Source organism: Alosa alosa, chromosome 24 (assembly GCF_017589495.1).
Source record: "Alosa alosa isolate M-15738 ecotype Scorff River chromosome 24, AALO_Geno_1.1, whole genome shotgun sequence".
Taxonomy (NCBI): Eukaryota; Metazoa; Chordata; class Actinopteri; order Clupeiformes; family Clupeidae; genus Alosa; species Alosa alosa.
The window spans coordinates 16164973-16237061 of NC_063212.1; the positions used below are offsets into that span (position 1 = coordinate 16164973).

General features: G+C 40.4%; 5 protein-coding genes across 13 annotated transcripts; 4 read left to right on the forward strand and 1 right to left on the reverse strand.

Annotated features, from left to right (window-relative positions):
* The first annotated feature begins 4514 nt into the window (after window positions 1-4514).
* On the forward strand, window positions 4515-9618 carry LOC125289156. Its single transcript, XM_048235858.1, has 2 exons — window positions 4515-4891; window positions 6416-9618. Exon 2 carries the CDS (start codon window positions 6439-6441, stop codon window positions 7183-7185), a length of 747 nt encoding a protein of 248 aa, XP_048091815.1. The 5' UTR covers window positions 4515-4891; window positions 6416-6438; the 3' UTR covers window positions 7186-9618.
* A 5973-nt stretch (window positions 9619-15591) lies between these two features.
* On the forward strand, window positions 15592-17129 carry LOC125289757 (barrier-to-autointegration factor-like). Its single transcript, XM_048236732.1, has 2 exons — window positions 15592-15667; window positions 16509-17129. The coding sequence occupies exons 1-2, from the start codon at window positions 15642-15644 to the stop codon at window positions 16843-16845; spliced, it is 363 nt and encodes a 120-aa protein (XP_048092689.1). The 5' UTR covers window positions 15592-15641; the 3' UTR covers window positions 16846-17129.
* Window positions 17130-25729: 8600 nt separating this feature from the next.
* Window positions 25730-28647, forward strand: sb:cb1081 (sterile alpha motif domain-containing protein 9-like). The gene has a single exon (XM_048235770.1). It carries the CDS (start codon window positions 25961-25963, stop codon window positions 28430-28432), a length of 2472 nt encoding a protein of 823 aa, XP_048091727.1. The 5' UTR covers window positions 25730-25960; the 3' UTR covers window positions 28433-28647.
* A 7-nt stretch (window positions 28648-28654) lies between these two features.
* On the reverse strand, window positions 28655-34856 carry LOC125289139 (neurotrophin receptor-interacting factor homolog). Of its 2 annotated transcripts, none has more exons than XM_048235836.1 (2): window positions 34586-34856; window positions 28655-31478 (listed from the first exon to the last, which is right to left on the reverse strand). In XM_048235836.1, exons 1-2 carry the CDS (start codon window positions 34821-34823, stop codon window positions 30277-30279), a joined length of 1440 nt encoding a protein of 479 aa, XP_048091793.1. In that variant the 5' UTR covers window positions 34824-34856; the 3' UTR covers window positions 28655-30276. The 2 variants fall into 2 exon arrangements, with proteins under 2 accessions (XP_048091793.1, XP_048091794.1); XM_048235837.1 differs by lacking the exon at window positions 34586-34856 and adding an exon at window positions 34285-34479.
* Window positions 34857-34943: 87 nt separating this feature from the next.
* zgc:92594 (uncharacterized protein LOC436996 homolog) lies at window positions 34944-60182 on the forward strand. Of its 8 annotated transcripts, XR_007192656.1 has the most exons (11): window positions 34944-35079; window positions 36402-36821; window positions 37385-38245; window positions 38939-39034; window positions 41242-41505; window positions 42585-42607; window positions 43209-43354; window positions 44333-44571; window positions 46587-46696; window positions 58757-59625; window positions 59743-60182. XR_007192656.1 is itself a non-coding variant. In XM_048236503.1 (10 exons), coding segments are annotated over exons 2-10 (1776 nt in total). In that variant the 5' UTR covers window positions 34944-35079; window positions 36402-36785; the 3' UTR covers window positions 58758-60182. The 8 variants fall into 8 exon arrangements, 7 of the variants coding, with proteins under 7 accessions (XP_048092460.1, XP_048092459.1, XP_048092466.1 ...); XM_048236503.1 differs by having other exon boundaries at window positions 58757-60182; XM_048236502.1 differs by having other exon boundaries at window positions 59580-60182.
* Window positions 60183-72089: the final 11907 nt, after the last annotated feature.

The window sequence follows — 72089 nt, forward strand, 5'->3', positions numbered from 1 at the left end:
CATGGAGTGCATTTGAAAACGAAGATAAGATAAGATGAGATGAGATGAGATGAGAAATACTTTGTTTATTCCGAAGGCAATTTGACCATCACATGTTCTGTGCATGTAAACAAACACAAACATAAAAGTAAAATATGTTTAAGAGAAAATAAAATAATAATAATAATAATAATAATAAAGTCACATAAGTTATTATAGCCACATTACCGCGGGCAAGAAGGTGAAGAGTTGTAAAGTTTGATTGCCATTGGAGGGAATTACCTTATGTGTCTCAACATTGGGGGGAGATTAGCCTGCCACTGAAGTTTCATTTAGGGGATGAAAGGTGTTGTTCAGGATGCTCATCAGATAATGAAGGTATAATGATTTTTTAGATTGAAACCCCACTAGCTCTAACATTGAGTTGGGATAACTAATGGAAAGGTTACCCATTTTGCAACTACAGTCAACTAAATTGTATGGTATGGTATCCTACTGTAGCCTTGCACATTGCAAGTATAAAATTAATGTTCATTGAGTAGAAAAAGAAAAAGAAAACATATCCAGGCCTTTATTTCTTAGGGCTGAAATAATAGTCGTTTTAACATTTACAATCCTACTGAGTGCCTGGATATAGAATGTTTTTCCTTTTCCTTCTCAATAAACATTTAACCCAAGAGCACCTGGGGATAGAAGGGACACCAGCAACGCTCCAGTTCTCCTTTGTGTATAAATCCATGTGTTTCCATGCCTATGAGTGTGTGGATGCATACAAAAGAGAGAGAGAAAGAGATTTTGTTTTGTTTTGTTTTGCATAGCCATATGTGAATAATGTTTCTGTAATCTTTTTTTAGCACTGTGCTATATACACTTGTACTGTAAGAGAGACTATATCTGGACAGGACGGGAATAACACTAAACAATAAGGTTCAAAAACACATCAACCACACCTTTGAATCTATCTTTGAATCTTTGAATCTTTGAATGGTGACGACAGCAAGCCTGTCACCTAAACCCCTTTCACAGTCTCTCTCTCTCTCTCTCTCTCTGTGTGTGTGTGTGATCTTTGCCATAGCGTTTTTGCACACATGGCTTAACTCTAATAGTGAAGGTCACATCTGCCATAGCCCTTACAGTCATACACTTGCACATAGAGGATACAGTTCTGCTATTTCAACCTCTGATCTCCATTTGGCTCACTGACCGACATGCTCTACAACATGCACAATGAGATCAGAATCCCACTGATGAGCTTTAGCGTGACACCAGATCCTGTGTGTGTGTGTGTGTGTGTGTGTGTGTGTGTGTGTGTGTGTGTGTGTGTGTGTGTGTGTGTGTGTGTGTGTGTGTGTGTGTGTGTGTGTGTGTGTGTGTGTGTTTGTGTGTAAGATGGTCTGCAGGGCATTTCCCCTCATTTCCCCTAGCTGGAGAAAGAATTGAGAATCAATTTCAGCTGATCAGATGTTCATCAGGTCAGCATTGTGTGTGTGTGTGTGTTGGGGGAATGGGGGGGGGCAGAACAATAAGTGAAAGCTATTTTGTGTGTGTGTGTGTGTGTGTGTGTGTGTGTGTGCATGTGTTGTACAATTCTAACTTCAATACGCCTTCCAAAGGATCAAAGATAGCAATTTTAGATCCAACCATTACATAAATGGATACTGCTCAGAATGTGGCATAGGCTTTTGTTGAGGTAAACAGCGTCCAAATTTGGATTCAGTACACTTGATTTGCTGTCTCTGATGCTTTCAATGTCTCAATTTGTACACCTTGGGTTTGGCCTCCGTTGTTTGAGGTCTCCTTTTCCTCTGTAAGCCACCAGGTGTATGTCAAGACATAAGGAAACACATTAGTTAAATTGATCAAGTAATTATGACTGAGAGAGAGAGAGAGAGAGAGAGAGATGAGTCATATCATTTAGAGTTAGAAAAAAGATTGGCAGAGGGGTGTGTGTGTGTGTGTGTGTGTGTGTGTGTGAGAGAGAGAGAGAGATAATATGCTTTAATTTAGAGTAAGGGGAGGATTGGCAGAGAGATGTGTGTGTGTGTGTGTGTGTGAGAGAGAGAAAGAGAGAGAGAGACAGAGAGAGAGGGAGGGAGACAGAGAGAGATGCTAAGCATGGGTATGTTAGAGACAAAGTCCACCTTTAAGGCTGCCGTTTGATAGAAGTGCAGAGCAGAGCGCCTCATCCATTATTCATCTGGATACATTTTTAATGCGGTCCTATACCGTTCATTGTGCCTGGCCCAGAGTTTCCTCTGCCCAAATTTGTAAATTTTTTTCTAAATGTTTTACATAGAGTGCATTGTATGTGCTATGTGCTCATTTAAATTTGAAATGTGTCACTTGAGGACGTACTACCCCGAGATTGCAGTGTAAGGCTGCAAAAAACTTGCTAATCACACTAACGCTAAGCCAAATTTTTGAAACCCAATCTCTCTGTACCATCCGTGCCCTCCTGCTCTGGCCCTCAAATGTTCTCTTTTTTGACTCCCATCTTGAAGCCACCTTGTCTCTGATCTTGAGCATTTCCTGGCCTCTGATTGGTTTAAAAGGGAGAGCGGAATGCCTCTGTAACCCCTATTACTGACTGAGTAAAGTCAAAGTCAAAGTCAAAGTCAGCTTTATTGTCAATTTCTTCACATGTTCCAGACATACAAAGAGATCGAAATTACGTTTCTCACTATCCCACGGTGAAGACAAGACATATTTTACCAATTTAAGTCCACAGACAAACATAACATTCAAGTAAACAAAAAAGTAAGTAAATAAGTAAATAAGAGGGCACATATAATAATGAAAAAAATAAGAGCAGCAAAATTTGGTTGAAATTGTGCATAGACAGTCAATAAAATACTAGTGCAAAGTCAGGCCAATAAAAGGCTTGGGTAGTTCTGTTTGACCTAAGTAAGAAAGAAAGTGGCATAGTGGTGCAATGTAAGAGCAGCAGAAGTGTTGTGTTTTCAGGACAACAACAACAAGTAAAGTGTACAAGTGTGCAAGTGTGCAAGTGGAGTAGTGCAGGCGACCATTGTGGGTCCAATGTCCAGGATGTTATGTAGCTGAGGGTGGAGGGGGAGAGGAGGGAGAGAGTTCAGCATCCTTACAGCTTGGTGTATGAAGCTGTTGGTGAGTCTGGTAGTGCTTGGGGGCGCAGGCTTCTGTACCTCTTCCCAAAGGGCAGTAGATCAAACAGATTGTGGCGGGGTGACTTGCATCACTCACAATTTTGAGTAAGCCTTCTTGGGTGAGGTGGGTGGTGTAAATGTCCTTCAGGGGGGGAGTGAAGCACCAATAATCCTTCCAGCTGTGTTCACTATGCTGCAGGGCTTTCCTGTTGTATTCAGTGCAGCTTCCGCCCCACACAGCGATACAGCTGGAGAGGATGCTCTCAATGGTGCCTCGGTAGAATGTGGTCATGATGGCTGGTGGAGCACTTGCTCGCCTGAGTTTCCGCAGGAAGAACAGGCGGCGCTGAGCTCTCTTTGCCAGTGATGCAGTGTTGGTGGTCCAGGAGAGGTCTTCACTGATGTGCACCCCCAGGAATTTGGTGCTGCTCGCTCTCTCCACCACAGCACCGTCGATGGTCAGTGGCAGGTGTTGGGTGTGACCTCTCCGGAAGTCAACAACAATCTCTTTGGTCTTGCTGACGTTCAGCAGGAGGTTGTTGTCCCTGCACCACGTGGTCAGATGGTCGACCTCCAGCCTGTATTGAGTAAGGTTTAAACACGCTGTTGAGTAAATAGGCTACACATATTACAATATGATTGTAAGCACATCTAGAAAGAAAACAGCTTCACACACTTTAAAGTACAGGGTTTTAGGTTCTACATTATGAATGTGTTTCTAAATGGTATATGTAAGCTTATGTGTAAGACCTACCAGGAAGACGCTACACCTGTCTTCATGATATCAATATTGGGACCTGCACCAAGACTTTTAACTCTTTTAAGTGTTAGTCTTATACACTTTGTAAATGTCATTGTGAATTAAATCTTTATACTTGAAATGTATTTGTGAATTAAATCTTTGAGGTTGTCTTTCAGGTTGAAATACAGATCTTACTATACAACAAAGAGGTGCCTTACCAAACCATTCAGGAAATCCTGGAGGGTGACTATTGAATCGTATTGGTGTCCTGCTCAGTTGCTTTTCTAGTTGTCAGCATCTACTCCTCGGAGGTGCTGAGGGATGGGTTCAATTCCATAAGGTCATAAGATGGACATTGTCCTCTATGCATCTGTGATTGGACCTATCCAAAAGGTTCAATGTCAATACCAATTATATAGCCTCTCCAAACTGTCACGTTTTCATCCTGAGTTCCTTTATGTGTGTGCTGGTCTTTTTGTCCAATACTTTACATTAAGGAAAATAATATTTAGCCATGATGGAAATATGCATGTTTGTTGATAGACTACTTTATGCCAGCTTTTCACAAAAACATGTGAATGAGTATCAGGATCTAACATGCTCTTAGTATGGGTCTTGTCACTTGACTTGCTTGAGAGGCATTTTCTATCCACTAGGTTATACTATAGAACAATTGCAAATAGCCTCAGCGCCTCTCTCTCTGTGTGTGTGTGTGTGTGTGTGTGTGTGTGTGTGTGTCCGTCCGTCCGTCCCAGTGCTTGTCAGAGTTAACTCTCTTCTACTGGTCATTTCTATTGTCTCAGCATTGTGTAAGAGAGGTTGTATGGACTCTTCTCTTCCATACTACTCCCTCTCTCGTTTTGCGTCTCTCGTTCTCTCGGTCCGTCTCTCCCCATCGCCTGTAGCCTAGCCTAATAAGCGGTCTGAGTGTCTCCCATGTTTGGAAATAGACGTCAGCAAGGAGCGTATTCTTGATCCAGAAGGTCCGGAACCACACCCCGTGCACTGGAGCAACGAAGGAACTTGCGTTTGGAAGACATACAAGGTACAGCACTATATACACCCACACTCAACTTAAAATACAGGCTCTGACAACGCCTTTCAGTCGTACTTTTACGTCGTCCGGAGAATATGAGTAATTTTATGCTCGCAAAACCCGCATTCCTGTTCTTGCATAATTATGTGAGGAGAAAATATGCAAAGCCTAGGCTCCTGACTCTAACACTGCATAACTGTCATTTTGGCGTCTAGCCATGGGTGGCACGCGGGGGGTAGTTTTAGTGTGGTCCTTTAGTACATGACAGGGAAGACGATGTGGCTGTGTTTTTCCGAAAGTGCCCTAGAAGCCTATACATGGGTTAGTGACGGGCTGTGTCCTGGGGGCGGCATCGGTTCAGTGAAAACCGCGCTAGTGAAGCCCCCTCTGCCCACGTCCCACTCCACCTAGCATAACGGCTCCCCCCTCCACATCCCCCTGCTCCGATTGCTGTTACTATAGTCGAAAAATTCCCACCTGCACACCAACTCCGATAACGGCATTGATCTACTGCAATGATAGACTATCATGTTGCTGTATGCTTTCCACATTTCGTCATGCCGACGTTTTAGTTTGAGACGTAGCTCTAAACACAAGTCACCTGCAATGAACTGAAACCGAGACATCCACCGCATCCCTTGCAAATGCTGACTGCATCCACGTTATCAAAAGGCGATGGTCTTTAATGTTGCGACAATATGTCTATCTGTGCTGTTGAAACAACTTGTGAGATATTGTTTGCAGATTATGAATAATCGTGTCTGCGATAGGTTACTTTATTCAGCTGCAGCGAACTATGTCTGATTTCTCAGATTTCGTTTCCATCCCGAGGAGTTTTATCTGATAACCTCCACTTTACACGTCTGCGGCACAGCCTATATAAACAGTGCAGGAGGGGCACAGCCCGCTTTATCAGATATGGGATTACATCGGTGCCGTCCCATAAACGACCAGAACGTATAAAATTTTTAAAGGGACCTTGCTCGTTGTGTTTTGCCGCCACCTGCGTTGACACCTTTCAAGTCCACAATGAAGCATTGGATTCGAGCTAGTTAACTTACCATATGAAATGGACAATTAAGGCTAGAATATAAAACCACCGCTGTACCGGAAAGCACCGGATACAAATCGTTTTCTAGAATGGCTGTTTAACACAAGGAGACTCCGTAATGATAAGCCCTATTAAGTGCTCACGGACTGCCATGGGAACATCATAAGTCATCAGTGGTCTCACTATTACTAACATACATTTTCTTATTGACAGATATGCAACAAAATATCACCAAAATCAACACACTGATATTTGCACACACTCACTCACAGTCCATGATGAAGGTTTGATGCTTAAATGCATCAGAGGTTTTAAAGGTTTACAATGTCTGCTCCTGTTTAAAAAAGAGAGCTCTTTGGAGTTTATCTTGTTTTGGATATTACGTTTCCCATCCAAAGATCACCTCAAACAAACAGTTTTTGAGTCCAGGAAGTGTTCGTTTTCAACCGTTTTGTGATTGTGTCATTTTTATATCAAAACAGCTTAACCAAACACTTGGGGCACCATGGACCATAACCCTCACACCTTGGACCCCCGCCACCGCAGCATGGACTTTCGGCAGAAGAACATGCTCCTGGACCACCGGGACGACTTCGGCACCACCTTCGCTGTGCTCATGATACAGGTGGCCATCTTCCTGTCGGCAGGCATCTGCCTGGGCCTGCCCCTGCTCATCTGGGCGCTGCGTCGGCTCCACGTCTTCCTGCGTCGCGGAGGGCGCGTGACGGCCTTCATGGCCTCGGCGCTCCTCTTCGATTTCCTGGAGCTAGTGATGAGCTCGGTGGTGGTGATCGTGCTGGCGCGCGGCGTCTGCCTCATCACGTCCATCAAGTGCCGCCTCATGCTCTTCCTGTGGCTGGGCATGCAGTTCTGCGGCCTGCACTTCCATCAGCTGGCCGCGCTCGAGGGCGTCCTGGCCCTGGTCAACCCCATGCTCACCGCCAGCTGGCCCTTCGTGCTGGTCACCGTGGCCGTGTCGCTGCTCGAGTGGGTCTTCTTGGTGGCCTACGTGGGCGCGGCGCCGCACCTTGAGTGTCCGGCCGCGTACATCGTGTGGTTCCTTCTGGCTGTGGTGCTGTTCATCGCCACCGCCGTGCTCACCTACTTGTACCAGCCGCCTGAGGGATGGCTGGTACAGGGCCAAGAAGAACGGGCGACTGGCGCTGGCCGTCGCGAGCCTGCTTGTCGTCTATGTGCCGCACTTCTTCGCGCGTGGCATACTCTTCGAGCACGACTCGCCGCAGGAGCCTGAGGTCAACGAATACGCCATGGTTGGCTGTCTCTCGGTGGTCGTCTTGCAGCTGGTGGTCGACCCTGTCTTGTGCGTGCTCTACTTCAAGGATATTCCCGAAATACAAATAGATACAGATATCCCTAGTGTGCCACGGATGAGTTTGAACTGACCCAACCCCCCCACCCCCATCCTTACCTGTGAGTGTCTTGGATGAGTGCTGTGGAAGGAAGGAAGTCCACGCTAAGGTGCCCCCCTGCTCCCCACACCGCCCCAAAAAAAAAAATAACAAAATTTAGTTACACACCTAAATCGCGATTAAGTGTTGCACAGATGTTTCGCTCGACTCAAACTCAACTGACTTTTGCGCCTTATTTTTCGGACCTCGTCAACATCTGAGAAGGCACATGCATGTCTGTGGCCTCCTGTGTTACCCGGCAACCAAGCCATTCAGAAGGGACCCTACAATCAATTTGTAAATTGTAATTGAAATGAAACGAAATTGTAGGCTACAGTGAAACAAAGGCTTTGAAAGAGAAAAAAGGTACCAGTTTTTGTCAGGAGGGATGGGGTAGCCTTCTAGCTCTACTCATTTTCTTGGCCTTATGGCACCATCTTAAAAGAAAATACCAGATATCGGCATCTTTAAAAGGGCACAACATAGTAAAATGTAATATTTCCTCTGAACCTGTAAAATAACTGTAAAAACACTGTTAAATACCAATTAGCTCTGATGTGTCGTATAACTTTTTTGTACACTAGTGATTTTATGTCAGTCTGGGTGTGTTCTTATTTTCAGTTTATTTGATTTAATTTTCCTCCAGTAGAACAGAATTTCAAAATACAAAATACTGTCTTTCAATTCAATGCATTTTTACATCAGTAAGTTGTAGTTTATTTTGATACATTTCTTACAGGGGTATTTTGTATTTCGTAATAGGTTTTACATTCTGGTGTAACTTTATCCATCCATAAATCAGATTCACTGTCCTGGTTACAAAAATATGATAAATTATGTTATTGTAACGATGAACATATTTATTATCTGATTTGTCTTTAGGAAAAATGTTGTTTACAACCTTACAATGTTTTGTTTTTACTCTTGATTTATGTAAAAAGTAAAAAATGTACAGGGATATTGACTTGCATTACAACTACAGTACCAACATTACTGCAAAGTAAATGTATCTATTTCATAACATTCACTTCCCAACACATTATGAAATCACAAGGTCAAAGATTTTACTTTCTTGCCTCAAGCAGCAAGTCAGGAAAATCTCTGTCCTTTTACTCTGATGTCACACAAATATCTTGTTACACAACAGTAACATAAACCTCAAGGAGGATGCTTCTTTTTGGTGTTTTTGTTTCCGTTAGACAACCCAGCGCTCACCTGAACTGAACCACTTTCTTTGCACTTAGATCATTCAGATCTCTGCATGTTCATTTATGAAATGCCAATTCAACACGTTTAACTTGACTTATCAAGGACATTTTGCATGTACAACAGCACAATGCATTCTACAACACCGTGAATGTACAACTCATTCACCCATAAACTTACAGACAAAAATCGCGTTATGAGACTGTTAACAGAAAAAATGGAGGACTGGTTTTCATTTTGTATTCAGAATCATAGTGTGATTAGATCTTACAAGACAATCTACTCTGTGTTATGGGGGAACTTGAAAATCATTCATCATGGTCAAGTTATAGCTAACAAGCCAGTTTACCTCTCATAATCCACCTATATCTACACAGGTCACATATTTCACCTAACCTCAAGTGAAAACATTACAGTATTCTTTGAACACATACTTATATATACAGTACCTGAGTTCCATAATTGTTTGAATGTCTCCAACTAACGTTCACAATTCTTACATAAATAGAACACACCTTGATTACTATAGATATTGTGTTGACACAAACATCACTCACCTTCTCTCATTTCCTAGCTATATCATGAGACGAGAGTGATTTTCAGAGACAGACAATGTGCGCGCACGCACACACGTGCACGCGCGCACACACACACACCTGGTTTGCGAAACCTGAAGCCTCACTGAACGGTCCGTGGACGTTTTCTTCACGGACCTAAGATGAGCGTACCAGTGGTGGTCAGAGCAGACGAGTCACAGTCGCCTACAGCCAGACGTGCCAGTGTGCTAGCACTCAGTCCCATGTTTACCGGTGCTATACCCCCTACTGCTCCCCTCCTCCACTGGTACGTGCATCTGCAGGCTGGGGCTTTTAGGTCGAAGGGGGCTTGTCATGGCCACTCTGTATTTATCATCTTCGCCAGTGGCATGTACCCAATGACTGACGTTGCTGTTAAGTGTTCTTTGTAAACGAAAGACAAAAAACAAAAAACACTTGTATGCTATTTGTCATCTCTTGAAAGTTTCTACAAACTTGTTGCCTGTGATAGAAAATAAACTAGCCTCTGATTGACCACCCAGTCTGATGGTGTCATTTATTGTCTTTTGCATTGGCCTAAGTTCTAAAAATAAAGTTCTCCAGCCTTCTACATTGTATTAGTTTGTCCTGGAGATACATGCAACGGTATATTGCATTATGCGCATTACCTATGCACATTGCCTACACAGGAAAACAGACAAATTCTTTGTATTTCTCATCATTTCTTGTCTCTCAAACGGTTATATTTTTCAGACGTATGTACTGTATGGGTCCCACCAGGGGCTTCTAGTTTCAGCACCATGGAGAGCACCACATTTGGAACCAGACTCACACAGCTTCTCTGTGTTCATTTCCTCAGGCTTCCATTAGACTCCAGAGCTTAGTTGACATCTGGCCAGACTCCCATCCCATCTCACACAGCGGTGACTGCCTAGTGGTTTTAGAGTACAAAGAGGTATACCTGGGAGATTTCTAAACACTATCTGCTAATGTCAGTGCCAATTGAAATTGTTTACAACCTCTTGCAAGATTCTGTTTTTTGCCTCCACAAGATGACATAGCAAGTACACTACCGTTCAAAAGTTTGGAGTCACTGAGATATGTCCTTGTTTTCATCATTAATGTTGTAAATTCACTATTGTAGAAAGAAATGGCTTATCTTTAATGCAATATCTACATACCGGTAAGTATACAGATGCTCATTATCAGCAACCATTCATCTAATGTTCCAAAGGCACATTCTGTTTACTGATCCAATATCATTTTAAAAGGCTAACTGAGAAAACATTGGAGAACCCTTTTGCAATTATGTAAGCACATAATGTAATCTGAAAATTGTTGCCCTGATTAAAAAATGCAATTGATCTCAGCTGGTATTCTGTCTATAATAGAGTCAATGGAAATTAATAAGTGACCCCAAAACCTTTGAACGGCAGTGTACATAAATACCTTGGAAATCCAGAGAAATCCACAATTTAAATTTGCTCAGCAGCGAGTCACTCTTGCAATGAGTAATGATGCTCATTACTTATGTCCCTTGTATTGTGGGGCACCAATCACATCTGTGTATCTGATATAGGTGGGCCAGTGGCGAGCTAAAGAGATGACAGTCGTAGTGTTATCCAATTGCGTCAAAGTCCAGAATCAGTCAATAAACTTGGTGCCGCCCCTCGAGTTGGGCCATTACATTATTCATGGCCATACCCTTAATCTTTCGGATTTGGGTCTGGAATCTCCAGGCAAATACATAAATGTAAACAATATATAATTTGAATCATCATTAGCTTAATTACTTTAACAAGCCAGGATCAGGACGTATGCTTTAGCGTCAGACAGTGCATAAGATTGGGAGTTTTGATTTCTGATGGAATGGGTTACCTTTCTGGACCATGGAGAACTATTCTGTAGTAGATCCCTCTGGGTGGACACAAGATGTTGGTTGGAGATAACCAAGATTCCAACTCCATATTCTGGTACTACTCTCTTAGGCTTTTAAGTAGGTAAGGTGTTGAATAATTTAAAGGCATGTGGGGGCTCTAAAAGAAAAAACTATAATGGAGCATACAGAAAGTGATTCTATTACTGTATATTGATTCAATACAGATACTGTTTCAAATTCAAATGCATCTGGACTTTTAGTTAACAGGGCATATTATTTTACAGATGTGGGCCTTTCAGTACATACAAAACAAATCAACTTTATTGTATTCCAGGATTAGTCTTCTAAGGTTGCATTGCATTTGCATTTTCATTCACAAAGAACTCCACTTGTAAATTATTGTGATTATATGTGAATCCATAAACTGAAACAACTAAATTTATTCTGCAATCCTTATGACATTGTTATTGTTGTTGAGTACATAATTTTTGGTGATTTTCAGCTCAGCCTCATATGGTGGCAAATTAAGTGGACTTTATTCATACTACTGCTACTCCCTCTATTGGCAAAGCAAAGTAAATATTATTGCAATATCAGTTTGTAAACACAAGGTGGCAAACTACCAAGGAGTGGGACGCCAGTATGCTGGGTCACACATGCAGAGTGTAGGCCTACTTTTCTCTGTATCTCTTGCGCACACACACACACACACACACACACACACACACACACACACACACACACACACACACACACACACACACACACACACACACACACACACACACACACACACAGTTCCTAAAAGACTGGCAGTAGGCCTACAGAGAGCAAATCTCAGATAATTCAATTGTGTAATAGTGTTGTAATTGTGTAGGCCTAATAGTGCGGGGGGCATTAGGACCCGAGGTAGACAGTAATAGTAAATAGTAAACAGAAAACAGTTATGGTAAATAGATAGGTAGTAAATACATACAGTAAAATGATAAATAGATAAATAGATAGTAACAGTGCTCAAAGTGAGACAGTACATTTTATTCTTAAACGTACCTGTCTTTTTTTTGCATAATAGCTTATTTGATGCCTTGATACCAGCTGATACATTCGCTATACCGTATGATACATGTGAATGATGAGTATCAGCACCTTTTTTTTCTCCACTTCAAGCACTGGATAATACATATCTATATATGCAAGTGAAAACATGGGGGCAATGAGACCCGCGGTAGAGTCACAGTCCATGCACAAAAAAGCAACAAGGGTATAAAGGGGACTGAAGTGCTCCATGGCTGTAAAGACAGAGTGGGGTAGTTGGGCTGATGCTGGGTTTAAGTGCTCAACAAGGTTATGGTGCTGTGGTAAAAACTGGTGTGAGACCTAAGTCTCCCTGATGGAAGGAGGGAAAACAGTCCATAAACTTGCATGCCTGCCACAGACACTGTGTATGTCCCCCAAATGGACCCCGATGATGTGTTGAGCGGTTCGGCCCCTGAAAATTCAGTGTGGTTTAGAAGTGATATTACAATCAATTGTTTATCTCAAATTCAAAATCAGTTTTATGTATAGTCTACAATAGGATCGAGAGTGACAGGTGGAATATGAGGAAGTCCAAAAACACACCAGGATCACAGAAATAGGTGTGTGTGAGTAGCACACTATTACATTCTGTTCAGTCAACTCAAGTGCAACAGCAGTATAGCTGAATCTTCTTGCACAGGTAAGAACACATTTGCTTACTTATTTTTATTTTATTTGTTTTATTTTGGTCAATGAAAGTTGTGTTTAAATGTGTTTTATGAATAAATGTTACTTACTTACTTACAAGATGTCTCGTTGGAACATTGTGATGAGACTTGACATCAGGAATATGATTAGAAGAAATGATACCACTACATGATGACTAAAATAATTTACTTTTCTTTCTATAACTGCAGTGAAAAAGTCAGGGCATCATGGTCTACAATCTAAACTTCTCCTCTGGAACTCCTGCCAAGACCAACGCAACGACATGGGACTATGGCTACAATATAAGACATTCCATCTTCCTGATAACCGGTATGTGTGTGGGTCTGCCACTCGTGGGTTGGGCACTAGCTGTTCTACGCCGCCATAAACACAACAGGGGCCGAGGCTCAGCGTTGGTCATCGCGCTCCTCCTGACTGACCTCCTGGAGATGGTCCTGAGCCCTGCCATGGTGGCGTACCTGCTGGCGCCGGGCGTCACGCGCAGCGGCTCCATCTTCCTGCTCTTCTTCGGGGTGAAGTACTGTGGTCTGCACCTCCACCAGATGGTGGCGCTAGAGGGAATCATGGCCCGGACGTACCTGCCGGTCACTTCCCTTAGGTTCTGGCGACCCCTCTCCATCCTCCTCTGTCTACTCGAGGGCGTATTTCTCCTGCTGTTTGTGTTTGTTCACCCATTTGCCCAGACGGCTGCAGTCACCCTCACCTGGCTGTTACTGGCAGTGATACTACTGGGTGTCACATGCAAGCTAACCTTTACACCAACCCCCACCCCTCCAGACTCCTCAGAGACTGTCCAGGACAAAGATCGCACAGTGCTGGTTGTTGCCACTCTTAGCTTTCTCGCGTTGTATGGTCCATTTCTTGCATTTCAGCTTACCCAGGTATCAATACCACCGGCTTCCTTTAAGAGACATGCGAATGGCATAATGGCGGCAATGACGGTGATCTATCCAGCTGTTTACCTGAGGGTCCTCACTGACCCTCTTTTGTGTGTGCTGGTTGTCAGGGAACTTCCACTGGATAGGCAACAGTAAAAACCAGTGTACGACTACAATTAAGGTTTCAGAAGGTGCATCTGAATTGCTTCTCAAATGATATGCTTCACAATATTTTATGGTGGAGATTTTTATTGGATAATTGCATTGCTTGTTATACACATCCTTTAAAATTAAAATGACTGCATTTTCTATACTGAAGTTGAGATTTAATGATTTGTTAACAAATAAATGTATCTTCTGTCTGTTACAAAACAATCTGCGCTGTCATTTTTAATGTGTGATGAACTTGAAATATATTGTGAAACACAAAGCAGTTTTTCAACCCAACACCTGCCTCTTTAAAAAACAGAAGTGAAAATTAGACCAGGATGACTTAAGTTTCAGTTTACAGTAACTATTTCAAACTGAGAACTCATAAAGCAAAAGGAAGTGCTGATAAGGTCCATAGAATTTGCATCCATAAATTTGAGGACTGACAATGTAGCCTCGCTGCAGATGTAAATCAAGCTTCAATTCGCTCACCCTACATTCCTATAAGCTGAAATGGAAATAAATAGATGGAGAGAGAGACGGTATAAGGATCCTTTAAATGGCTACTGGACAGTAAATTGTCAGTATAGCCCAAGCCTGTTACATTACAGAATGCAACTGATCCTATGAAGACACATGTAAATGTTCATTAAAGATATCACTAATCTGATGTCTGGGTTAAATCATCAATTTTGTGGTGAAATAATAAATAAGCTTTGCAGTACAAACAATTTGAAGCTGACCAAATAAACAGAGATTCACAAGGCTAGGGAACCATAACTACTTGGGCTCATTTCATTCTATAAAGTACTAGCATTTTATTAATGGTTTAATTGATTAAAGTCTCTGAGGTACCACATGTGTTGGGGATGGGATGCACATACTTCAACTCTCAAGGAAGGGAGGTGCACGAAAGATAGTCAAGGATACAAGGATACAAGGAAGTTTATTGTCACATGCATATAGTTACTGGAAGTAAGAAATGCAGTGAAATTATGTCTGGTGTCAGCCTATTTGTGCATTAATGGGAGGTAAAAAGAGTGCAGTAGAAGAGGGGTTTAGTAGATTAAGTGGCAAGGGCTGCATAAAAAAAGGTGGGGAGGATTGGGATTGGGTGGGGGCACCAACAAGGAGCACCCAAGAGCAACAGGGGCAAGGAAAAACTCCCTTACCAAGGAAGAAACCTTGGGCAGATCCACGGCTCAAGGGGCTAACCCAACTGTCATGATGGCATGTGGACACCATGATGGCATCCAATCATAAGTAAGAAATATGTTTGCAAGGACAGAAAAATAACATACTTTTCACAAAACCACACAACCATGTAAGCATCTTACATAACTGAAGCATAAAGAGAGACCTTTGCTAGTCTTCAGCTAGCCATGTGGATGTAAATCAAGTTCACTCACCCATTGCTGCATTCCTTAGCCAAAGTGGAAATGGAAGCCTGGGAAAAGGGGGGGAAGACAGAGAGAGAGAGAGAGAGAGAGAGAGAGAATGCTACATGCCAAGTTGACCTTTGACCTTCTGTTCTCATAGCAGGCCACCTGTGCCCTATATTTTGTATGAACTGATGGTGGTCTGTGTGTTTGGCTGGAAAAGGGAGGCTCCTGCAGTAAATCACTGTTTTACAAAAGATAATATTCAGAGAAAGTAAGGGTCAGGATTTGGCTAAAAGAGTAAAATAGAAACCTACACTGTAGAAGAAGCTGTAAGTATTTTCCACCTTGCCAGAGCCATGGCACATAACTTCTGTTTTTGATTGTATGTGTCAAATTCACATAAATGTATGACATTTCAGTAACTGATGATTTATAAGTCTTTTGAAAAAAGGAGGTTGTTAAAAGGGGGGATTGTTTATCGAACAGTTTGTCTAAAGGACAGACACTTCTCCAGCAGTTCCCATGGAGTTCCAGCTCTCATCAAACAGGTAAGATGGCTCCTATATCCCTCAGAGAATTCTGAAGAAGTTTTCTTTATGCCTAAAACGTTATTTCTTTTTATTTTAATGATTTGGATTTCCACCCATCAGGGCTTCTCTGGTGCTGTGCCTGAATTCAGATGTAGATGGGTTGCTTAAGATTTGAAAATAGATCATTACATACAGTATAAAGGCTTTGAACATCTCTGCTAACGTCTGCTTATTTCAGACACAGCCATTTTCCTTATTTTAAGCCTAATGCCTGTCCATGATTCAAATGTACAATTCTGATGTCACTTAAAAACAAAATTCTCTCACCAGAGATTAACAAAAAAAAAAAAGTATATTATAGAAATTTTAACTTGAAAATTTCTCTTTCGGTTTACAAAATGGATTCATGTTGTGATAACCCAATTTGATTAAGTAATTCCAATGAAATTGATTAGGTTTACATTAAATATTCATGTAATTTCAACGATATGTGTTCATTTGCCTTACTGGTTCAGTACTTAGGTGCTTCACATTGATCTTTCTGTTGGATAAATTCATTTCTGTGCCAAAATGTCAATTCAACATTTTCTTTGATGGAAAAACATGAGTTTGTTTAATTTCATGTTTTGTGGTTTAGGAACTGTGACAAAACCCCCCCAGTATATCCGCTTAACATGAATCAATTACAAAAATGGATTGCTCGATTGGAATGACAACTTGAACACAATATGGCCATGTTTCATTCAAAGCTAGACTTTTTATGTAATTGTAACGTTATATGGTGTGAGAAATTGTACAGCCCTGACTTTCCTTTTCTACAGTGCACAGCAGAACTTCTACCATGTTTTTTGCTCAACAGAGACCTCGCTTGGAAGCACCAGATAACCACCTCTCCCGCCCATTATACTAGACAATCTGCACTCATGTCTTCAACGTCCAAGAAGCACCAGTCCTTCTGCTCGGAGCCCATGAAGGGAAAGCCAGTGACGGCCCTGCCAGGTATAGGGCCTGCCCATGGCAGCCAGCTGCAGTCCAGTGGCTACCGCAATGCTACCGACGTGTTTGGGAAGTACCTGACGGTGCACGAGAACTGCAACCAGTTCGAGGGCTGGCTGAGAGACGAGAGCGGAGCCTACGCCAAGCAGCAGGGCGACTGCTACCGTGCGCTGAGGGAGTGGACCGACAACAACCTGTAACACCATGCACCACTGGGCCGAGGGCATGTAATAAACATACAGGCAGTACTGTGCATGAGTCACATGACTTCTCATATAACAAATTTCCCATTGGTCTTCGCTACAATACTTGTTGTTGTGACTAAAAAAAAAATAGTATGAACTGTATGAATGAATGTTACTTCTATTCAACTGTAAGTGGACTCTAGAGTATCATAAATGCATTTATAAACCACTTAAATGGCATGTGATCACCATGTCTGTTTTTATTGGCTGGATGCTTGTTATAATAAAGAATAAATGAAGGGGTGTTTCTGTGCTTATTATCAGGTTCTCTTGAAAGGGAATAATTATCTTTTATTTTTTAAAGTCATTTTTGTGTGTAAAGTAATGCATTTTTACTGCTCATATCAACATTGACAAAATAAGATTGAATACTTTTTTGGATTTCTGATGGAAAATTCAGAGTTGAATAAGACATCAGCAATAAACACACAGTATGTTACAATACAAATGATGCTTGGACATAATAATAACAGGGATGTTTGAGACTGAGAGAGAAAGGGAGGGGTAATGCATATTATGACTATACTGTAATTTCATGTGTGTAAAATAACACATTTGTACATGTTATATTCAAAAACATCCAGATTTAAAATATTCTTTATCATACAGATTTCTGATGAATATCATGAGCTGCATAAGCTATGAGAGATAATCACATGGGCTGTTAAAATAGAAAGATGGCACTCTAGGACTTTGAAATGCCAACCCACCAGCAATCATTAAGCAGGCAAAAACTGGTGTGATTCTGGTGTGACGGATAAATCTGCAGTGCTGATGACATACAGACACACCTCCTCAATTGGATGGAAACGTAAACTTAAAATTCTTTCTGAACTTGGCACAATCGGAGACAGATAACCACACCTGTAAAATACAATGCTAGGGGGGTACTTTGATGTGGTTGAACAGGATGTCAAATGCGTATAAACAAAGGAATGCTCAATCATGTCTTGTATGACATCTCCAACCACATATTTAAACACCAGCAGCCGATGATTCAAGGGCACCCAAAGCTTGCAAGTTCTCCCTGTTCAAACTGATTTGTTTGCCTCACCATACTTTATCATCAGGTACACTCAAAAAAGAGGGATTTTTACAGAAATAAAAGTAAGCAAGTATCAGCTTACAAATCTACACATAATGACAGGACACATACAGTACAGGGACTAGAAATAAGAAGTTCTATCACATTGAGGTAGATTCTTTTTGGATCACTTTACACCAGATAGCTACTGTACATGCATACATCATTTTGCCTCCAATTTCAAATCCTAAAGAATAGGAAAGTTAAAAAAATACTGTTAAAAATATCTATGTATTTTTCAAGGAAAAGGTTAATAGACTTAGTTAAGAGATCTCAAAGCCGAGTTGTGCTTAAATTGTTCAATACATGATTTCATAACAGGCCAAATATAAAATAAATGTTAAATATAACCTAGATATATGTAAATATTATGATCAGATGATTTACAGTTATATGTTATATATATATATATTTGTTATATAATATGATATGTTTCATGTTTTTGTCATGTTTAGTAGTCATGTTTTATAGCCTACTGTATAGTTAACTTTGGCCTTGGTGCCCTGACATGTGGCCTTTGCGCCCCCCACCAAATATGCCCAACTGAAGGCCAAGTGGCCTTGCCCCTAAAATGGTGAAATTCCAAATCTGTGAGTCAGCAATAATCATGAGTTACTACAAAGATGGCACTAGGGCTTTGAAATGTCAACCCACCTGCATAAGTCATGCAAAAGACTAAATTCCATGTGTGAAAGATTTATTAAGGTTATGTAGGCAACACATTGGAAGCACCCCAACTCTGGGTTCAAACTTGTTTGCTGACATTCCAAAATGTGTGTGATTACGACAAAAATGTAAGTGAACTGCCTAAACAAAAGCAAAAGTTAATCTAAGAGAAATCTGTGATGCTGATCACCAACAGATAACCTTTAGGGGATTCTGTTAGGTAAGGCTTTCTAAAAAATACTGTATGATGCTTTGGCTTTGAAAGGCCAACCTTCTTGCAAACAATCACACATTGATAACTTTGTCATCACCTGCAGTGTTAAAAAACGTCTGATTTTACTTAAAAAAGAAAGCCAACCTACAGTATTTCACAGTATTTCAAACTCAAATATTCAAGTTATATCATTAAATGCTAACAAACTAATTTAAGGACTAAGTATTGTAAGTAAGGAGGACTTACTGGCACAACTAACACAAGACTCGAAATTGTCGGGCACACTTAAGTTGGTACAACTTACAAAACAAGTCTAAAACACATAAACAATTAGTGGAAGTTTGTTCCCAGAATGCCACAGCCCCAGTCAACATATTCTTAAATACATCACGGCTATACTGTTGTTGTCATGTCACACATTGAAAAAAAATCACACATAAAATCACACATTTCCAAAGTTAAAAAGGAAATTCAAGTTCCCCTTATGTACAGGGCACAGTAGCCCCAAACAATAATGGAATATCAAGAGTTCTGTCTGCTATCTTATAAACCATATCAGTTCACAATTCATTCCTCTAAAAACAATGTCCTGTATGTATTGCACAAAAACACCCTCCTATGATCCATACAGGCATAAACTATACTCAGCATCACCCAGTAGCTGGGAAGATGGTAGACTATTAGCAACATTATAGTAGATTAGAGAAGTATGAGTATAAGTATATATAACTATATATACTCTTTTGATCCTGTGAGGGAAATTTGGTCTCTGCAATTATCCCAATCCGTGAAACACACTCAGCACACAGTGAGGTGAAGCACACACTAATCCCGGCGCAGTGAGCTGCCTGCAACAACAGCGGCGCTCGGGGAGCAGTGAGGGGTTAGGTGCCTTGCTCAAGGGCACTTCAGCCATGCCTACTTGTCCGGGGTTCGAACTGGCAACCCTCTGGTTACAAGCCCTAAGCGCTAACCAGTAGGCCACGGCTGCCCCTAAGCTATGAGTGATAATCACATGGGCTGTTAAAATAGAAAGATGCCACTCTAGGACTTTGAAATGCCAACCCACCAGCAATCATTAAGCAGGCAAAAACTGGTGTGATTCTGGTGTGACGGATAAATCTGCAGTGCTGATGACATACAGACACACCTCCTCAATTGGATGGAAACGTAAACTTAAAATTCTTTCTGAACTTGGCACAATCGGAGACAGATAACCACACCTGTAAAATACAATGCTAGGGGGGTACTTTGATGTCGTTGAACAGGATGCCAAATGCTTATAAACAAAGGAATGCTCAATCATGTATTGTATGACATCTCCAACCACATATTTAAACACCAGCAGCCGATGATTCAAGGGCACCCAAAGCTTGCAAGTTCTCCCTGTTCAAACTGATTTGTTTGCCTCACCATACTTTATCATCAGGTACACTCAAAAAAGAGGGATTTTTACAGAAATAAAAGTAAGCAAGTATCAGCTTACAAATCTACACATAATGACAGGACACATACAGTACAGGGACTAGAAATAAGAAGTTCTATCACATTGAGGTAGATTCTTTTTGGATCACTTTACACCAGATAGCTACTGTACATGCATACATCATTTTGCCTCCAATTTCAAATCCTAAAGAATAGGAAAGGATTCTTACTGTTAAAAATATCTATGGTTGAGATTGCAATGTATTTTTCAAGGAAAAGATTAATAGACTTAGTTAAGAGATCTTAAAGCTGAGTTGTGCTTAAATTGTTCAATACATGATTTCATAACAGGCCAAATATAAAATAAATGTTAAATATAACCTAGATATATGTAAATATTATTATCAGATGATTTACAGTTATATGTTATATATATATTTGTTATATAATATGTTATGTTTCATGTTTTTGTCATGTTTAGTAGTCATGTTTTATAGCCTACTGTATAGTTAACTTTGGCCTTGGTGCCCTGACATGTGGCCTTTGCGCCCCCCACCAAATATGCCCAACTGAAGGCCAAGTGGCCTTGCCCCTAAAATGGTGAAATTCCAAGTCTATGAGTCAGCAATAATCATGAGTTACTACAAAGATGGCGCTAGGGCTTTGAAATGTCAACCCACCTGCATAAGTCATGCAAAATACTAAATTCCATGTGTGAAAGATTCATTAAGGTTATGTAGGCAACACATTGGAAGCACCCTAACTCTGGGTTCAAACTTGTTTGCGGACATTCCAAAATGTGTGTGATTACGACAAAAATGTAAGTGAACTGCCTAAACAAAAGCAAAAGTTAATCTAAGAGAAATATGTGATGCTGATCACCAACAGATAACCTTTAGGGGATTCTGTTAGGTAAGGCTTTCTAAAAAATACTGTATGATGCTTTGGCTTTGAAAGGCCAACCTTCTTGCAAACAATCACACATTGATAACTTTGTCATCACCTGCAGTGTTAAAAAAACGTCTGATTTTACTTAAAAAAGAAAGCCAACCTACAGTATTTCACAGTATTTCAAACTCAAATATTCAAGTTATATCATTAAATGCTAACAAACTAATTTAAGGACTAAGTATTGTAAGTAAGGAGGACTTACTGGCACAACTAACACAAGACTCGAAATTGTCGGGCACACTTAAGTTGGTACAACTTACAAAACAAGTCTAAAACACATAAACAATTAGTGGAAGTTTGTTCCCAGAATGCCACAGCCCCAGTCAACATATTCTTAAATACATCACGGCTATACTGTTGTCGTCATGTCACACATTGAAAAAAAAAATCACACATAAAATCACACATTTCCAAAGTTAAAAAGGAAATTCAAGTTCCCCTTATGTACAGGGCACAGTAGCCCCAAACAATAATGGAATATCAAGAGTTCTGTCTGCTATCTTATAAACCATATCAGTTCACAATTCATTCCTCTAAAAACAATGTCCTGTATGTATTGCACAAAAACACCCTCCTATGATCCATACAGGCATAAACTATACTCAGCATCACCCAGTAGCTGGGAAGATGGTAGACTATTAGCAACATTATAGTAGATTAGAGAAGTATGAGTATAAGTATATATAAGTATATATACTCTTTTGATCCCGTGAGGGAAATTTGGTCTCTGCAATTATCCCAATCCGTGAAACACACTCAGCACACAGTGAGGTGAAGCACACACTAATCCCGGCGCAGTGAGCTGCCTGCAACAACAGCGGCGCTCCGGGAGCAGTGAGGGGTTAGGTGCCTTGCTCAAGGGCACTTCAGCCATGCCTACTTGTCCGGGGTTCGAACTGGCAACCCTCTGGTTACAAGCCCTAAGCGCTAACCAGTAGGCCACGGCTGCCCCTAAAAGAAGGGCAGTCGTGGCCTGGTTAGGGCTTCCGGCTTGGAACCGAAGGGTTGCTGGTTCGATCTCCGACCATTCATAAAGACACACACACACACACACAAAAAGACACGTAAACACACACACACACACACACACTAGTACACATGCAGACACACATACATGCATGCACACGACACGCACACAAACACACACACACACACCCTCACACACATGCCTCACACATTCAAACACACCTACATAAACAAACACACAAAAAAAACTAACTTAGACACACACACATACACAAACAACCACACACTCTGCACTATTACAAATACACAAAAAAGGAACAAAGTAGGAAATGAACACAATTTGACAAGCGTGACTTATTTTTGTGGAAAAAAATGTGCTGGATTGGGCGGAGTCATATTTTGTACCGCTCTGCGGTACATCTAATTACATTCAGAATAGTGGCAGTTTCAAACACACCTAGCTCCACAGGAAACAAACGAGCTCACCGAGAGCCTTTTGTGCAACTAGTCCATGCCAGGCCTGAAAGGGCACAGAGGGTAGTAATACAGGTAATCTGCTATTCTGATGACATACAGCCACACATGTCCTCATTTGGATCGAAATGGAAACTTAACATTCTTTCTGAACTTGGCACAATCAGAGACAGATAATCACAGCTGTAAATATAATGATAAGGTACATTGATGTGGTTGAACAGGATGACAAATGCTCATAAAAAAAATCACATTTGGGTTCAAACTTTTGTTATGCTGACATTCCAAAATGTGTGTTTGAGTGTTTACAAGAAACTGTAAGTGAACTACATAAAAGAAAGAGCAAAAAAGTTTCCATTTACGGGAAATCTGCTATGCTGATGATACCCAACCACACATTTCCATAACTGGATGGAAATGTAAACTTAACATTCTTTCAGCATTGGGCACAATCACCAACAAATAGCCACACCTTCTGAGGATTATACTAGGTAGGGGTGTCTAAAAATATGATCCTTGGGGTTTGAAATTCCAACCCACTTGTAAACATCACAGAATGAATAACTTTGTTATCACCAATCACACTACATGTGCAAGTTTGATTGAGGTCTTGCAGCCATTGTAACCATTTCGACTTGACACTCAAACTTTTTTGTTGACATTCCAAAAAAGCATGTATGAGAGAAGTGATTGTATTTACAGGAAATATGCAGTGCTGAAGAACCTACTCAACGCCACCCTGTACCAGGGAAGATGGTATAGGCTATTATCAACATTTGAGCAGATGTGTATCTAGGTATTCAAAAGGGGTAGTATCAGAGTACATCAGCTGACATCAGTCATCAGCCTGTGATGTCCATATTTTGACCCCCTCCAAACTATGAGGTTTGATTATTATGCAAATGTATTATGCCAATGTTCGCAGATACAATGAGGGCTCAGAGTTCAAACTGCCCAGACCAGATTAACAAGATTTGGCTATGACGTGTTCCATAATACATTCATATAAAAGGTGAGTGAGTGCACCATTTAGTCAGTGCAAAGAATAATAACACAAGTAAGGTGATCTTGTTCTTGATCTCTTTGCACTTGAGGTTAATCTGTTTAAACACATTCTTTCATTTAAATGGAGTTTTGATGAAAAATTGTCTGTACACATTTGTAGACATTTTTCCTGATCATAGCTATATTATCAGTCAAGTGACATATATGTAATCTTAGCAGTGACTCCTAGCAGAGTCTTTAGCAATGCATGGCATGGACTGTGCAGAAGGTTTATTATTCAGTTTTGCAGGCTGAATGACTGTAATGTTTTGTAATTTACTGATGAATCATTATTGGAGTGTTTATCTAGTAACAAATGTAGTTTATCTAAAATTGTTCCTAGTCAAAAGATAAAGCTACCCTCATACAGAAGTGTCTGCAAGATTGTAAATCTAAATTGTAAACTATTGACAGCACATCTATCATATGAATGACTAAACCTGTGCCTCATTACTCTAGTATTTCCATATTCAATTGTTGTCCTAATTTGAATTTTGAATGTGATGATGGACTCAGACCAAATGTCATGATTATCATTTAGTGTTAAAAATGACATAACGCTACCTTAGAATAATAAGGTTCTATCTGACATTTTTGTCAAAATTGAGTTATTTACATATTTTTTATTCTTTGAAAGTTTTTTTTTTAAGTTCAGATGAGGTGTTTCTTAAAGTTGTGTACATATTTGGACTTTATATCAAAAAGAACTTGTTCCATTTACCATGTAACTCTATGGAATTCTAAAACTTTGAAGCTCAATATCTCAGAACTACTCAAAACGCAGATAGAACCTTATTATTCTAAGGTAGCGATAAGTCAACACAGTAGTCCTTGAGCCAGAGGGGTTGGCTGGTACCACCTGAGGGGAATATGTCTCAGTGATTTTTGGCAAGTTACAGTATGCCATCCTAGAAAATTAGAAAATAAGTAATAGCATTGCATTGACAGCAGCTTTTTGTGTGTTATCACCCTGTATGTTTATAGGGTAAAAATCTAGATATCCCCACAACACTTCCACAACTGATTATTTGCATTATGTCAATAATTATTTGACGTGTTATATGTTATATATACCTGCAATTCTTAAAATGCTGTGTTTTTGAGAATGTCTTCATAAATTTGCTGAAAGTCCATGTCCCAGTCTGGCATATAGAGTACCCTCCAGAATTATAGGCACCTTTGGTAAAGTTGACAACAAACAGGTATAAAAAAAATAATCTTTTGGTGATTTATTGTGCTCTCACAATGAAAACAATTAGAAAAAATCCACCCTTGAAGGGAAGCAAATATATTCTGAGAAAAAGGAAAATCTCATAAAGAAATAAATATTTTTAATGAAAACATTGCTGGCTGTTGGTAGTACTTTGATGTATTCAAAATATTCCAATTCAAAACACCTGCTGTACTATAATAACATTTCACTCTAATATGTCCAAAATGAAAAACAAAAAGAAGAATTTTTAACCCGACTTTATCCAGTGTTTCTGTACTTAAAATGTATGCAAATTATTGTGCATTTCAGTAGACAATGGCTCATTTACATACTTATACATACCATTTAAGTAAAGTTGCAATAAAACATAATAATATTGACTTAAATAATTAAATGTAAATGTGGAAGTTTTGTGGTATATATTAGTTAACATTTTTAGCCTACATTTTTAGGACTACAGGTCATAGTTTGTGAACAGACAACTGCAGTTTATTTTTAAAGAAATAATGAATGCCTGAATGATAATTTGCATAAAAATATACATTTCCACAAGCAACATTGTTACATACAGTTCTGTGTTGATTTTCAAGTAAAGATGTCTAGAGTCCGCCAATCATTTTTGTAATCCTAATCTGCACGATTATGTAGGGAAAGGGCGTACTCTTTTGTTTACTAAAATATGCCAGACCTTTACAGTTCATCCATGAGCATCATATTCAACTGCTGCTGCTGCTAATTTCTTTAAATTGCTTTAGGAGTATTGTTCCACTTTTCAGTATTATTGTATTATTTCCAACGTAGCTCACATTCCCATTTATTGAATTCATTTTTATGTACCTAAAATTGCAAATGGCTTGTGATAAATTTATAGACAGTTAACTCAGTGCTCTTTTTTTTCCCATTTTCAGCTTCACATTCAGTTATCCTGCAAATCTGATATCCTGCAAATCAACAAGCTGAACACTGTTAAAGCCTACTCCAAAGAACATCAGTCTAATTTAAATTAAAACCAAATAAATTTACAGTAGACCACATGGCAAACGCCATCACAGAAGAATTGTCCAGTCTAGATGTCGTTCATCCAGATAAGTTTAAGGGTAGAGTCTTTGATCGGGAGAAAATACATCACATTCAGGCCAACTTCTACAAGGGTGCCCCACCTCAGTGGCTGAACTTCTACTTAGCAGAGAAGAATGGAATGCCATTTGTAAAAAGAGACGGTTATGAAAAGATTAAGAGTCTCATCGAGACATATCAGACAAGAAGGACTGTCACTATGGTTAACCTGCTGCATCAGCCAGGAAGTGGAGGATCTACATTGGCAATGCAGGTTCTATGGGATCTGCAGAAAGATTTCTGGTGCACAAAACTAGCAACTAACGTAGTCCTTGATCCAAACGTCATCGCCAAAGATGTTATAAACCTGGTCACCAAGCAAAATAATACAAAAAACAGAAGAAAGCCTGCACTGCTGTTACTTGATAATGCAGACATGCTGAAAGACAATTTATCAAAAACTCTAAAGAAGGCACTTTTTGATGAGTTGAACGAAATCGACAACAGCCTGCCCATCATCATTTTGAACTGTGTCCGAAAAGCTGAATTTACAGAACGTGATCTGAACAATACAGTGTTCTTGAATGCAAAACTTAACATGGAGAGAGAGATGTGGGAAAAGGAGGAATTTGATCAACATCACAGGAGTGTCATGAAGCAATATGAAAATGAACACGAGAAGTTCCATGGTTTTAATATTATCTATGGCGATATCGACTCAGCAGAATATACAGCAAATGTGTGCAATGTCATAGTGCCCCCTAAAATAAAAAGAAGACCTCGCAAAGATCAACTCTTTGCAATCCTCGCCTTGGTCAATAAGTATGCACCTGGCTCTGACTTTCTTCTTGATCAGTGCGAGAAGTTTCTACAAAAAAGTCCGAGCATTCACAGGCAACCATCATTTGAAGAGCAGATGGGTCAATTCTCGGATCTCTTAATTGCATACACAAATTTTGAGACAAACACAGACTATGTGTGTGTAGCTCATCCAATGATCGCCAATAAATGTGTTCAGTTATTTAGGGATCATGGACTAAGTATGGGTGAGGTCACCTATCTGTTTCTGCAGAATTTTTGTGCAAAGATAGCATCACCAAGTCTGATGCAGACAACAAAGACAATGCTCACCATGCGAGAAGACAGAAATGGGGATAAAGACCAATTTTCAACACTGATTCAGCACATCAGTAAAGGAGAGGGGAAGATAATGTGCACAAGACTGATGAAGGAGGCTTCTACGATCTTTGGAGACCGGCCAACCTTTCCACAAGCTCTCGCACGTTTCTACTACCTCATGGTCGATAAAAGTTTGCCGATAATTGAGAAAGATTACATCAATGCTGAGATTTGGGCAAGAGAGGCAATCAGAAGACACCCCAATAATTCTTTCATTATGGATACCCTAGCACAAGTTCACAAACATCATTTGCTTCACTACATGAGAAGAAAATATTGCCCATCTAAGGCATTGAGATTAGCATTTTTGGCTATCAAGGCTTTTCAGGAGGAAGAAATGGCTGCTGAGAAAGAGGAAGGTAATGAAGAGGTGAAGGATGGTACAGTGAACATTTCTCCGACTTTTAACTTTCTAGGAAAGTTGGGATATCTACAGGTTGCTCTGCAAGGTTTTGTGAGTGATCAAAATGTCAACAATGATTGGTGTGATGTCTCGACTCACAAAAATATTCATGAAGGTTTGGGCTTTCAACTGTCACGCAAAATCCGAAAAATCATGAGGAACTTTGAGGCAGAGGTCAATACGAGGTTTGAGTTTTTTGAAAAATATCTCACCTACACCAAACCTGATCTCAAGAGGGATGACCCAACTTTTATTAGAGAATATGCTGACAAATGTTGTGAGAAATATGTGGGGACACCACCTAGAGTTTTGAAGATGAAGTTTGAGGACAAAGAGATAGAGATGCTGGAGACGGACGTTACAACTCTGACTGATTTACAAGGTTTTTTGTTGAGACAGAAGACCGACCACAGTCCAGAGTTGTACCATCTTCACTTGCTCCAGGCAAATAAGGGCCAGGACCTCAGCAATGTGGTCATGAAGATGAGACAGGCATACAACACCATGTATGAGAAATTCTTCCGCTCTCGCTATCTGGTGCCCCTCTACATGAAGTCTACAAAAGGTTGGCAAACACTGAGTGAACTACTACTTCAGCCTTCGAAGTTAGAGAAAGGAGCATGCAATGATCCAAACGAAACAGAAGGGAGAACAGGTCCTGATCACAGGGACATAGAGGAATGTCTGATGCGAATCCAAGGCCGAATTGAGAGACCTATAGTTTTGGCTTTTCTTGAAGATACAGTGATTGAGGTAGAGCCTCACAACAAGGAGCAGGTCCTGAGAAATGGTGCCATATCCTTCTACTTAGGATTTAACATTAAAGGTCCTGTGGCCTTTAACATCAAATATGAACATTCAGGGTGATGACCGATTAAAATTACTTTTACATTGAGAAACATTTTATATATACGATTTACAGGCCACAGTGTACCCTAAGTTGAATGAAGAACTAGATTTCAGACCTTTCTTGTGATCATTTTCTGTTGTTTGGGCTTAACTTGCAATATAGCCACCTAGTGGACTCTCTCTGTATGTGGATATTCACGATGTATCCACCTAGTGGACTGTTTTTTTTTTGGGGGTGATTTGTTCTTTTTCATGTGAACATTTACAACCAGCCACCTAGTGGAGTGTTTTGGTATGTTTCATGTGGTAGCTCACCATGTCACTCAGGTGTTACCAATTAGCCTACACAAGAGGGGAAATAGACCTCTGAAGTTCGCCTACAAAAAAGATCCAAAACGGCCATATTTGCCCATATAAGGAGATCCGGTTGTTAATTGAAGCTAACTACCTATGGCAAATTGCATTGCAAGTTAGGTCTGGGCTAGCAAAAATCTAAGTGTGCCGCCTTCACTTACCGGAGTCACAGTATTCACTCGAAGGCAGAGGACAAAAGTGTGTTCAGGAAAACGTCTGCATTTCAGACTTTTTCATCCCCACGAGACTTTAACAGGTGCGATTATTCAAAATCCCCACGTTATTTTCCCATAGGAAAAATCGCCAGATACCGGATGTCAAAGATGGCAGCTTTTTGTAGGGGGAACTTCAGAGGTCTATTGTTTGTCTGGGAAGCACACCCTGAAGAAAGCTGTTTGCCCCGCTACACACGGGTTGCTTTTCCCTATATCTTTTTACATTTTCTGTTGTGACATAGCCAGTAAAATAAAGGTTTTTAAAATAATTTTTAAGAAGAGTGCCTTGGATTCCCTTTTGTTTACCTTTATTCATTGTGAGACCTGTACATATATTGCAGTGAGTGTAATCATATCCCTCATTATTTTATATAGCTTTTACATGAAACATTTTGAATTGTCTGAAATGTAATGATATTGCAATGTGTTATGTTTTAACAATACAACCAATACTTTGAACAGCCCGTTATTGTGTACCAAATACTGCATTCTATGAACATAATGATTCTGATGGAAAATAAAATAAATAATAATTCCTTAGTTTCTTAATTCTTTAGTTACAAAATAAAAGAAGAAGTTATATCCAGTTATGTCCCTTTCCTTGACTGAATAGGCTTATTGAGTTTACAATGTAGTACTGCACTTATTTTACAGACTGCTTCTTATGGACATGGTCAACTACAGTACACATCTTACCATATCAAGTTCTTCAATGCAAGGCATGAATAAACATAAATTATTAAGTAAGAGTAAATGTATTTAAACAATGGCAAAAACAATCTGTGTCATATACAGTATTACTAACAACCAACTACTACAAATCACATGAACTGTCCGAAGAGTTTTTGTTTGGGAAAAAAGTCTGATGAAATGGTGAACATAGGCAGAAAATAAGGTTCTGGATTACAGTGTTGTACATTTCCCCGGTAAACATAAATACATTTAGAACATAAGTTGTCAGGGTCTCACATTAAAAAGAACATTAGCTAGGAAATGGCTAAATATCCTTCTACTTAGGATTTAACATTAAAGGTCCAGTGGCATTCAACAGCCATGATTGAGTGCAATATTTGCACCTCATCCATACAATTGGGATGAAAACACAACTTCCTCTTTGTTAAACAGAGTGTGTATGGAAAAAAAGAAACCTTTGAAGAAATATGTATAACTCTCTCATACACATATAATGCAACACACAGAGACACAAAAATAAATCAGAGACAGACTCACATTGGCATATTGAGTGCAATTCCTCCTTCAAAGCGACTCTTGCAATGGTTCTCTGTATCCAAACTAACACGGCCCGGGTCTGGAGTTGCCGTGCATGTGCTTCTCCAGCCCCTTGTGGAGTCGAAAGGCCTTGCCACAATGTGGGCACCTGTACGGCTTCTCGCCCGTGTGCCGCCGGAGGTGGCGCCGCAGGCTCTTGCGCAGGATGAACTTCCTGGGGCACTGCGGGCAGTGGAACGGTGTCTCACCGGAGTGGAAGCGCCGGTGTTTGTGCAGAGACTTGACACAGCGGAAGACCTTGGTGCAGTCCTGGCAGACGAGAAGGGTTTTCTTCTTGAGGGTCAAGCGCGGGGGTAAGCGGTCCAGTTGCACGGAACAAGAGGGCAGCGGTAGGCTGATGAATTGTGTAGATGGACAGCTAGGTAGAAGAGGTACAATTCCTCCTTTTTTTCCTGCTCTCTCTACTTGTTCAGCGCCCACCTTCACTATTGAGCCAGATGATCTTAGTGTTATGTTGGGCTTCGACCCTGACAAGCAGGCCTTCATATCATAGGACCCATCTTCCTCCTCCTTCACCTCCTTTTCATCCTCCTCCTCATCTTTATTCGGCCACCTCTTCACCTCCTCCAGTCCCTTCCTGACATCACTTGCCCCCATTATGACAACCGCAGGCGCTTCATGGTCAGGTGATTTTCCTGACTCTGTAGGGCAGGCGAGATGACCATCTGGGGTGCTGGGCTGAGGTGGAGTGACATCCACAATCTCAGCCTCACTTGCTCCCTCACTTTTATCCAACTGTGCGATGCTGGGTGTGGCTTCCACCTCCATCTTGAGAGGAAAGGCACTTAGAGAGCTCACACTCCCCTCTGTGGGTGGTGTGCTACTGTCAGTTAACCTTGACTCTCCTTCGCTGCCCGAGTGTAAAATGTGTTCCTCTGATGGCGTCTGAGCGGTCAATGGCTTTTCCTCTTCTAGCTCTACTTTACACTCTGTTTGAGCATGCACTGTCAGAGGCGCCTGTGATCCCAATTCAAGCAGCCCATGTTGCACCTCCCTTTCATTCTGACCAGAGGTCAGCGAAGAAAACAAGGTATGGGCATCAGCAAACGTTTCAATGACAACAGGCAGGTCAGTCATTACCTTGGAGTCTGCCACATACACATCATGAGCTGAACTGCACTGAGGAAGGACCTGACGGCTGGCTTGTCTGCTGACACTAGGGGGGGTTGGTGTCCTTATGGCGGTGGAAAGCGGCTTATCACACCCTATAAATGAATGGGAGGGAGGGAGGGAGTGAATGTGTGAGAGAGAGAGAGAGAGGGCAATGATCTGAATGTGTGAGGCCATTTTCAGGTAGGATAATTTTGCAAGTCCTCCAATGTACAGGTTATGGCTGTTTTAGAGGGACATCCCAGGTCAGTTGCCATTAAGGCAAACAAAACATTTAGTAAACTTGTCTGTTATGGAAGGAAATTAAGTCTGTTCAGCAATTGACAAACTTTGCTTTAAATTTGTTTTGTAACATACATGCAGCTCTCTGAGTCTAATCATGACAATTGGATAGTCATGCATGTGAACTGTTTTATATTAACATTACTACTTTCAGGACATCTCTTCCAATGAGATGTTTATTCATCTTTTAATATACGAAATATTATTACTATGTGGCTGTTATGTCCACAGTCTCTTCATGAAAACACTGACCTTTCATTCATTTTGTTTGGGTAGATGTGATTATGAAATGTTGATACATTATGCAATGTGGATGTTTTACCAAACAGTCTGACAGTCATACTAGGTGCTCATTCTTTCACACAAACATACGGGCATTTGTGGACGTTTGAGGGCAGTAACCAGGTATGCAATGCTGTTGAAGGTGCAAACAAACGGTGCATCGCCATCGAGATCATATAGTAAGGAGCTGGCTCAAGGGTTATAAATGTATTTTGTTGTGTTTAGTTGTATTATGAAAGACATCCATAGACATCCATGTGTATTCACTTCTGGCTCCTTGGCTATCAATTTGGTAGCCTAACTATAGACCCTTTCAACAATAAAAACAAAAACAATGCTTGAACGTTCTATTTGGGCCCCAATCTACTTCCTCTGCATTAAGATAACATATGGAATGTTAAAAAGGAAGTCTTGTGGGGCCAACTATGATGCTGATAATGGAACTCTCTTGAAAGGGTCCATAATGGGTATTTGACGTTTTTAGAACAGTGTTTCTCAACCGGGGTGCCGTCCGGCATCCTCAAGAGTGCCACAGAAGTACGTGGCTGACAAAGGCTAATAAAATGAAATTGAAATAAATTAATGCATAATTTTGGAATCTTTCTTCTAGCTTCATCATTACGCAGTTAAGTAAATGGAGGCCACATCAGAGAAAATAGTTCAGATTATTTTATCTAACACTGAAGCTGCAATCATGGTTTGGAACGTAGCCTGTATGAAATCTACACATATTTACAGCGCTTGATTAGTTGTCATAGCCTTGCGTCACAGTGGACAGGTTTTTGAAAAGAAAAGCTCCACAGTCTGATACATTAGGCCTTAACATCATCCTCTTCATCGTGTCATTCAGTGAAGGAGGTAGAGACCTAGCAAGACTAAGAAACGACAGTATGATGATTACCTCACGTTCTGATTAATCTTATAGAGGTGGGGTAGTAACTTGTTACAAGTAGCATAACGCACATGAGTAAAAAAGTATTTTTTTTAGATTATAAGTTTATTATCGGAGGAGAAAGTATCTTGAGGGATAAAAGCGCTCCCCTCCCTCTGTGCACAACGGTGTGGGAGAAAAGAAACAGGGCTTCAGAATGCATTATTACATTGCCCCGCGATTATAAAAGTAATGAATGGCCTGACCATGTTGTAGCAGCCTACTACTACTTTAAATATGAGAGCTGTGGACCAGGAGCTACGTGTGTGTCAGTCATCCATTCCTGCGACAATAGAGCGGTTGTGTGCAGGCCCAAGTCCCAGGCCCAAGTCCCTCACTAAGTCACACTCCTGTGTGTGTGTGTGTGTGTGTGTGTGTGTGTGTGTGTGTGTGTGTGCGTGTGTGTGTGTGCGTGTGTGCGTGCATGAGCTGTAGTATGCTACATGTGTTATGCATTTGTTGGTCTTCAGAGACAGCGTGTATATTGTAATAATAATGTAAATAAAAAAATAAAATAAAAATGTTTGGGGTGCCGTCATGTAAAGGGTGCAGCGATTGAATGTCTAATAAGGGGAGAACTTCCACTCTCGGAAAACTTCCGGTTTCTGAACTGGTTGCAGTTCCTTCTATGGTTCCATGTGAGGGTACTCGTCCACGACTACAGAATGAATGGAGGTCTATGGAGCTGTACCACTCAACCCACTTTTCTCGGGATATAATTTTTTTTGTCTAGTAATTTGAATGTTGCATTCGAAAGGGGAGTCAAAGAAAATACGCACTGTTGAGTATATTTTTAAACGTCACTTAAATGTTCTAAAAAGCCTGTCAAAAGTGTCATTAGCACAATGCTAGCGTGTTATGGACAACAACGACCCAACCTGTAAGAAACCAAAAGGACACAAGTACTCGTTCATTCAACTTTCGACCTATAACCCATGTTGAACTTGTAAAAACTACAATCACATCTGAGATTTCTCAACGACAATCAGGTGAAAGAGACAAATTTAGCCATCTAGCTCTATAGACTCCTATTCATTTTGCACTCATGGCGATCGCCCCCAGTTGAACTCTGGTGGAACTGCAACCAAAATTCGGTAAGCTACAATGTCAGGCTCTCCGTAGACAGGCTCTGCTCTGGTTTGCTCTGGTGTCTCTCAGTTTTTGTTTAGTTGACCCTCCAACGCCAGATATGCTGGTTCACACTTTTGATTCAATTTAAGACTAACATATATTTTTAGTCCTAATCCTAGTAATGATTTTATTTATTTGAATACAGATTAAACCAATAGAATATACTACAGGATTTAATGTGCCTATTAAGCTAAACGATGTTCGGGGGATTCATTTTCAAACTATTTTAATTAACAATCGGTCTCCAGGCTGCGTGTTTTTATGCATCAACTTACCCTTAGCATTCAGAGAAGTTGAGCCATAAGACCATTTATGTCGACCTATCCTATTTTGTTTTTCATTTCAGTCAGGCACACAGAGCGGAAGTTAACTGATGATAGGCTTAGTGCTACAACCTAAACACATTCGGCCCTTTCTTTTACTGTCTATGATTTGGCCCCTGTCCAGCCTTTTGCTAAGTAGGCTAGGCATAGGCTATGCCTATTTCCTCTAAGACCGCTGCCACTATTTTCCTGACTGACTCGAGATGGAGGCAGCGTAGCCGAATAGCATTATGCTCGCAAACGTTTTCATTACCTGGCGATGGACCCGACTGTCGGATACTTTTAAGACTTTTCCTTAGTCTGTGCTGGAGCTCTGCGGGGTCTGTAAAGCCAATGTAACTACCCGCATGAGATCCACCATTTTGCTCCAATGCAAAGCATGTACGAAAAATATCAGTCATTTCCTCAACTAACACGTTAACAACGGCATCTAATATACCCCTGACATGAGTTTGAAGCACCATATCCACTGTGTAAACTTCAGAAGCCATGATCAAGATCCGTCAACGTGCACTACCAGCGCTCGCCGTGCTGCTTTACAAGTTTGCGCGTGGCGGGCTATGTTGACGCATTGCGCATTACGTGCTTTGCGTGATGACATATTAGCTACTTAAAGTGATGGTGGTTCATTCACACAGGTGTGTGCGACTCTTAGAATCATAACTTAAATTTGACAAGCACCGGATAACATCTGATGCGTGAGCCCAAAGTGAAGCCAACACGTTTGTCCTCTGGGAAGAAATTACGGTGAGTGATGTGTAGACTGCACTAGCAAGATAACGTTAGCCCACCTAATAATAGAATTGCTACGCGAGTTGCATAATTGTATAGTCTCCACCTAACTGTACCGTTACAGGCTAAGTAGCAGTACTGAAGTTTTCATATGTTAGCCTACTTAGAAACGATATTGAGCGAATAGGGACATCATCTCAGCTGACTGAGTCATATGATGTCAGTTTGCTTCGCTTTGTCAGCTGTTTCGATAATAGAGCCTCTTCTAACCGCGTGTGTGCAGCGTAGGTTTTCATGGCTATAACGTTAGTCAAAATAGGTAAACATGTCTCTTCTTAGTTAGCTACCTGTTGCTAACTTATGCATAGCTGGTGGTGTACTGAAGCGGCTGACCTGTTATTCTTCATTTCAGATCATAATTATTAACTTATTAACGCATCTACCGTTGTCTATATTTATTTGTAATTAGGACTAGACGGTATCTATAGCGCTGGAAAATATTAAAAACTTTGCTCAACATTGTCAGAGTTAATAGTGTAAATAGTATTGTCATAGTTTCGTTTTTACATTGTCTCAGTCCGTAGGCTAGTGTTGGGCGTAGCTTACAGCGGAAGAGGCCAAAACTAAAGGCAAAGTTACTGTCTATGGCAACATTCTAGAAATGGCTCTTCGAACTGTTTTCTCTGAAAAGCTACCTGCTATTGCATTTGTAACTGAGTGCAGTGGGCTACGTGTGTTATAGTGTAGTGAGTTGGGCCTACATATCAGTGAGAGAAAGTCCGTTTTTGTTAGGTGTAGGGTCAGGTGTCAGGTTCTTCCCTGTCTCTCTCTTTGTGCACATATGAGAACAACAAGGGCATTTCTGGATTTTTCTTAGTATGCTGAGCAATGCACTCATTCTGCCTCTCAGCAATGTGTTAAAATTAAATGGCACTTGTGTATCAATCTCTGAAATCTCTGAAGACTGATGCAGTATTGATGAAGCGTGCCATTTGGGCCATTCTGTGTCAAATCAGACAACATTCAAGAAAATGGTTGCTGCACCATCTACATAATATTTAGGTTCCAAAACTAAGGCCTGTGAAATATTTTTGTTAAATTCCAATGTTTTCATACATTTTGTCACCCTTCATTTTGAATATTGTTTACACTCTCAGAAATGCCTATCTTGGAGGCCATGTTTGGGCATCAATATCTTGAAATGTATTATTCCTAGCTTGGCAAAACTTTGTAGGGTGGAAGTCAGACATGTTCTCGGTATAATTGGAACGTTAAAAGTTTGTAGATGGTATTGTCCATGCCGGATTAGCGATTGTATTTCTGTGCCTGTGTTTTAGGGACATTGGAAATCGGCTTCAATATGGCCTCTTGGCCAGACTGACCTGCAGAGCAAATCCCTAATTTGCTGAAAGATCATATGGGTAATTCCAGGCAAATGGCTGTCAACAAACACCTGAAGATTAGTGCTTTTTTAATTGTAATAAAAAACCTAAGAAATACAATGTACGAGAGTCTTAATGTCTGTGGGCGGCTCTAAGGAGCACTGCTCTGCCACTCTGCTCAGCTTCAAGTCGTTATAAAGAAGTGATTTTAGCTACCACCTTTTTCCTAAAAACGCCAGCCTATGTGCAGTGGCTGCACAAAATAAGGAAGGAAGGATTATCGTGAGCAAATGTTTTGGTACAACTGAAGCACTCCTCTTCAGGTGCTTGTTGACAGTGATGTCAACGAACAGGAAACTTGTTTGCCGACTTCAAGTAAGTTTTTTTGTATCCACATGACACCAATCATTATTTTGTCTGCAAATACGCAGCCAATTTGCAATATGACTAAAATGGTATGTTGGGTATGTAGGAATAGCTCAGTTTATAGTCATTTTGTCTAGAATACATTAATCAGTATGTAATGAAAAAAATTAATGAGAAAGGCGTACAAACTTTAAGGTTTAAGGTTCAGGCATGCTGACACCATATCTGTCTTCCACCCTAAGTTTAGGCTGCCTATGAATAATTATTTTAATTATATTAATGCCCAAACATTGCTTCCCAGATAATGGGATTTTCAGGCTGAAAATAATATGAAGACATAGGATTTGAACAGAAATATTTTACAAGCCTTGGTTTTGGGACCCATTCTTGATAAAGACAAGGTTTGGACAAAGATCTGAGACGGTGCAGCAACAACCTTATCTGATTTGACATGGAATGACTCTTTTATTACACACACACACACACACTTAAAGTTACAAACTCTTTTTACTTTTCATCCAGCATTGGTTTCACAAACACCTGCACCCTCATCTGCCTTTCCCCATCCCTAGATGGCGCTGTGGCAGGAAGACTCTTCCAGTATGCTGGAAGATGAGCTGACATGCCCTGTCTGCTTGGACCTGTTCCGTGACCCCCACCAGCTGCCCTGCGGCCACAACTTCTGCTTGCCGTGCCTGCAGCGCCTTCGTGGGGGTGGTGGCGGAAGTAGCCTAAGAGGCTCCCTCTCTTCATCCTCCACCTCGTTTCTGCGAGCCCGTATCCGCTGCCCCGAGTGCCGCCAGCAGCAACGTGGCTCAGCCGGCATCCAGCGCAACTTCAAGCTGGCCAACATCGCCGACGGCTACCGGCAGAGGAGGGACCAGCACGGGGCGGCCGCCCAGCAGGGCGCGTGTGCAAGCACGAGCGGTGGCGGCGACGGCGGGGCCGTTTTTGACGCTGTCAGCAGGAGCGCACGGCCAGGGCGCGCCAGCACCCCAATGTACTGCGACTTCTGCCCGCAGCCCTCAGATGCCTGCGCCGGTGGCTCCCGGGACGTGTGCCCGTCAGATGGCCCGAGCAGCGTCTTTGTGTCTTCCACCTCCTCCCCACTTTCCTCCTCTTCCTCCTCCCTCTCTCCCTCCTCCTCATCCTCTTGCGCCACAGCTGGGCTAGCGGTCAAGATGTGCCTGAAGTGCGAGGTCTCCATGTGCGTGGAGCACCTGCGACCGCACCTGGAGCTGCCGGCCTTCCGCGGGCACACGCTGGTGGAGCCGCACGGCGACTTGCGCATCCGCCGATGCCCGCAGCACGAGGAGGCCTTCCGCTACTACTGCATGGAGGAGCACGTGTGCTTGTGCAGCTCCTGCATCATCATCGGCGAGCACAGCGGCCACACCATCAAGACCCTCAAGGACGCCATGAAGGACATGAAGGTAAGGCCTGAAAGGCTAGGACAATGGTGGGACAAGGTTAACTACAAGGTCTTGCTGTGTGAGCTACTTCAGGGAGGGTTAGCCATCAGTTATTCTATATAAATGAGTAGCTTAATGCTCTGATATGCAGAGATTTTATTCTTTTTGAGGTATGTTTTTAAACAAAACTAGTTTTGGTATCTTCCAGCTTTTCATATCAAAATTCCTGACTCCGCCTTTAGGCTAATATTGAGTGATGTACAATATAACTACAAATATTGATATGTAGTTTAAAATTACTCACACTTTAACAGTAACAAGGGCTGTGAAGTATTAGTATAACTAATTATTGCTGTGGATTACTCATTCTCTATCTGGTCTGTGTAATGGCAAATGGAAAGCGACAAAATATATAAGTACTAGAAATGATTATGCATGTTTACATATAGACTTACTGAGTGGTCTCCTGGAACTGGGGCATTTTCTGTCCCATGTGTTTTAGATGACAATATGTATATAAGACTGAAGTGAAAGACTCCATTGTATTTAAACTTCTATACTCTGGAGTCTAGAACTGTGGTGGAGCATTCCTCATTGTCAACAATAGTCATGTGATCATTTCAAAACACTGGGAACTGTCATTATTAACCTCTCTCTCTCTCTCTCTCTCTCTCTCTCCCTCTCTCCCTCTCTCCCTCTCTCCCTCTCCCATAGTTCTCGTTACAAAAGCAACTCCAAAGAGTGAGCAGAAAGATTAGTAAAGTTGAAAAAACACTGCAGGACCACAATGATCAAGAACGGAAAAACAAGGTGAAGTGTACTAAATGACGTGTGTACACACACACACACACACACACACACACACACTTACTGTTGGTGTAACATGCTACTGCTTTTGCTTCTCTTTCCTGTTTATTTATTTTCAATTAATAACATGTTATTCATAAGAGAAAGGTCAACCTGCAGTCAAAACCAGTGCTTTAGTGTCTGTGTCATGCTTCTGTAGCTCTTTGCTGCAATCTGAACATAGATATATATACTGACTCTTAGGCTGACTGTCAATATATATATATATATATATATATATATATATATATATATATATATATATATATATATATATATATATCTATGCAATCTGAAGAGAATGGCCTTGGTCTTCCAATAATAATAAATGCAAAATAGCAAAGGTCTAAGGCAGTGGTTCTCAAATGGGGGTACGCGTACCCCTGGGGGTACGTGAAGGCACTCCAGTGGGTACGTGAGATTTTAGACTAACCCTTAGAAGCCGATTGACGCAAAGTGCGTCAAAAACACACCCTTTCTTCTCTGTTACATTGCTCCGCTGTTCATAGCAGCGAGATGAAGCCTTTATTGCCTGACAGAGCAGAAGTGGGGCTTTCCAACGAGACCAAGCACTTGTCTGTACGTTAAAGTATGAAGATTAAAACAAATCATGAAATTAAATCAAATTGCATTATATTTACAGTCTATACTTCTCTGCGTTCACCTGCACACCCATTACTGTCGTTTGAATTAGGCTACTCGCGAACCCGTGAACGTATAGATAGAATGCAAGCATATCAGATGAAAGGAGACACAGGGCTATCCATTGGTACCAAGTATGTCGATCCTTCTGGCTTATGAAAACAGACGAAGTGACTGCAAAATAATAACGTCATGTACAAAAACCAACTGCACACCCATTACTCTCGTTTGAATTACTCGCGGACCTGTGATCGGATAGATATGCCACGCATGTCAGATGAAAGAGGAGACACAGAGCTATCATTTGATACCAAGTATTGATACATCCTTCTGGGTTATAAAACAGATGAAGTGACAGCAAAATAATAACTTCATATAGCTCGACTTACCTCACGCTTTTGTCTGTTTTTGTGGCAAAGCATGTTTATAATCCAACGCTATTGTGTGTTTCTTTATGGCAAAGAATGTTCATAATCCGGTTTTGAGATCCTAGCAAATTCCTTCATGGCATCCAAATCCAGTAAAAAGTTGTAGAGAACCATGAGTGGTAGACACACACAGGCTAACACGTAAACTCGGGTCAAGTCAGATCAGTTCGTGTTACAGATATGGAGCGCAGAAAGGTCATTTTTAATCACTAAATAAAAAAAAATGCCATTTATTTCTGTAAGGCGCACACCACATATGTCTGTAAATTGCTCAGCCCCAGAGAATCCCTCCACCATGGCAATGATATTGCCAGATTCGGTACAGTCTGCCCTACACACACATGAAATGCATGTAGAGCTATGAGCTTGCTGTGGTGAGATACATGTCAAAATATAAGAATTTGTATAATACACTTTTTATATTTTAATTCTTTAAAAATGCTAGTACTAATACTGTACATGAAATGATGGCAGATCTGGATAGCCATCCAATATATAATATATGTGTGGCACTTACTGTACAATGACCAGAATAAATCCTTATGAATAAAGGTAGTGAAAATGCCCTAAAAACAGCTTAGGGTAGCCTACTAAGGGTTAAAATATACATATATTTAAAAAGTAGAATCCATGCAAAAATACTTAAACAATTATTGAATAAGTATTTCAGGAAAGTATAAGTTGTATGTGTATGTGTTTATTAGTTCCAAAGTTTAATAAATTATACACTGATGGCACAGTGCTCTGTTTTAAGTCTTTTTTTCTCAACTACAAATGCTTTGCGCTGGTTAGGGTGTGCTTGGCTGAATAAACCCAGGAGCTTTATGCTGTATGACAGCTTTTACGAGCAGGTCAATAGACTGGTGTCTAAATTGCATTTTACTGCAAGATGTTTCTCAGTGATTAACGGCCTAGTTGCTCACATCATGACAAGATGTTTCCATTTGATTTCAAAATAGTTTCAGTTTGAGGTAGAGGGGCCTAATTACATGAATATGATTCCAGTTACTATACATTGTTGCACCATGGTCAGAGATCTGTGCAACTACATTTTTGTTTTTGTTAATGCAAATTTTCCTGGAATGTCGTGTCTCCATGCAGGCGTTCTTGGACGATACGGACCAACGTGTGGCGATGTTAGGGGACGTGTTGAGCGGGCAGGTGGCGGGGTTCTTGTCAGCTCTACGTGAGTGCACCTCGTCCCACTGCGGCAGCGCTACTACCGGTAGTGCCACCCAGTCTGAAGTGCAGCAGACCCGTGGACGCATCGCTCGCGACCAGGAGTACCTACTGGGCGTCCAGCGTAACCTCCAGGGCCTGATGGACGAGAGTGACTCTTTCACCTTCCTCAAGGTGTGTGAGTGTGTGAGTGTGTACGTATGAGTAAGTAAGAACACTATGTTAACTGTTCTCTCATTTGAGCCTGTTGCAAGGAAAAGGCTTAATGTATTTAATTGTTATAAAAATGCCATCCACCAAATGTGCCTGACATCTCACATGTGTCATAAGCACCATCTCCCAATAAAAAAAGGAAAACTTAAATACAAAGAATATAATACTTAGAATAACTATGGTGAATGTTTTAGGTAAAAAAAAAAAAAACTTTTTTGACGTAATGTTCATATATCCCCTGAAGTTATCATGCACACCAACTACACCAGGCCGGATAGATATGCCACGCATGTCAGATGAATGTAAAAGTGCTATGTGGCTGCAACTTGCAACTCAAAACCTACAGAATTCCACATAGTTCTTTTGCAGTGTGGTCACATTGTGTGTGCACAGAGCAACACATACTCCCTCTGAAACTCAGGAGTTTATGTCTCTCCCTTGGTTAAACCCCGAGGTTGCCCTGTGAGTGCCGCCGCAAAACCTTCACATGATCAGTAACATAACGTGCAATGTAATGAGTTTCAGTTGTACATTTTGAAGGCACAGCGGCCAACATCATCTTGAAAAGTAAAGTGCATCAAATCCTCTCAGACCCTCTCTTTCTCTTAAACAGAAAGTCAATATTTAAGAGGTCATTTTTTCACAATTGTCTTTGGAAGGGGCATGCCCCCAGATGCCCCACACTTAGCTGGGTTACCAACTTTCTGCATCTAACAGCACCACTGGTGGAAACGTTTCTAGGGGGAACACCTGTTAATATTTGCACTGGTGGTGAAATGTTGTTTTCCTATTTATTTTACTTTATTTTGCAATGCTTCAGATTAAAGTCAACAAATAATCTTAAATATGCTAAAATGACATGAGATACTAGTCTGTGAGGATGTAAAATATTGTCTTACTATCGTTATCAATGAAATCCTAGACAAATATCTGGGTATTTTCTTTTCATTATTGCACACCCCCAGTGTCCACAGGTGAGACATGCTGATCTTTTGATGAATAATAAGATGATTATATTCACTATAGTTGTTTGTTTGTTTTTTTACCTCTAGGAGTATCACACAACTGGGAAAAGGTAAGCATCTCACCTGGCCACTCTCCTGTCCATGTTGTGCTGTCCAGTAATGTTATTTTATCCTACATGTATGTGTTGTATGTAGAGCATAGATGCTTTAGCACAGGTCGCATCCTATTAATTTTGGTAGCCCAGTTAATGACTTTGGCTTTAGCTTTAGTTCAAAATTCTGAAAGACTCTGATTGGCAGAGGTTTCAGTTGTGTAGACTTATTCAAATGTCCATTGTTGGCTCACTAGTAATGCTAACCTATACATCATTGACAAGATTTGGGAAAGATTCTTGAAAGATTGTCTTTTGACTAATGCAGCCCATTCAAGCTTTACTCAAAACTACAATCTTTCAAGAATCTTTCCCTAATGTTGTCAAAGTGTTTTGGTGTAAAGATGGCTTTAGGTGGACACATAGTAGGACCTTTACTTCTGGAGACGGATATTTCTACCTCTGCTCTGAATTACCTCACCCAGCTTCATCGCTTCCATGCGCTCCTGGCTTTACCCCAGAACAGTTCTGCCTGTTCTGTTTTACATGTAATATTTTCATATTTTATTTAAATGTTTATAATATTATTATAATATTTATATTGTCGTATCCACTGCAGGATGCGGCGTCTCTTGAGGAGGCCGCTGTACACCCCGGACTTCTGCGGTGTGGACACAGAAGCACTCGCCATGAGCATGGAGAACAAGATGGAGGACTTTCTGGTGTCCCTGCGGCAACACGGCAGTAACTTCATCGACACCGTCTGTGAGTATATATTTGCCTATTGGTTGTTGTGTTGTCGTACTGTATTAGGAGGTAAACAAATTGGCACAAGTTTATAAACGTAAGCCCTTCCCCCACTATGCTGTTTGTTGGAGGTTGTTTGTTGGAGGATTGTTTCCTTACAAAATTTTCTGAGGAGAAATGTCTGAGGCCTTTTGAATTATTGGCTTTTCTTGTAATTGTTGAGATTTATGGGAGTACAAATAGGTATTTTTGTATTATCTTTTATAAAGAGACTGGAACAATGTTGCAACCGCATGTGATTGATTGTTATGCTAAAGAATAAGCTGTGAAATAAATAAATAAAAACATACAGTATATGTTATGATTGGAAATATTAGGCAGGGACATTCATGCTTTTATTTGTGGTTTACTGTAATGGAATCTTCATTGGCTTTCGTATGCACTGAGATTTCTTACAAAAAATAAATGAACTGACCAGTCCCTTCACTGGCTCCCAGTGACTTACAGATTTGTTTTTAAGTTATTGCTACTTGTTCATAAATCACTAAATGGGTTAGGATCAAAGTACCTATCAGACATGTTCCAACAATACATACTTTTCAGACCTCTCAGATCACTGGAGAAACATTTGCTGATACAACCCATTGTAAGAACCCAACACTGTAAAGCTTTAGCTGCTATGCACTGCAGCTCTGGAACCAACCTCCACATGACCTGAAGAATGTTCAATGTTTTAAATCAAGATTTAAACCAAAATTATTTTCAGTTGCTCTCCTAATCTGACCTTTAGGGTTTTATGACTGTTCTGTATTTGTAATTCTTTTTTTTCCCCCCTTTTGCCCCTTAAGCTTTTTGTTTTTATTTTATGTCCTATTCTCTGTTTTGTGTCTGTAAAGGACATTGAATTGCCTTGGTGTATGAAATGTGCTATGCAGTATACTGTAGTATAGTATATAAAATTGCCCTGCCTTGTCTTGAATTTGTGATTTTCCCCAGGTACAATGCATGAAGAGGAACAGGGGGAAGACTACCACAGTGAGAATGACAATGAAGACGAAGACAGTGAGGATGATCATGAAGAGCAGAACATCAGCGATGAGGAAGATGATGAGTCCAGTACAGAGGAAGAGGAGGAGGAGGAAGATGATGGAAACCACAGTGGATCAATTGATGGCTCCTACAGCCCAGAGGAAGAGGAAGAAGAAGAGGAGGAGGATAACGTCGATGAGGAAGAGGCAGGTGACGATTCTTCATCTGATTAACCTGGCCATATGTGTAAACCTATCTTCATGTCTGTTTACATACAGAACATGTGATTACTATGATACACAATTGATGGCCATATTCTGTGTATTGAAGGGGAAAATTAGCATTTAACAGGGTTCCTAAGTTTACTTTGAAATCTGTTTAAAACGTTCATTGGTTAATGATTGTTAGGTATTGATCCATAAGAAATGTATCAGTAAATGTATGTTAAATGAGACTAATGAAGTTGCAGACTATTGGCCATGTTATTCATATGCATAATATGCATTTTGCTCATTTCATATATTTGTCTTAAGGCTAAAAGTGGTAAACATTGAATTTTTTTTTTTTTTTTTGATAAATATTGCAATACCGCATTTTTGAAAATCTGGGGATAATTTTTTATATTAATCTTTTACAATTATATTTTTTGTGATTGCTGCTCTATTGTTCTATTATCTATTGTAATATGATGGCACTTTTGTTAAAACACAGTAATAAAGCATATATTGTTTATTAGTTTGAATTTGTGTTCATGGATACAGTGATGTAGTGTGTATTTGCAGGTGGTGACCTACAGTAGTCTCATTCATCACTCTATGCTAAAAAAAGAAAAATCTTGAACACAAGGATTTTTCTGTACCTTCCTGGTAAAAAAACTGGGGGGGGGGAATACTGCAATGACCAGCAGCAACTACACAATCTAGCATGGTCACACATTAGTATTCATAGTTAAAAAAATAAGTTCCATTATCTATTATTCTGTTATGTATCCCATGGAATATTTTGTAGTCAATTGTGTTGATTTGTGTGATTTGATTTGCCTTTATTTTATTTTTATTTTTTTATCACCCATTCAAATACATTTACATATTTTTCAACAGATGTGCAAGTAAGTAAAAAAAACTGCAGAGAAGCAGTCTTACACTCAATGATAATCATTGTGCATTGAGAAGGCTTACTGTGTTTCTATCAGTCCTGGTTAAGTTAGTTAGGCATCTTCTAGTACAGACACTTCAAAAGTCATTTCAAAAGCACAACCTGCTTATCTCCAGTTGATTAACCTGTCCAGCAGAGTAACTCAAGACTGGTAATGTCTAACCTGTTAGCAATAGTCCATGCAATAGTCACTCACGATTCTGAACCAAGTAGGCGGAATATTTCTTGAGCCTTAGCCCCCTTCCTTTCCGAGAATCTGCAGCAGAGACACGTTTGTCTTGGTGTCAGTGGATCAAACTAGATTTTGTTCAAATCTACACACCTATGGCTACTGAAAAATGTAAGATTAATTTATCAAATGTTATTTTGAAGTATTAAAAAACATTGTTGTTTCAGAATTTTCAAACAAAATGGTTGGTAATTAGTCTTGGTGTCAGTGGATCACCCCTCTCCATTTCCAACTAGCATTACTGTGCTCTCATTTTGAGAAATGAGATTGTAACTGCAAATATACAGCATGTAATGTGATGCTGAGTTTGCAGGGATATTTGTCTTGTCAGCTCTTTTTTCACGTGGTAAATGAAACGAAACCTGAAGAAAAAATACAGACGACATGACCTTGGTGTGTCCTAAATGGGCATGCATGCAGTAAACAACTTTTAGAACTAGTGTTAGAGTTAGTAAAATAAGTAAAGTATAGAGTAAGACTAGGAATCCCATCTTAAAAAGCATCTTTATTCTCACATTAACAGTGAGTAATCATCATTTTATAGCTTGAACAATGTTGTCAGATGACCACAGTTTAAAATATTGTGAATATGAAATGTTTCGTTTAAAGATCTCTTCCATTTCATGATCTTTTGTTCTCTAGATCATGTTTTACAGGGTTTTTCAGACTTTCAACAAGGTGAGGATCCACCTCCTTGAGGATGTCATAGAATGTCTGTTGAGCAGTAATCCCTTTTTTCCACAGCATCCTGAGTAAAGTGCGATTCTTTTCATATTCTGTGCGTCTACTATCAATGTCTTGCCTCTCTTCATCATGCAGAACTCTTGTTTTCTCCAGTTTGCTGAGAATGGGCCCCAGGATAGGCAGTCGATGCTCCAGAGCTTCCTTGTGATGCCGAAAAAACTCAGTACAGTGGACTATGGGAAGGACAAAAAAACTTTGATCTGGTAAGACGTTGCTCAAAACAAAGCAAATGCAAAGCCCTTTACTTACTGTACATACTGGTGCATACATAAACATACATGATTATGTATACATCTTTACATTTTCCGATTGCACTGTATGATGTTTAGATGCAAAAACCCTCTAAACATCACCTCCGTCAAAACTAATAAATATAAGTGTATATATACTCTTTTGATCCCGTGATGGGAATTTGGTCTTATCCCAATCCGTGAATTAGTGAAACACACTCAATCAATCAATCAATCAGATTTATTTATATAGCACGTTTAAACATGAATACACAGTGAGGTGAAGCACACACTAATCCCGGCGCAGTGAGCTGCATGCAACAACAGCGGCGCTCGGGGAGCAGTGAGGGGTCAGGCTCAAGGGCACTTCAGCCGTGCCTACTGGTCGGGGTTCAAACCGGCAACCTTCTGGTAACAAGTCCAAAGTGCTAACCAGTAGGCCACGGCTGTCACCCCTATGGTGGTGAGTGAAAGCTCTCAACACATACAGTACTATTGCATATAATATCTGAAACCTCAGCAAATGAACTGAATAGTGAAATAGGTGAACACGGCTATTGTGCTGATAAGGTGAATTCATAATGTAGAAAACCAGAATAATACTCACGTTTCCCGATTGCCTCTATTCTTGCATCTACCTCATCTTTGTCTATTGGGGAGAGATTTTGTTGTTAAACTTAAATCACAAAAAAATACATCAATTTCAACTTGTTTTCAATGAGATGTCATTTAACTTACGTTTTTCCAGTGGTTCACGGTAACAACACAGCACATAGCAGATGTTGTTAGATATTTCAATCAAACCTTCAGAGATGTAATGCAACATTAATGCAAAGTCCTCAAAATAAGAAAACGTTTCGCTGATTTGTTATCATTTTCCCAAAATATATCTACCTAAAGCAATTCCAACTAAACATGTTATTGTAAATGCATGGCTCATCTTATTAAAAGGTATTTACAACATTATGGAGTTATTACTGGCCATGACCCTCAGATAGGCATAATAAACAAATAAAACATTTCAGAAATTAAACAAAATAGTAAAGTTACCCAGTTCCTGAACTGGATCTGGCCTGATTTTCTTCAGCAACTTCTTTATCAGTTTCAATCCAGATTCCAATGTGTGGCCCAGGTTTCTCCAGGTATCATGGTTTTCAGTTTGATCAGTGAAGGTGTCTTTCATGTCTTCTCCCAGTTCCGACAGGTGTGCAATCACCGCTCGTATGTCCTTCACAGTCTCATTACTGAACAGGCACAGTCACAAAGTCATTATTCATGTGGTTAAGGTTGTGACACATTATAATTATATCAAATAATTGTCCAGTTATTTTTTTGGAATGTAGTTTCTATCAATATGAGTCATGTTTAGACTACTGGAGATAGCTCTAGATGATCAAACATCACCTCCCATCCTCCAGGTTACTGGTGAAATGGTCAAGGTCTTTGAGTCCATCTGTATATTTCTGCAGGAGAACAGTCAGCGTTTCAGCATTGTACTCCTTTTTGCCCCCTAAAAGAGATAGAGATCTTTATTAGATAATGATGGATGTCAGTGGAAGCAATAAGAAGGGAATACAACAACTGGTCTTATTCTGTCCTCTGATTATGATTGTTGCCTGCGATTTTCTGTAAGATTTGGCCACTGCCTGGTGTAGTTCATACCTTAGGCTCATACTGCTGTTATGCCGACAGACAGACCGGCAGACCGGCAGACCGACTGACCGACCTCCTTCCTTCCTTCCTTCCTTCCTTGACATTATAAGCAAACATTCCCTAGACTTTTACCATATACCATAACTCAATCGTTAACCCCCAAGTCTCTCCAGAGGTCGAGTCAGATTTATTTTTTGGATTTTTTTTCGCATGAGCAATTTTTCGTCAAGGATTCCCGGGACACTGAAAGACTGGGGTGCACGAAACTTGGTGGGCATGTAGCCCCACAAGAATAGCATGGAACCATTGTTTTTCGTTTTGATCTGTCGCCCCCGCTGGACTGGACCCCCCGAAAGAAGGGTAGGGCGGACACAGTTTTCTGTGAATATCTCAAGAACCGTAGGGTTTAGGAGGACCACCTTTTTTTTGGGCCATTGGGCCATGGGCCTTAAGGGGCCATGTCAACCCATTCCATAACCTCATTCTCATTTCATGTATAGTGCCACCTAGTTAAAAATGAAAAAGTAAAAAATTAGGTGTTGTAAGTAAGGGATAATGCCCGACGAGGTGTCCATTATCAGAAATAAATGGACGACGCGGAGGTGTCGGACGGTTGCTTCCGTGAAGTCCATTTATTACTGATAATGGACGCATCGAAGGGCATTATCCCGTTTATACCATGGTCACTTACGAAATAAATAAATATTAAATCAATTATTAATACTAAATGAGTTTTAGAGCTAAAATCGCTAGTTTTTTCAGCTATTTACAGTTGATTCCATTGTTACGAAGCCTGCCTCCAGGCTCAACCGTCGTCCTACTATCGTTGTTATAGTTACCATTCATAAGCATTGATATGGAACGGCGATTAAACATTTTTTACCACATCTACTTCATAGGTGTAGTATATCACTTTTTAAACGACACCCTTTTCAACCTAGACCATGGTATAATCGCAGGTATCTGTGACCTGACATGGTCAAAACCAAAGATTCTAGAACAGAGCTCTAGAATCTTTGGTCAAAACTGCACAAAATTGGAAGTGTAGGATCATTATGACACCCTCTGAATGCACGCCAAGTTTCGTGGACTTTCGTTAATGGGGGGGCCATACAATAAATTAGTTGATGTGTACATTTAGTGACTGTACACCAACAGAGTTTTCTGTGCATATCTTGAGAACCGTAGGGCCTAGAATGACCAATTGTTTGTGTATGTTTGCCTCCAGGAGCCATGTTAACCCATTCCATATGCCCACATGTGCATAAACAGATACACACCCACACACATACATTCACAGTAGACATACGTACGCACACATACACACACAGTAGACATGTACGCATGCATGCACATGCAGACACACAGGGGGCACACACAAGCATATGCACACACACACTACAGGGGCGGACTGGGACCAAAAATCAGCCCTGGCATATTTGGCCCAAGCGGCCCTCAAATCGGTTGGGCACACCTGATTAAATACAAAATCTTTGCATTACCCTTAAATATATATATTCTCTACTGCACTGAAAGTGATGTAGGCCTCATTGGCTATCACTCTGACTGATCAGAGGTAGCCATGGAGCACATGATCTCCATATTCAAGTAGGCTATACAAGCAATTATTAAAGAGTTTCTGCTTGAATTCAAAGTATCATTTCAAATTTCAATAGGCTACATTTAAACTATAAAATGCTCAACTGACAGCAGCACCAAACAGTTACTGAAGCCTATGTGTGAGGAGCTAAATTTCTTGATTGTCGTAGACATTAATCACTGTAGGACAACTGAAATAAACAGGGCTGTTGCTGGAAATATTTTATTCCTGTAGGCCATACTACCTACCTACATTGCTGGTACATTTTGGAACAGTATAGCTTAATTATCTTTAATGTCTTCCAGTAGCCTATCGTATAGGTCACTGTATATATAGCTTAGTTGGCTTGTGCATGAATATGACTTGATGTTTTGTAGCCTACATTTCCGTCAGTCTACAGTCTTTTAGCCCATCTTTACCATGATAATTACCCTTCCAAGATAGAACCCTTTCGACGCTCTACTTAGAGTGACCAACCACCACTCATGCCATAGATGTTGAATTTTGGGCGTCTGACGGAAACTGATCAATCTGACCAACAATTAATATCGATTTGACACTCTTTTGCTGTCCGGGTTTGCATATCGTTCATTTAGAACATTTAAGTTACGCTATTTGTTATTATAATCACAGCACGGCCTTACTATGTTGTCATTAACATATCGTTATACATTATCGCAATTAATAATCATCATAATCATCATCGTCAGCATGGCACTTAGCCTACCTGCTCCACCACTGAGTTCTTATCATGTAGCCTCAACTAGGCTCCACCACCTGCTTACTGTCCCTTTTCTCTGGATGCTTGCTTACATCCTCGTTTAAACTCAAAGAACTTCAACATGTTGCTGACATATGCTAGCCTACTTGCAATATTGCATTTTTTAAGCTTCTACATTGGTGTTACTTTTGCACTATTGTCACTACCGGCACCCGCCGCAATTTCATGTAAGCAACTTCGATTAACTTTTGATGCGCTCTAGTCCAAGAGCATTAGCTCAAAATTAAGTCAAACCCGGAAGGCCCGAACAAATTAGTAACAAGCTTAATTTTTCAGAATAGGTTCAGAATACCTTTAGGAATAACATAGCCTACTAAAAGTCCCCGTGAATCCCCCTTGTGCTTTCTGAGATATTCAAGATGGCGTCCAAAATTGCCGCTATTTGGAGATTTTTCCATATCTCAGGCTTAAAACATAATACAAATGCAATAAAAATGTTTAAAAATGTTTAAGTTTTCTCATACAAGGAATCAAAATTCACCATTGATACACTGCTAAAATTAAAGTTAACCAAGATTACAAGGTCATTAATGTGACACGAAATTCACATAGTGTACCCATTAAGCCCACCATTTAAACCCATTTATAACTTTGAAGTCATTTTTTAGAAAAAGAGGGGCCTGTCTAATGCTATTCATTATTTTGTCTCATCACACAATGTCTTTATTATATGTTAGTTTTTATTTGGCACCAATCACATTTGTCAATATTGAATAAGGCTCACTTACATCTGTGCAGTCTCAAGGAGGCTCAGATAAAGTAGCTTCAAAACTTTGCTGTTTTCGAACCCCTGAAGATAGAGCCTCTTTTCAATTATTTTCAGCCACTGACTTAGTATGTAGATCAGTGCTTGAATTACGTGGGAGCCAGAGGGAGCCGAGCTCCCATAGAGTGAGGACTGGCTCCCATGAAAGCAACAAAGTCAAAAATCTGAGGGGGTCTCTGATATCTGAAGGTGTCTGGCATTGTAATTTAATCTTAAACAACCGCTCATTATCTATCCCTGTGCGATCTCTTACCATTACAGACATTAAATTAAAATATAGGCTACTACGGGACGTAGACCTACCCTACGCTCTTGAACGCAGCATGATGACACTTCACCACCACACCACTAGACCAGGGGCGTCACTAGACCTTATTCACTGGGGCACGTGCCTTAGTAAGTCTCCAGTGCCCCAGTAAAATTCTAGCGCGGCTGTAGCTGGAAACGGCATTCATGAGCGCATCTCCGTGCCTGCTTTAATCATGGCTCGAGCCTGTCACTTACCAGCCAATAAAAAAAAAACAAGGAATAAAGAAAGGGGCCATAATAGCCAATCAGGAAATAGCACCTATGTACATGGGCGGATTATGAATTTTCGGGCCCCTGGGCCCAGATGTATTAAGGGCCCCCCACTAATTGCCGTATATGTGGGTGGGGGGTTTGGGGGTCCTCCCCCAGAAAATGTTTAAATTGTTTGATGTGATTTCCTGTATTCTGGTGCATTTTGGGGATGGACAATACTAAAGTCAATCAGATTCATAGCCTACATCCTGACTTGTTGATATTGAGGCAATGATTCCATGCAAAGGCTTGGGCTTCAGGGCCCCCTGACCCCTTGGGCCCCTGGGCCTGGGCCCTGTAGGCCCGTTCAGTAATCCATCCCTGCCTATGTAGCTGGCTAAGATTGAACGCAACAACCAATGAAAATCGTTCACATGATTCTTCCGAGTGTTTCGTTGTACTGCACACACATACACTGTGGAATCCACTGGAGCTCGTTACATCACTTTGAGCATAGAGTAAGTCGTCCCCTGTTTAATGTTACAACAAATTCACAACTTGTTTGACAGAAAAAATGACAAGTTGATCGCTGTTAGAGAGTGTTACCCACATAACTAGCATCTGTTTTTCAATGCTTAGCGTCATTGTAGCCTAAATTTAGCAACAGTTTACCAGCTTGTGCTCTCTCCCTCACACACACACTCACACCATGCGTAGGTTGCATGCACACATGCGGACAATTAATAAGGATTTATATGTATACTGTAGAGAGAGTCCTTTAAAAATAGCCTATACTGTTTGTGAAGCTGTCCTACTGTCCTACATAGCCTTCTGATAAACTATTCAGAGATGGACATCAGAAAATTCTTCCTGAACAGAGGCAGAGGGAGAGGAACAGTGAGGAGGATGAGGGAGGTATGATCATTTTGCCCACATTAATGGTAACATTAAGATTTATGCTGGTAATAGCCAGTGCTGTGATTTGATCAATGGTTTAATGGCAAACTTAAATAAGTTTGCTGCATTTGCCAATGTAGCCTATAATAATATACACAGAATCAGAGTAGCCATCTGTGTAGATTATTATAGGCTACATTTGCAAATTATCACCAAAAGTCAGTATGAAGGCTTTAGTAGGCTATTTAAGATACAAAGAACTGCAGTATTGCCAGGATGTCTATAGGAGGGAAGTATATCTTGGGATGGGAGGGAAGTATATCTCAATTCTGACTAAAAATAAGCTTCCCTTGTGTTAGTAGGAAAGCCTATTAAATTCATGCAGTGAGTATAGGCCTACTTATGCCTATGTGTTTGGATGTTGCTGGATAGTGGCTGCTACAATTGAGGGAGTGAGTGCTGGAGGAGAAGGAGAAGAGAGGGGAGAAAGAGCACAGGCTGGGCAGTCCAGTACCAGGCAGGAGGAGGAGGAGGAGGAGGAGGAGAGAGACAGGCAAGAAACGGATGAGGACATACTGGGGGCTAGACGTAAAACTATTCAGAGTATGGAGGAGGATGTCTGTGACCTAGGGGAGATATGTGATGGTCCAAATCAGGCTAGCCATTTATTTCATATTGCGCGCACAGTATTTTTTTATTTTTTTTTATTTTTATGTATTGGGTGTTGGGTGCCTGTGCCCCAGCAAAGCTCTAGGTCTAGAATCGCCCCTGCTAGACTATATAAGCAAACCGCACACGGTCGATTTGACAGCACTCGCAAGTCTGAAGAAGTTACCCTGCTTTGATGAGAATGTTTTGTGTATTTACATAGGCGTTCATTGGGCTATCCTACATGGGTTGATACGTGCGGAAAAGTCCTGTTTGCTGTTGAACTTGCGCCTTACCTCTTCTATGTTGATTAACAAAGCCATAAATTATGGCCCATAATGCATCTTACTTCAATGATTCTGTGAACTGATCTGTAGCTATCCTCTGTCATTCAGAGCTCCGGAAAGTTCCCAGATATTTTGAAACACCTGTTAGCAATCTCTGATGGCAGAATAGCCTATTCAATGGCTACCCGACAACATCTCAGTGCAAATTCCAAAATTGTTCGTCTATTTATTCCCACGGTTCAACACACGAGACGACTGAACGCCCAGGTGTTGCTACTATGTGCACATTAGCCTATAATACTAGAACATAGTTTGGCTGCAATGGCTTTATTATTTTCTGCCGGTTAGTGCATTTTCCCTGTGTATAAGTTATACTACATGCATTATTGTGTTTGACACTGAGGATAGCCTATCTGAGATGGTGGTCTGCTTCAAATGAGTTAGCCTACGTTGTGAAATTGAGAATGGCACTCAGAGTAAATCCTTTAGTCTATCTTTGTATAAATATGGAATATTACAATCAATAATATGTTGAAATTAATTAAAAGGAATCAATTTCTATGAAAAATCTCTGTCTATTGTGTGCGTGTGTCTAGGCCTATCGTGCGCATATAGGCTACTGCGCCACTCGCGCCTAGGCTATTTAATTGTATCGCCTTGTTAGGCGATGCGCGGGGTGTGCCAACTTTTTATGAGATAGAGAGACCCCCTTAAAGACAAAAAGATAATTCGGGCCCTGATGTAGATTCATATTATGTAAATTGGGAGATTATTGTTTATTGTTTTGTGTGTATAAACAGGTAGCCTAGTTCATTGTCATTTTTTACCATTTGGCTTTATGTAGAAAGAGGAGTTATGCTAGTTAGCGCAGTGAGCAAACCATCGTCAATAGTCAATACATGTAGCCCTACTGATAGATATGTAACGGGAGTATTTTGCTCTCCATAAATGTCCTCTGCGTTGTGTTGTTAAAAGAAAAGTTGAAATAATGCAACGTTCGAACAGGGTCTTACTGAATTTGTTTATTTTCGTACACAGGCTATCACATTCAGGTGCTCCTGTTGCGTGAAATCGACAAGCCTGCCTGGGGTAGTGGGACACTTAGTTAAAAGTTAATTTTCGCGGAGCATAGCCCCACGTCACACCTACACCACACCCCCTTACCACTAGATTCCCGTGGAAAAATGAAGAAAATTCAAAAACTCCAAAAAGAAAAGCAACTCATGTGGGGAAATTCAGGGAAACAACATTAACCCTGCTACAGATACACTGCTTAAGGATAAAAAATGTTGAGTATACAAACTATATGTTGTCTAAAGCTAACTTAAAATAAGAATCTCTTGTTAATTCAGAGAGTTTGGCAAAAGAGGAATAACTATGATGGCAAGTTTTAAAGCTTATTTAGGCTACAGGCATTTCTGTATACATTTGATCATGTTTATAAGAAGGTTTTTTAGAAGGTTCAAATATCTCATGTCGTGAGCGACTTGCGCGACAAAAATGACAGATTTATTATCAGCTGCATTTTAACAGTGATTTTACAGTGATTTTGCAACTTTGGTAGCTCTTGGTCTGAACGCATAGTTAGACAACAATCAGACAGCAATTTTCCCTCTATAACCTTTATAATGTAATAGCACATAATATTATATATAATAATGACTTCATATTATGCAGCACCAATGCCAGCTTTACTAGATGATGAGGGAGAAACTGAAGAATCAACACCAATTTCTGATGATGATGAGGATGTGATTTATTATTATGAAATGTCTCCATTCAAGAAACTAATGATGAATATCTCAGAGAGCACAAGGGGGATTCACGGGGACTTTTAGTATGTCATTCCTAAAGGTATTCTGAACATATCCTGAAAAATATGTTCAGGGGTGGGGCCTTGACGTGAGCTGTCATTGGATCAGTCGAGTGTCAATATGGAAATGCAACCAATGGGCCGCTGATTGTCCTTCCTTTGGGCCGATCGTTGGCCAAAATTATTTAATTATATACTATCGGCCCAAAAGGTGCGTCGGCCCACCGGGAAAATGCCCGGTATGCCAGATGGCCAGTCCACCCATGCACACACACACATAAACATAAACACGTAAACATGCACACAATTCAGGAATTTCTCAGAAATCTCAGGCAAGATGGGGGTGAGGTTGTATACAATGTATGGTAGGTTGTATAAAATGTATTTTACATGTGAAATCTATGAACTAATCATATTTTGTAATTGTTGTCTAGCAGATACCAGTGAGAATTGAGTGTACATAATGCAATTCAGTGAGACAGTTAGAATATATGCCTTTCACCTTTTGTTTTTAGCCAGCAACCAGATCAGCAGATACCCTGACTTTACTGAATTACTGAAGCTAAGCAGGCTTAGTTAGTACTTGGATAGACCTCCTTGGAAGAGTATGTTGGTGGAGTGTGAAGTGGTGTTGGTGGCTGGCCAGTAGGTGGCACTCTTCCCTGTGGCCAAAACCCACCAAACAATGTCATGTCTCGATGGCCGTGTATGTCCTGGCTAACATTCTCCTGAGCAACTGCTGGAGCACTTTGTAGTGCTAATGTATGATAGGACAAGTGACATCACAGAGGTGAATGAGGCCAGAAAATACCTGTTCACACAGAAATCTAGAGCTTTAGAGAACATCCCACCCACAAAGGCTGCGGGCCACTTATCAAGCCAGTGTCTGGTACCAAGCTTTAGTGCTTGATCCTGAGCTACCAAATTCTTCTGATTCGGGCTGGGTTACTGAATAAAAACAAGCATTACATTTTAACTGTCACAATAAAAAAGAGAAAGTTTGCGTGAAATATCACGTTTTGCCTTCTAATGTGTAGCTTTGTTGTCAATGGGCTTATTGCCAACGGGCTGTTAATAAGACTGGCAGTGTGTCTGACGTGTATGGCATTTCTCTGAAATCATCGGACTTGTTGCAAGAACTGTCAGTGACGTGACAAACATGTTTGTAGCTGACAGGAGACAACGACCATGCATGTAAGTTTGGGGGTGGAAGCCATAGCAGTAATGGAATAAAATAAAAATAAGCTGCCTGGTCCTGTCAATTGTGCCACAAGACAGGTAGGAAGATAAGTTTTGTTCAGTTTCTGCCACTTTGTTTATTGTTAAAACAGATATGCCAGCATGCCATGTATACATACATTTTGTGAGCCAATATAAACATCATTGCCTTGAACATTGAGCCATGTCATAAAAGAAAATCGTCTGTGAAAAATTAAAACATTTTACATCTTGAAACTTCAAATAAAATTGAACAAAAGCTGCCTGATCTTGAAACTTAAAATCTTAATGAAAACTAGAAGATAAACTTACTAGAAGCATGGTCTTCAGACATCCTAATCCAACAACGGATATCTTCACATTAAGTTCCAGAATAAATTAGATTTGCCGCCTGTAAGGCTCTCAAAATGACAAGACGAGGAACTATACAGCTTCAAGTAGACTTTTGACAAGGGAGTGGCCAAGATAAGACTGACCTATTGGAGTGCTGCTAAACAGTGGTTGAGAGAGAGCTAAAGTGGTCAGCATAAAGAAAAGATGCAGCTGACACCAATTGTAACACATATTGACCACACTGCCATACAGAATGGCAGTCCCGATGGGCCCCCATGTTCCTCAAAAAATAAAATATATTCCCTCTATATCAGGGCCCCTATAATCAGTAGTGGTTTTTTACAACCAGTCCGACACCCCTGCACACATGCGCACACATGCGCACACACACACACACACACACACACACACAGATTTGTACACATTTCACAATCTACAGTATGAGTGGAAAACAAGAATACATGAGTCATTAGATTAGCAATGGCAAATGGCATAATTTCAGTTTAGTCTCTTTTTTATTCATTTGATCACAAGTATGTTCAACATACAGACATTACATATCATGATTCTCTTTTGTAGCTGAAAAATAAATTCTTTACATGTCCAGTCTTGATAAAAAAAAAAGAAAAAAAGCTTAGTAAAATCTAAAAGCCTTAGCCTATTGTGGGATGTGTCTTGGTAATATGACTTGTACATGTGAAATCTCATGCAATACATTAAAATACAAAATACTCATTCAAAAGACATAGATTTAATTCATTAATTCTTCTGAGTCTCCAGTAGCCTGGCGGGCCATCCTATATCATTGAAATGTATAGTCTGGAATCGAACCATTTACCTCGCTTAATCCAAGGGGCGGGCAGAGAATTGTCTTTCAAACTGCCTAGGCATGCAATAGGCCAGCTTCACGACCATATCCGTGATCCGGTCGGCAAAGCGGCAAATACATCCTTCTTCGAAAGTAATGACGTGAAAGTGCATTGTGTTGCTCAACTTTCAAAGAAAAGCACAAGTCCAACTCCTCCAAAGTTGACGCCAACGCCGATTCAAACAACCGCTCTTCGTTCGCCATAGCCACCTTCCTTGTTGTTCACAGTCGCAGGACTGTCGTTATCCTGTTAAGCCGCCTTTAAGACTCTCTAACAAAAAATAGAGCTGTGATTGGATGAAGTCCACGGCGTCAGCCAATAGAAATCCCTATGGTTTGATACTAGACGTACAGGCTGAGCAAATTAATTTGCCGCCGCTAGGGTGCGTCTAGATTTCTAGGCTAAGTCTCCAGCAGATCCTGAAACAGGTGAGGGTCTGATGACTTAAGTGCATGATAAAAGCTTTTTTGGGCTTGTTTGCCTTTATTTTCCACCTTGGTAAGAAGAACTTGTTTCTTCTCAATTGGTGTAGGTTTGCTGTTGATTTCATCCCTTTCAATATCATCCAAAACCGTCTCCTTCTGTAGATAAATCAGAAGAGACGGCAAGTTCCCTATGCGAGTTTGTAGTGTGACCTTGTGTTTTCTAAAAAATGTTGTCTCTTCAGATTCTCTAGATGTTTCCTGCAAATCCACTGGAAGAGGGAAGTTTTACAATTTCAACATCACCGAAACCTCATTTTATTTGTAAAACTTACTTCCAATTCAACCATGCTTAGTTTAATTCACAATATTAAGTGGCACATGTTCTCGAGTATTAGTGTATATATGATAATGTAAATAATGAGAGTTTATATTATTCTACATTCTATGGACTCATTTTCTAACCTCCAATGATGACAGTACTCTCCCACACTTGATTGGTTCCTTCCTTGAGGATTAGTTTCACCTTTTGCCCTTTACTGCAAAGTACTGTAAACACTGAAGTAGTTTTCATCATCCACAACATACCTCTGAGGGCTCTGTTTAGACGACATAACAACAAATGTATGCTGATTTAGAAAACTCAGTTAGCAATGCAGTATGAGACACTCATGTTACTGTTTTTAAACACATCCTGAAATCTAACTATTATAAATTAGTCAAAACCTCTCAAAGCACTTATCGAGTTAACAAGGCCAGTTAGAGCCTACAGTATATCAGTTGACAAATTAAAAAAAAACTTTTGTCAAGACACGTTTGTGTCAATTCTGTTGACTCACATTAGGTGTCACTTCTAGTTCAGGCTGGCCAGTGCAAAGTTTGTAATATTTCTGTGTGTTGATAATACAGTAAGGGTTTCTCTCAATGAGGATGTCTCCTTCTCTCTTTTTCTTCACCTAAAGAAGCAATTAATACAAGAGCAAGTTACTGTAAACAGATAAAACTGGTGCATAAATATTACTGTTATGACAACAAAGCTAACAGTTAACAAACTATGTTCTCTTTCAGTTGAGTTCATGTGACATTAACCAATGGGAAGTTCATCCCCAATGAGGTCATCGATCTGAACCAATCTCCAATCACCCATCAAGGGGAATACTTTTTTGCATGCCTTACACTGTAAGACATAAGGTAGTGTCTACAAAATATGTGTTCTCTTTTTATTCTTCAGTGCCTTGAGCTATCGAATCAGCAAAAAATGAAAGCTTCCTCCAACCTGCTTGCAACTACAACCCTCACAACACACTGGACAAGAGTCCCTCCCAGAGCTTTGCAGCGGCAAACCACCCATCACACTTAATAAGCTTAACGAATAGCCTTTTGAAAGCTGGCAAACACATTAAATTCAACAAAGATGGCGTCGCATATGCTGTTACCATGTCCACTCTTCTCGTGACAGACTGTGGCGTGCATGCCCATGGGGAGGGTGAGCCGCAGACGTGTCATCCTCAGATGCCTCTCTCCACGGCTGGGGCGTCTAGCAGCCAGCAGTGTGTGGACGAGCACACATAAGCACCTCCACATCAAATGTACTGGAGCTATACACAGGGTGTGTTCGAAACGGGTAAAGTTGCTGCCTTTTAAGATATCTAACTGGGGAGCAAGGCAGCAAGTGCGGTTCGAAACCGAAAAAACTAATTTTGCTGCCTTTTAAGATATCTTAGAATTCCTAAATAACGGTCATTTTTGAAGGCAGCATCGATGCACACTTCATGCTCCCTCCTACCCATAATCCCTTGCGGCAACGTCTGAAACAGCTGTTAAAGGTAAACAAACATGGCGGATGACATCGGTAATGGCTGCTGAATCTGTTTAAAATGTCATTTGTGTGACCTTATTTTGCTTAGATTTGTAGATTACAGATTAGAAATGAACAATTTACTATCTGATTATGCCATTGTTGTAACCATTAATAGCGTCTGGTCTGATATATCTGCCGACCACAAAAAACTAATTTATTTAGGGTTGGGGTTAGCCTGCTATCGAACAGCGATGGCAGGAGCTGGATGATCCGGGAAGTCCTGAGGGAAAACACACACACAACACAATTGAAAGCAGTACAGTAATTTGGGAAGAGGGACGGAAGGCAGGTTTAACGGGTCAGGCCTTTCACAGCAAAAAAGAGTAACGTTTTCCAAAACAGGCAGGTAACCTGGTTGCAGACTGTGATCTCGACAAGTGTTAACCAAAGAGGCTTTCTAGGGAGTGCAGCTGGGTCATCAATTTTTAAAAGATGCATTTAATCCAAAGTCATGTCTAGTGAGACAGCTCTCTATGTAGGGAGGGAGGCAGTAGTTTCCCGTTTCGAACACACCCATTGTGTTCCTCACATTGTAACACTTTTATCACAAACTATCTGATCGTCATGTCCTTCTCCAGACTGACAACACCGTAACAGTGATATTGTCACAGCCAGGCCAGGTTCCCAAACGAGCAATCAGTCCAACTTAACCACACCAGCCCGTTCACTCTCCCCTGCTTATTAGTTACTCACCCCAACCAATCAGTCTCCACTGCTCATTCTCTTCCCTCCTGATTGGTGATCACTTTCACCTGCACTTCATTGAACCACAGACTACTTAATCTCCATTCACCCAGCACTCTGTCTCTGGCCTCATCATCGGATGCTACAGAACTCCAGGTCACTCTGTTCCTTGAAATCTGTTCTGAACTGCTATTGAAGCTGAATGTCCTGAGTTTGGCTTTTGGATCTCCTGTGTTCTCAGCGTGTGGTATGACACTTCTGAACTTTTGCCAGTAGGCCATGTTTTCGTGAAAACCCTGGATTTTGCCTGTGATGTTCTGATGCCTATGATGCCTGTAAATAAATCTCACTCTGCTTGACTTCTTGTCTTGTCTGTCTCTCTGGGTCCTGACCGATATCAACCGCTATGGTGGCCTTCGGTCACAGCATCTCACCCACCTAGCAAGGAAACTGCTCTTGTTGGCACACAAACATCTGCTTTCACTACATGCAATATATTTTTCCTGATGTCCAGAACAGGGATGCGTCCCCACTCTTCAGAGGCCGGCCGCAGCCCATAGAGTGGCACCTAAACCCAGTTGGGACTAACATTTGGAAACAATTCAATGCCATCCAGGTCGCATCACAGGGGATAGTCCACTGCAAGATGTGGTTTTCAATTCAGAACGACAACCCACCATTGGGAACAGAGGTGTTTGTACACACATTGCTGAAAGCATTTGCCCCTCCAGCACTCATCACGGCTCTCCTGGACAGAGTACAGATGAACAAGCACTCGATCATTCTGGTAGCCCTCCACTGGCCGAATCAGCCATGGATAGCAGACCTCACATCGATGTTGTGCGCACAACCATGGCTACTGCCAACACAAAGACCTCCAATGGTTAACATCTTGTGTTCTCCATCAAAGAACCAAGGTCATATACTGTACATAACCATACGATCCCCATAATTGTGTGACATACCTTCTCTAGTTCAGTATTCTTTGACAACAGCAAGACATGAAGTTCTGGAATAGAACTTTTTTGAAGAAACAGCAGCACCAGAGCTTCAATGTTCCTTCCCAATGTCCAAATGAGTCCAAACGGAGATAAACCAGTAATGTCCATGACAACATGGGATTCCGTTATCTCTTTGGGAGTAATTATCTCCAGACCATCAGTGATGTGTGCAACATGCAGATGCTCAAGCTTCCCTTCTGTGTAACAGAGTGAGAAAGAAATCACTATATCATTACCACAAAAATTAAATTGAGTGGTTTTAAAATACACCTATGGATTACCAGCCAGATAAAACATAAACAGTACTGTGTTTCTCACCTGAAACAATCTCACAGTGTGGAAAATGTATCTGTACCAGAGTCCCATGTAAGCAGTTGATGTTATAAAGTGGTCCTGCCGGTTCATAGTTAAGTTTTTCCAGCTTATCTCCCCATGGTACTGAGTGATACTCCAACTCACCCACTGTCTCCATTTTAAACATCAGGCCTGTTAGCTTGCACTTATGAAGGCCAGCTGACTGAAGCTTCAACCTATCGATAATGACATTAGTACAAGTAATGCAACTGCACCGATAAGGTGGATATTTGGAAATATTTAGTTGAAAATATTCAGCTTGTAGCTATGCAACAACACAGATATTGTCATGTATTCTTAGCATTTTTTATTAATTTCCAGGATTACTTCATTTATTCTTGCTAACAGAAGTAATTAATTAAATATTATCTAATGCATTCATTTGTATTCATGATTCATTCTTTTTAATAATTTGATAAGAAACATTTTTAAGAATGTGTATTTCAAATCTCCATTTTCCTCTTCCTGTAATAGTGGCTCAAAACATTCAGAGGATGTAGAGTGCTGAATTCAAAGGAAATTGCATTAAACCATGCACATAATTACCCTGGAAATCCAGAGTTGGAATTGTCTCTGCGAGACAGTGGAGACAATGGAATTGTCTCTGCCAGACAGTCTGGCAAAGAACAATGATGCACGTTACTTTTACCCCAACATTCCGGGGAACCAGCTAAACCAGAGAGGGTTAAAGCGGAGCTAGTAATCAAGGATCTTTGGCTAAACTGATGAAGACAGCGCTGAAACATTGGAGGACAGTACACATTGGTCGTAGTGTTATAAGATTGCGTTGAAGTCCGAAATCATTCAGAGTAAACATGGTTTAGTGTTATCCAATTGCGTGCAGTGAGATTTTTAAATGCATGCTTGTTGCCGCCCCTCGAGTTGGGCCATTACATTGCTCTTTGCCAGACCCTTAATCTTTCTAGATTATCAGGGTCTGGATTTTCCAGGCTAGCACATAATACCTTTAATACCGATACAAATAGACGTTTACATACATACTTTCTACAAACTGCACATCTGATCATAATCGTCAACAGGCGCGCCTGCAGGTGTACGCCCGACTGTGCGTACCATCAGGCTACTCAACAACAAGAGGAAATGTCCCCTGTGTGTGTGTGTATTCACACCAAATTGGCCTACCATGACTTCCCAACTCTGCACAGTATCCCATTCGGATAGATGACAGCAACTTGTAACCGATTAGCCTAATAGCCCAATTCTCAGTTGTGCAATAAAAGCGGTATCATCATAGTAGTATTGTCATATCATCGATAATCGTTCACATTTTACTATAGACTAATAACAACCACTGCCCCTCAGTTGGAGTTAGAAAGATAGATAGATAGATAGATAGATACTTTATTGATCCCCAGGGGAAATTCAAGAAAATTCAAGTTGCAGAGGAGTCTCATACAGGGAGACAGAACGCAAATGACTTATGAATATCACACTTTTTGAAAAGGGGAAAAAGATGAAGACAACGAGTAAAAGGCGAGGCTAGAGTTTCAGCATTAAACTGCATTAAGACGTCACGTATGCAGCCTCATTTTTGTCAGCAGAAGTTCGTATAAGCAAATGCGGTTTGGTAAACGGGGAGACAGAAGTGAAATAGGTTAACCTGGTCTGTTTGAACATTGCTGGTAATCTTAAGTGATAGCTATCATACAAACCTTGCGAAGGCTTGGTAGCTTACATGTTTCGGACATATCACGTTGCGCATGATATTAATTGAATCTCATGTCGCGCAATATGGCTAAATGTGGTTATCCAACAGATTCATAACTTCAGTAATTGTCATTAGACTTTATTACAGTAATGGTGAACAACCACTGCCTCTGGGAAATAAACGAACAGCAGATACATTGAAAGCACAATTTGAAGCCATCCCGAGTTGGAGTCTCCGATGCACAGGAGGACATTATGCTTAACTCAGGCACTTTACAGTAGGCTACAATCAATCAATCATACCAAACGAGAATAAAATGTTATTAGATTCGGCTACATTTCAAATCCATCCCTCCACACATGTTGCATTGATTGAGAATGAACATCTCAGAGTAGCCTGGGCGCTGGTGTTTTGCTCATCGGTTTTGACCCATGGGCAGAAAGCTTAAGGTTTTGCAACAGTGACGCTGCAAATAGCTGTAAGCTATTAGATGCGGGCTACTACCGCTATAATGGTTAACACCTCTCTCCGTTTTTTGCGAGGAGGTTTTTTTTGTTTCTTCGTGGATGATTTTGTTTATTAAAATATATTTTGAGCCCAAAGTGCAGGGGCCATTGGCCCCCTGGCCACTGTGCTTCCGGCGCCTATGCCATTAATGCCATGGCAGTAGGCTACAATTTTCTGTAAAGTTTGTAGACAAGTTCTCAAAATCAACTTAATGCAGAAATATGTACGTGCACACCTTATGTTTGAGCAGGAGAGAGAATACGCACGCACCACGCAACAATTACAGAATTTCTAGGCTAGGCTACTTGTTGTTCTCTTTTACTATCTAGTTGCTGGTCATCAGCACACCATGGTAAGCTAATTCACTAACTCAAGACTCATCAGGAATGATGGAGGCAGCAAAGCTAGAGGAGTTATTTCAGATGGGCAAGCCAGAAGAACAAAATTGGTGTGCTTGTCAAAACGTTTGGCTAGCATTACATCTGTTTAAAGCCATACGTGAACGGTATGCTAGATAAAAACCAAAGATATACTTTAGCCTTTATAGGGCTGTATAAAGTTGTCCAAATGAATAGGTTGTTGGTAGGCGTTGTTGTAAGATATTGCATGTGGTTGTTAGTACCATAGCATTAATTCCTGCAGGCGCCCCTGATCATCAGAACTGAGTAAAAGTAAACTCTTTATTTGAACATTTAATGTTTAATACACCATTTAATTATTGTTTATTTTTCTTAATTCAAATTCAAAATTAATATAGTAATGTATTTTGAAGATAGACTATTACCCCATGTCGGCATGGGTTGGAAAACAAGCACTGGGACCTGGAGTCAGATATAGAAATGAAATTACGATCAATAAAAACCCAATCCTGAGACAGAATTTGAATGGAGTATTTGAACATAATAACCTGACTCCCTGTCAGGTTGATCAAGATGTCCTAATGATTTGGAATACCATTGCACTTTATTCTTTCCTAAAGAAAAACAGTCAAAATAGTTATTCCTAGTGTGCTCACATTCTCTTGGAGGGTTGGGATTTCCAAGCTTTCATATGTTTTTAAGCCAATTAAAGGTGCCATGTGTAAGAATTGAGGTATTAGCATGCTAAATTACTAGCCACAGCCCGACAGGTGTCATAATACCAGTTTCTGCCATGGGAGGCGGTATGCGGGCAACATAACCGCCAGCCAAACTGCAATATACCTAATAACTCGCCGCGGCTTGTGGGCATTATTTGAACCAAAGAGTATACACCTGTCGGGCTGTGGCTAGTAATTTAGCATGCTAATTCAGGTTGATATCTCTGCAGCACTATACCTTGTCATTCTTTTAATTACATCATCATACATCGCCCTTATTTCTTCTCATTGTTTTGATGCGTGTAGCTCATTTTTTGGATATTTTTACCTCAATTCTTACACATGGCACCTTTAAGGGAATACCATGGACAACACAACAAAGATTAAAATATGCACAATAAAAACTGACTGTATTTGCTCCAGAGTATGTTATGAGGGTCTTCTAAGAGCAGAATATCGCTCCTACTTTCCAACTTTAGGAGACGTTCACATGGATTGTCCCACTCGACTTGCAAATGTTATCACTGTGGAATTTGTACTCACGGTTCTCTGACAAGAACTGGTCCAGTACACATTTTGCACAGCTATTACGGTAATTGATTGCTTTGTTTTGATCATGATTGATGCATTAACACTTTTCTCTTACATAAATCCAACTATACAGCGGGGAAAATAAGTATTGAACATGTCAACTGTTGGTTGCTTTTAATCTCATTGTACTGGCAGACTTCATAGAGTTGAAGGAATGATGAATGGAGCTATTTTTTTCTGAGAAAATCTTGCCATCTAACAGGATGATGAGAACGAAATGTGAGTAGAACTTCAAGCAGGACAATGATCCAAAGCATACAGTAAAGGAAAGTCTTGATTGGTTTCAGAGAAAGAAAATCAAGGCCCTGACTTAAATCCAATGGAACATTTGTGGAAGAAACTAAAGATCAGGAGTCACAAAAGGCCCCCCTAAAATGTTCAAGATTTAAAGACTAACTGTTTAGAAGAATGGGCCACATCTGACACTGTGCCTAATTAGTTTCGTCATACAGGAAATGTCTTGAAGCTGTCATTACAAACAAAGGCTTTTCCACAAAGTATTTAAGAAGTTCCAGTAGATGCAATCAATACTTATCCCTGTCTCATTTCACTTTATTATGGACTTTAATGTTTGGATTTTGTTATATGTGTAGATCTCCTGAGTTAATACTAATTGCTGGTGAAAATTGCATGTGAATAGTCTCATTGGAAATATATTTACTGAAAAAATGTTGATGCATTCAATACTTCTGTCCCCAGCTGTATACCCAGAGCCATATAGAATAAGCATTATTGAAACAGCCAATGTGGTTTCATACTGTTGTAAGAGAGATGGAAGATTTGATCACTCACACCTCTTGAGTTGTCTCCTTTCTTCTGCTGACAGCCTCACTAGGTGAGATTGGCTGAAAGCTTCTGCTAAAAAAATAATATATATACTTTAATATAATAATAATAATAATAATATATACTTTTTTTCTAAAGTTGGGTCTTTGTTCACATTTAATTCACAATTAATTTAGCACTTATTAACCCCCATGTGTTCCCTTAACTAAAGTTACCTCCTATTTACACTTTTTAAGTGTATTACAGCGCACACAAGAAGCAGACAGCCAAGTTAGCACAAATACAAAAATCGATTTTAGACCCAACTTTAGAATAGGGAACATATTCTGCATTACAAAGACTTAATTATGAGTTATTTGTGCACTATTAGCACGTGTGGTTTAGTGTCTAGTTCCATTTGAAAAGAGCATCTTTGATAAGTATTATTAGGAGTGAATAACTGTTCTTGTGGTACTACCACCTTACAAGCCCCACACTGAGCCATGCATATTTAGGTCATAATTCATATGCAACAACTTATTTAATAACTATGAATAAGGGGTAATTAGGAGCTTACATAGGGGAAATTCTTAATTAAGGGTCTAGTAAAGGTAGAATAAGGTCTTGCAGAATAAGGTATTAATTAGTGACTTACAGTATGGTGGTGAATGGTGAATATGTGTGTCTTAATATAAAGTGTTACCATATATATATATATATATATATAAACATTTCAGTCAGTAGTCATTCGGTCTTTGTTAATTTGTTAATGATTTGTTAATCATTTCATGATATGTCTTGCAGTGTTGTAATACTCGGACTCGAGTCTGAGTCATGAGCTAAATTTAGAGACTCATGACTTAATTTGGATTTAAGCACTGAATGACTCGAACTTGGACTCGGACTTGTACATTCAGGCCATGCAGACTCTGACTTTTTTTTGTGATGTCATTAGGCTATAATTGTAATATGTCATTATAATATTATTTTGTATATGGTAAGGGTACATGAATTATCATGAAGTCATGCATTAATTAATTCATGATTTATGTATTAAAATCATGAATCATGACCGCAGAGACACTGCACAAAATCGCCTCATTTTTAGCTGTCTGTTGCAAAATACTTCAACAGCGATCTTCTGCTTCTTCTGTGTATTCAATGAAATGCCAGTGGTTTGCTTGTAATTGGCAAGACCATAGACATAATCTACATAGACGCCGCATCGACCGCTGCTCCCTACTAGCGCTGACGAGATTTGGAGCCGCCATCTTGGACCGGTCATCCACTCCACTCAGTGTAATCTGTTTGGCCGGTGCAATGAGCTGTCAGCACACTTAATTAATCATATCTCACTGAATACCGAACAGATTTTCACACGTTTTTTTTTGCTGCAAAGGTCATACATGTAGCTATGATACAGGCCACATTGTTCGAAAATACAAAATACAACCAATAGTACGGTAATGTTAAATCTTACTTGTGAAAAGTAAATCCCCCCGAGTATGGTCCGCCGATTTGAGCAGGAACATGCTGCACAGTGCTGTCATCTTGTGTTTTCTGCTGCAACGCAATGAGGAGTATGACAGGTCCAAGATGGCGGCCGCATTTCTTGTTTCCAGCAGCCAATGCGGCGTCTATGTATATTATGTCTATGGGCAAGACGGTGTAAGGTGCATTATCGCCACCAACTGGGCTGGAGTGTCTATTATTCAAGCTCTCAACGGAAGAATGTACGGGTCTGAGGCGTTTGGACAAATACCTCCACAGTTTTACAACGCATGGTAAACACCTGTTGGAAAGAATCTTTTGCAGCGATTTTTGTGTGAGCATATCAGTGAACACCCCTGACCACTCGGTGAGTTTCACGTCTTTGTAAACGAAAGTTTAATGCATTTTAGGAAGGATTGTTCCAGTGCACCTATGCAGCGTTCTGGAGGAGGGGGGGCGCTACCACAGAAACCGAAAATTCTCAGGACAGCAGCATGTGTCCAAATTTCAATCTTAAACGTTCTATTTAATCTGAAAACAGGGCTTTAAGTGTAAAAACCGAACTTGTCCTTTAATATCTCATGAATCATCAGAAATTTACATGAGTTCATATTCTGTCATTTGTGACCTCATACATGAACAACACATCAACTAAAGCATTAAGTATGGTCGGTACATCATTACATGATCGGTACATGATTTATGATTTATTAAGAATGATCATGATTTCTTTTTCTGCCAAAAATGTGGTCATGTGCAGTTCTCTAAACACATGCACTTGTCAACACTTTAGTTGAGAGGCCACAAACATGATGAACTCATGAGCAATTAACCTTACATTCATGTTATCATGATGATCATGCTTAATAAATCATAAATCATAATGATGTACCCATCATACCTAATGCTTTAGTTGATGTGTTGTTCATGCATGAGATCATGAATGAGAGACTATGAACTCATGTCAATTCATGATGATTCATTAGATATAAAAATGAAGTAATACATAAATCAGGAATTAATTCATGCATGAATTCATGATTATTCATGTATCCTTACCGTAAAGTGTTACCAGATTTTAATATCTAAAATATTTTAAGTATTAATATTAGTGCAATGGAGTGTTACTGCTTCATGTTATACATCACACATCACGCCATGTTCCTACAATTTCGGACATTAAACTTTAACGGCGCCAAATGCCTGGAGACATGAATGCCCCGAAGGTTGGCAGTTTTGCATTTAACAGTGACGCATTATTAATAATAATGTGACGGGCTAATATCAGTTTTTTGCTGAAATGCAGAAGTTATAAGTGTCCATGTTTTGTGACCTTGTGCTGTCTGAGGAGGTCCAGCTGAACTGCGAGACATCCTTGAGGCTCTGTTTGTATTCCTGCAGAAGACTGATAAGATTTTCTGCACTGCAAGTCGCTTCACTCATGTCTTCAACTGCTACAATGAGAATATGACAGAGATATGAAAATGAGACAATATCAGTTACAGAGGTTACGTGGGGCATGTTGTCACACTTGTCAGTTTAACTGACAATAACTGTAAATGCCGATGTGTTTAACTGACAATGACTGACATGCTGACATGCAAATTAAAAATATCTTGTGCATGTGTTTTGTGTTTTGCATACAGTTAACTATTTCAGTGTAAAAGTGTAGGAAGTCAAATTTAAGTTTCACAGGGTATCGTATGGTCTGTTGTTAGTCCAGGCATGGTGTTGCATTCTGTTGCAGGTTCTGGGTAAGTTATCACAATTTTTATGAGGCAAATATTGATTTAGGAGTACTCCTAGTGATAAGATGAAATAAGGATGTTAGCACTTGTATTTTATGGACCAGGGACCTTGAACTGCCAGTGACCCTGGCTATAAATTACTTTGTTGTCCAAATATAGAAATATATGTGTTCTGAGCTGACTCTGTAGAGAAGGAAAATAGTTTTTTTTGTCCAAAACGGTGGTAAAATGAGAGAAGTCATTGTCAGTATCATTCTGGCTGCAACTCAATGTGCCACTAAGTAGTCTTCTTGGAGAGGAACAATCAATGTTTTATCACAATAACTCAATTTAATGTCTATCAAAAACTGAAACTGACAAAAAACAGATCCTGTTTAGACTGCATACGGTTGCTAATCCACTTACATGTAGGCTACAATCTTAAGTTTCTCTTGTACTGTTGTCGTTGCCTTGATGTGTGGGCATGAACTGTCTTTTATATTTTGATATTGTGTACTCCCCTATTGTTGTGTCTGTGCTTTCCTTCTCAGAGCAGCCACAAACAACATTCTCAAGCCCTCAAAACAGGGGCGGAGCTAAGTGGCGCCCAGGGGGGGCCACGGCCACCACTGGTCAAAGCTTGGCCACCCTGCTGGCCCCCCCAGCTCCATTCAGTGAAAAGTAAAAAAAAAAATTGCTGCCGTTTTCGACGGCACTTTGCCAACACTTTGCAAAGCAAGGACTGAACCTTTGACTGAACAATTACTGCACTCTATCTACGACTACGACCATTGGCCCAGTGAGGAAGTGTAGCCTACGGTTCTGATCAAATCGTGAGTAGGCCTAGTGCAACAGCAGCAGCGGGACAATTCAAGTCATCTGTTAAAAACACTTGACAGTAGAATACTACTTAACCTCAGTAACAACAGGTGAGTTGATGATGAGTTGCTTCTGGGCTATAAAAACAGACAACGTGACTGCAAAATAACATCATGTACAAAAAACCAACGCTGCACACCCATTACTCTCGTTTGAATTACAGTAGGCCGTACTCACGAACCCGTGATCGGATAGATGTGCCACGCATGTCAGATGAAAGAGGAGACACAGAGCTATAATTTGATACCACATACATCCTCCGGACCTAGGTTATAAAACAGACGAAATGACATAAAAATAATAACTCATATAGCTCAACTTACCCCACGTTTTTGTGTGTTGTGATGGCAAAGCATGTTCATAATCCAACGCTATCATGTGTTTCTCTATGGCAAAGCATGTTCATAATCAGGTTCTGAGATCCTAGCAAATTCCTGCATGGCATCCAATTCAAAACTCACATTGCATCCCAATTGATCTGACAAAGAAACACCTTTTTGCCTTCACTTTGTTCATGACAATGCAGTAAAAAGTTGTTCTAGAATCATCATGAGTGTACACACAGAACACACAAACTCAGGTTCAGTCAGGTCAGATCAGTTCGTGTCACAGAGCGCAGAAAGGTAATTTTTCATTACTAAATTAAAAAAATGGAATTTATTTCTGTAAGGCGCACACCACGTGTCTGTAAATTGCTCAGCCCCAAAGCCCCCCTCCACCATGATTCTTATATTGCCAGATTCAGGACAGTCTGCCCTACACATACATGAAAGTCATGTCCAGCTGACAGAGATACATTTCAAAATAAGAATGGTATAATACGCTTTTTGTTTGTTTTGTTTGTATTATTTAAAAATCAAAATCAAATCAATGGAAGTATTAATATGAATTGGTGGCAGATCTGGGTAGCCTAGACTGTTCTGAAAAAATATAGCATGTGTAAATGGCACTTACAATGGCCAGGATAAATG

What these genes read in the sequence shown, in the direction of transcription:
- LOC125289156 (XM_048235858.1), top strand. Translation starts at nt 6,439, where the DNA reads ATGGACCATAACCCTCACACCTTGGACCCCCGCCACCGCAGCATGGAC.
- LOC125289757 (XM_048236732.1), top strand. Translation starts at nt 15,642, where the DNA reads ATGGAGTTCCAGCTCTCATCAAACAG. An exon ending in TTCCAGCTCTCATCAAACAG is followed by an intron (nt 15,668 to 16,508) that starts GTAAGATGGCTC and finishes TTTGCTCAACAG; the next exon opens with AGACCTCGCTTGGAAGCACC.
- sb:cb1081 (XM_048235770.1), top strand. Translation starts at nt 25,961, where the DNA reads ATGGCAAACGCCATCACAGAAGAATTGTCCAGTCTAGATGTCGTTCAT.
- LOC125289139 (XM_048235836.1), bottom strand. Translation starts at nt 34,823, where the DNA reads ATGGCTTCTGAAGTTTACACAGTGGATATGGTGCTTCAAACTCATGTC. An exon ending in ACAGTCGGGTCCATCGCCAG is followed by an intron (nt 31,479 to 34,585) that starts GTAATGAAAACG and finishes ATTCATTTATAG; the next exon opens with GGTGTGATAAGCCGCTTTCC.
- zgc:92594 (XM_048236502.1), top strand. Translation starts at nt 36,786, where the DNA reads ATGTCAACGAACAGGAAACTTGTTTGCCGACTTCAA. An exon ending in TCCTCAAGGTGTGTGAGTGT is followed by an intron (nt 41,506 to 42,584) that starts GTGAGTGTGTAC and finishes TTTTACCTCTAG; the next exon opens with GAGTATCACACAACTGGGAA. An exon ending in ATAACGTCGATGAGGAAGAG is followed by an intron (nt 44,572 to 46,586) that starts GCAGGTGACGAT and finishes TGTTTTCTCCAG; the next exon opens with TTTGCTGAGAATGGGCCCCA.